A 54057-nucleotide genomic window follows, 5' to 3' on the forward strand; every position below is an offset into this window, starting at 1 on the left:
CACGAACAATAGGAAAAAAAAAAGGCTGTAGAGAGGGGAAATGTATTAGCTGGCTGTGAAGCAATATCTGCTCGACAGGGATAGAAGAGGTGAGATAAGATACGAAAAGCTAACTCATCCTGTCATAACAGCAAGTCAAGAACGTATAAAACCAATACAATGCCAGCTTATTATTTAGAGCTATGGAGAACTTCAAGAAACAACAAAAAGATATCAAAGAATTTGAGGAGCGGAACTGAGAAGTGGGGCAGGGGGCTTTGCTTCTCATGTTAAGTTTTCCACGGACATTTTATTGGGTACAATGCTTTATTAAGATATCAAGTATGTGTGCAGCTCTTTAAGAACATGGACTTGAGACAGATCGCGTTCAAACCTGGCTGTGTGTCCCGGACAAGTCCCTCACCCTCCGTGAGCCTCAGTCACCTCCCTGCCACCTGCCTGGACCGCTGTGCTGAGAAACGCTGCAAACGCTCGGCGGGCCCGGCCGCAGCACAGGACCCGCACATGACAGCCGTTTGCTACAAATTAACGCCAGTGGTGACAGAAGCCCACGTCCCAAGAACACACGCTTATTTTAACTGCCAGACAAAGGAGAACTGGAGCTGAATCCACGGAGTTAACGTTACAGGCGGTTCAGGCGTTCCGAGCACCGACTAGTGGTCCCCACGGACGTCCCCCTCACTCGGGCCCGCCCCGGGTGAACCTGCCGCCTCCCGCACTTCCGCTCCGCAGCCGCGGTCCCCGCGCCCGCAGCCTCCGGCTTCCCGGGGCCTCTCGGAGGGGCTGCACCGCAGCAGCAGCGCGACCCCGCCCCGCCCGCCCCGCGGCCGGACGCCGCTCGTGAGGGGCAGGTCCCGAACGAGAGGCCCGCGCCGGCGGGGGCGGCGGGGCGGGGGGAGGGGCGGCCGGAGCCGGGCGCTGAGGTGCGGCGGACCGGCGGCTGACAGGGCTGACGCGGGGGCGCGCAGAGCGGCGGGCCGTTGCGGCCGGTCCCCGCGTCGGGGGGGCGGGGGCGGCGGCGCGGGCGCGGCGGCCGGAGGAGGGCGCAGGGAGGAGGGAGGAGGGGAGATCTCGCTCTCGCTCTCGCTCTCGCCCCGCGGGAAGGGGGAGGCGGAGACGCGACCGGCTGCGGGAGCTGCAATTACCGTGTGGGCTGCGGAATTCTCGTGGTGTTTGTCGAGGAGATGCGATAATGGCGTCCGTCCTCGCGAGAGAAGCCGCCGCTCTGCGCAGGCGCTGCGAGTCCCTCCCTGCGGCCCTCTGCTTTGCACCGTCTGCGCAGGCTCCCTGGGCGGGCGCGCCGGCCGGGGGGCGGGGCGTAGGGGAGGGGCCTGCCGCTCGGGGCCTGTCGCGCGCCCTTCGCTGGCGCTGGTGACCGCCGGGCATGCGCACGCGTCGTGCTCCCGCGCCACAGTTTAGGCCCCTAGGCTTCTTTCTTCCCCGTCGCGCGCTCGGGCTCCTCGCTAGCCCCTGAGAAGTCGCATCGCTGGACCGTTGGAGGAATTTGCATTTTCTTTGAGGCCTAATGAATAGGAATTAGCTCCCCGACGACTACATATCCCGGAGGGCCCTGCGCGAGCTTCGAGCAATGCATTCTGGGACTCGTGGTTCCTGCGTCTGCGCCAAGCCTGCCGGTACTTGTGGTCCCTCCGCCCTCCGGTCGCCCGACTGCGCCCGCGCATGGAATGGTGGGACTTGTAGTTCAGATGCCGCGGTCGGCTGCTCCCGGCGAGGCTCTAGCTACTGCTCTGGCCGTGTTCCCCCGAGTAACAGCGGGTGTTCAGGGGACCCTAGGGCCGTCACAGGCTCGAGGGCACACTCCTGGAAAAATATATATTAATTACATGTGATGTATATTTTATATGTAATTGATGTTAGTTATGTATCGTGTATAATATAGGGACTGTTACATATGAAAAACGTAGTATGAATTTGGCTGTATTTATAGAGCATAAAAGTGCGTTTGTGGGTACTCGTAGGAAAAAAATTCCCAAACTATAGGCAGTTCCCAGAAATGTTATTCCTGCTTACTGGTATTGCTGGGATTACCACTGCTTTTTCATTTTTCTTCTCGCCTCTGTTTTCTGAGTTGTTTACAACGAGCTAAAATTCCTTTGATCCTCCAAACACGAAACGGTGGAGCTATTTTCATTCGGAAAGGAAAACGTTGTACCGTTAGTTTCCTGCCCACTTCTCTTTCGCCAATAATAAAACCGTACTCAGGGCAGTAACCAGCTGTGCGGCCTTGGGCAACCTTGTTGCGTTAGGGGCTCTTCAAGAAATAGCCCTCGGGGGTCTCCTGAGACTGGTCACTGGATTCCTCTGCAGGAAAAGTGCCCTAAAGAAATTCCAAAGAACCACAGAAGCTCAGCGCTTGGAAGATCCTGATAATGAAATGAGATCTGTCCTGTTCAGAGGTGAGGAACAGTCCAGAGAGATTGGAAACATTGCTCAGCAAGGTTACATAGCTGGAAAGAGATGAAAGCGGGGTCTAGAAGCCAAAGCACCTGGGTCTGGAGTCCAGAGTCCGTTTGCAGTGGGAAAGGGTTTCTGAAGCCAACCGCAAAAGTCCCGGGAGAGCCGTGCTTTCTGTCCCCACTTCTGTTTCAATTACAACCAGTCTGAACACATAACTCTAAAATTCTTGACAAGGATTCATGAATATCTGACGAGAAAGCAGATGAACGTAGGGTGATGGTTTTCATACTATTTCGGAACATCACCAAGTCCTCATCTGCAGCTCCCTTCCAGGCATGGCTTTGCCTGCTCCTTCCTTTCCAGGCCACTGCTAAGTCATCGGACGTCATTTTTAAGCTGATCAAAATGACAATTGTGCTTAGGCTGGAGTGCTTGACTTTTCTTTTCTGTTTCTGATGTTTCACGTTTATTTACTTTTCACTTTGCTGCCCAGGAAGCTCGAATAGACGAAGGTGTGCAGTATTGACAGCTGATTAACCGTGGTTTAAAAGAAATTAAATAGCTAGAAATCAGCGAAGACAACTGCCTACCAATGAAAGTTGACTTCCCTACCACAGGGGACTCTTCTCCTTGCCATCAATCCTTACAAAAATCCAATCCAGGGAATTCCCCGGTGGTCCAGTGGTTAGGACTCCACACTTTCACTGCTGAGGGCCAGGGTTCAATCCCTGGTTGGGGAGCTAAGATCCCACGAGCCACACAGCGCAGCCAAAAATATATATATATAAAGAATCCAATCCAAGTTCCTGGAGTTAACTAGGCTAAAGTCTCATCACTGGGGGCTTTATGGAAAGACAGGGAGGTGCACCCTGGCCTGGATGACACCAGACATGGGGGACCACGTGGATGTGCGTGCAGCAGGCGTTTGCAAAGATCTCAAAGGCCGCTTCTTCAAAACCGCGCAGGGCCCACTTCAGGCACACCCCGGAATCCTTAGAGGGTCCTGTTCCTGAAGATGCACCCAGCATGGAGAAGAGTGAGTTATTTGTGAAGCCCTCAGTTGCCCAGGAAAAGCCTAGAAAACAGTATAACTCCATAGAGCAGGGCTGTGAGAGCAGGCCTGACGTGGGCTTGGAGTCCAAGCTCCCTGTGGCAAGTTGGCCGTCTCCTCTGGGAACTGGCGTTTCAGACTCAGAGCTCGTGAGGCTATTGGGAGGATTCGATGAAGCAGAGTTTGTAAAGGATTTAGCGGAGGGTCTAACTCAGGAAATGATCATATTACCGTGTGTTGAATTACCTTGCCTTGGCCAGGCACATCTTATAATCCCTTCTCATTGTGAAGAACATGAATTTCAGAGAGGTTAAGCGACGCGCCCAGGGTCACACAGCCATGCAGTGCTGGAGCTTTGAGGAGGAGGGTCGTGAGCTACGGCGGGAAAGGTACTTAGCATGTGGGATATGCGGGTCCTTTTTGGCCAGGGGACAAGTTTTGTTTCCATCCTAAAATAACAGGAAGCCTTTACAAGGTGTGGGGCAAGGGTGGATATGATGAGATTTGCATTTTCAAAATTCACTCTGGCGGGAGTGTTGGAAAATGAGTTGGGGTGGGGAGGAGGGGTCCTGAGTGGACTTGGGGAGAGCAGTTGAGGCTGTGGTAGGGGTTCAGGCAAGAGACGGCGGAGGCCTGAACCAGGGTGGTCACAGTGGAGACGGAGAGGCGGGGGAACCGAATCAGGAGATTCCGAGGGGTGACGTCAACGGGACAGGAGCACGAATCCGACCCTGGGGTAGGGGTGAGGGAGGGGGGCCTCTGGATGCCTCCTGGGCCTGCAGATGTGCGACTGGGTGGATGGATATGCTATTCCCTGAGCCTGCACTGAACAGTGTCTCTTTGTGCCCCGTCCACCCAGGGGACCTCCCATGTAGTTCCTCCCCCATCCCAGACACCTGGAAGAGACCTGGTTTGGGGGTGAACCGGAGTCCTGGGGACAGAGCTCAGAGGGTGATTCAGGGGGAGTGGGAGAGAGCAGCAGCCTGCAGCCCCACCGCTGCTGGCGGGGATTCCACCCAGGCCAGGACAGACCACTGCCACACGTTCCGGGCCGCCGAGAAATGTAAGGAAGTACCATCAGTAGAGGTTCCCTTAATGTAGAATTAACCATTAACCATTGTGAGGTGTGCAATTCAGTGGCACCAGGTGCATTCACGACGTTGTGCAACCGACACTACCTTGCTCCCGAACCTTTCCATCACCCTTTACCCGTCGTTCCCCTTCCTTCCTCCCCCCTCCCCCCAGCTCCTGGCAACCGTCCGTCTGCATATGTGCCTGTTCCGGACATTTCGTATCAATGGCATCACAGGATATGTGGCCTTTTGTGACTGGCTTCCTCCCCGTAGCGTGATGTTTTCAAGGTTTATCCATGTCGTAGTGTGTGTCAGCATTTTGCTCCTTTTTTTTTTTTTAGTAAACTTTATTTTTTAGAGAAGTTTTCAGTTCACAGCAAAATTGAGCAAAAAAGTATAGATTTCCCACATACCCTGTGGCACCTCTCCAACTGACCCCGCATCAGCATCACCTCTCCAACTGACCCCGCATCAGCATCACCTCTCGACCCAGAGTGGCACATGTGTCACAGTCGATGACCCTGCACGGACACGCCACCATCACCCCGGTCCAAAGTCTACATTAGGACTCGCTCTTGGTGTTGAACGTTCTATGGGTTTGGACACATGACGTGTATCCACCTTTATAGTCTCCTGCAGAGTAGTTTCACTGCCCTGTAAATCCTGTGCTCCACCTGTCCACCCCTCCCTCCCCCCAACCCCTGGCCACCCCTGATCTTTTCACTGTCTCCACAGTTTACCTTTCCTAGAATGTCACAGACTTGGAATCATGCAGTGTGTAGCCTTTTCAGATTGGCTTCTGTCACTTAGTCACATGCATTTACGATTCCTCCGTGTCTTCTCATGGCTCAACGGATCATTTCTTTTAAACACTGAATAATAGTCCACTGCCTGGATGTCTCACAGTTTATTCATCCCTTCACCTACTGAAGGACATCTTGGTTGCTTCCGAGTTCCCGCAGTTACGAATAAAGCTGCTATAAACATCCATGTGCGGGTTTGTATGTGGACATAAGTTTTCAGCCCCTTTGAGTAAACACCAAGGGGCCCAGTTGCTAGCTCACATGATAAGAGGATGGTTAGTTTTGTGAGAAACTGCCCAACCGTCTTCCAAAGTGGCTGCTCCACCGCATTCTGACCGGCAGTGAATGAGAGTTCCTGCGTCCTCACGCCCTCGCCAGCGTTTGGTGTTGTCAGTTTCTGGATTTGCGCCATTTCTAGTAGGCGTGTAGTGGTATCTCATTGTTGTCTCATTGTTCCCTGGTGACATAGGACGTGGGGCATCTCTGCAGATGCTTGTTTGCCATCTGTCTATCTTCTTTGGTGAGGGGTCTGTTCAGGTCTTTGGCCCACTTTTTAATCATGTGGTTTGCTTCCTTAGTGTTGAGTTTAAGGGTTCTTTGTATATTTTGGATAACAGTTCTTTATCCGGTGCATCTTTTGCAAATAGTTTCTCCTTCTGTGACTTGTCTTCTCCTTTTCTCGACAGTGTATTTCACAGAGTAAAAGTTTTAAATTTTATTGAAGTCTAGTTTATCGTTATTTCTTTCACGGATCATGTCTTTGATGTTGTGTCTAGAAAGTCATTGGCAAGCCAGAGGTCATGTAGGTTTTCTCCTGTGTTGTCTTCTAGGAATTTTACAGTTTTGAATTTGCGTTTAGGTCTGTGGTCCATTTTGAGTTAATTTTTATGACAGGTATAAGGTCTGTGTCTAGACTGACTTTTTTGCATGTAGACCTCCAGTTGCTCCATGACCATTTGAGCACTGCCTCTGCCACTTCCTAGCAAGGGGACTTAGTCATGTCACTGCTCTCAGCTTTGGTTACGTCGTCTGTAAGATGGAAACTAAGGTAGGACCCTTTGGAATACAGAAAAAAAAATTCAATGAACTTAATAAAAGGAACTTACTGATTCACGTAAGTGAAAAGTTTGGAAGTGGACTTCAGGGTATAGGAACAGGAATTGCTTGGCTGAAACAATGTCATTTTCTCTGCATGTGTCTGTCTCTGTCTCTTTCTGTCTCTGTCTCTCCCTCCCCACCCTTCCCATCTCTGGGCTCAATTTTCTCTCCATTCTTGGGCAGGATCTCAAAAAGTGTTCCCAGCAACTGCAAACAGTGCATATGTGAGCAGTTTCATAATCCCCAGGGAGAGTCAGTGCTTCTCTCCCCATAATCGCAGCAGTTCCCAGGACTAACACTGACTGGCCAGTTCAGGTTCCCTGTGAACCACTTTCCCTCCAATTGGCCAAACCTCAGGTACATGGCGGGGTGGGGTGGGGGCTGCTGGCTGGTTGGGGAGAGGGAGTGTCCCAGGGAAAACCCAGGTGCTGTTACCAAAGGAGAGGGACCAGGCATGGGGCAGACATCACAGCATTTGCCCCAACACAGGTCTCCCTGGGCTCTTGTGACCCGGAGGAGTAGCCGAGCGTGAGCTGTGACGTTGACACCAGCATCCGTCCAGCGGAGTGGAGGCTCTTTTCTCTCAGCAGCTGTTGAGCACACTTTCCGGAAGAAGAGGCTGAGTGCATCTCAAGGGAGGAGGAACCGATTCCCTTGGGCTCCCAGGCAGCCCTGATTCATTGCTTTTCATTTGTCCCAGGCCGCAGTGCAGTGAAGCCAGGCAGGTGATGACCGGGGCAGCACTGCTAGGTTAACGTCCCTGTAAAGACAAAATTTCGGCTACAAAGCATCCCCTCAGGCTCTTCAAATCGGGAATCAGCAGATCTATAAAATCAATAAAAGTGTCTGCCGAAAATCATGGTATAAAAAATCCAGTGGAGAAGCCGAAGAAATTACTGTGAATAACACATGCAGAAACTTCCGTGAGTTTTCAAGATTTTTGCCCAATGTGAGTTTTTCTTTCTTTCTTTCTTTCCTTCTTTCTTTCTTTTTTTTAACTAGAATATAATTTTTTATGAATAGCGCATGTATCTTTTGGGATCTTAAAGTACTTTGGAGAGCATTTGGTTGCATTTAAGAGTGAATCTGAATTTCTATCATATAAGAATAAAGCACTGAGAGTTCCCTGGTGGTCCAGTTAAGACTCCGCACTCCCACTATAGGGGGCGCGGGTTCCATCGATCCCTGGTCGGGGGGCTAAGATCCCACATGCTGTGTGGCACAGCCAAAAAGAAAATAGAAAGCAAAAAAAGAAGAAGAAAGCGTTATTTGAAAAGAGTAATGCCAAGAAATGTGAAGGGTCTTATAGAAAGGGGGGCTCCCAACTTTTTGGTCACACACTCATTTCAGCAAAAAGATTTTGAGTCTGCCCCTCCAATGCATGTGTATTTATGTATGAATTAGATCCGTGTATCAGATAGTAATGTACTGTGTACTCTATGAAACATATGAAAAATAGGAATTATAAAAGGTGAGAGAGGAAATAAAAATAGAAATTCCAGTCTTTTCCTCTTGCCCTTTCACGACGTGATTGGGGAGGTCTAGCAAGTCCAAAATCTGATGGGGTGGGTCAGCGAGCTGGACACCCAGGAGAGTGGTTTGGGGCCCAAAGGCAGAATGCCTGCTTTTCCAGCGGGAATCAGTCTTTGTTCTGTTAAAGCTTTCAACTGATTGGCCGAGGACCACCCATTACGGCAGGTAATCTACTTTACTCCAAGTCCACTGATTTCCGTGTTAATCACACCCAAAATAACCCACCTATCCTGGAACATCCAGAAAAACATTCAACCCAGTATCTGGGCACCACGGCTTGGCCAAATTGACACAAAATTTACCATCACAAATCCACACGAGGAGCTTGCAATCCCCGAAGAGAATTGCAGGTCACGGGAAGCTCACTAATTACTGCGTGTTTTATGGGCAAAAGGAGATAGTCGAAAATTAGAAGATGTTGAGCTGAATAAAATGAGGCTCTGCGGCTCACAACGTAAGGTGGGCGGGTGAGCAGGACTCAGCACAGTCTCTTGGGCGGGCAGCATCGCGTGGATCGGCAGTGTCCGTGCATTTCTCCTCTGACCCACAGACATCAGACCTAGGAATTCCATTCAGAGATGTTCAGTGCAGTGTTATTTATAAGACAAAAAAAAGTCCATCTGTAGGGAGAGTGATTTGATAAATTATGGTATATCTTGTTGCGGCCTCTCCCGTTGCGGAGCACAGGCTCCGGACGCACAGGCTCAGCGGCCATGGCTCACGGGCCCAGCCGCTCCGCGGCATGTGGGATCCTCCCGGACCGGGGCACGAACCCGCGTCCCCTGCATCGGCAGGCGGACTCTCAACCACTGTGCCACCACGGAAGCCCTTATGTTTTTTTAATGGCAGAGAGTTCAGCTCCTACTGTAACAGCAATTGAATTGATGTCTGAGCCAGCCTTGAGGATGTCTGGGACAAGCTGGGTTGGTGGTACTTTGTAAGTGAAGCAGGGCCCTGCCATGTGGCTGCAGGGAGCAGGGAGACCCCAGACCCACAGAGACAGCCAGTGAGGTGGTCTCCCTAAAGTAGGGAAGCTGAAGGCAGCAGGGCAGCCCGCCCACAGTGCTGAGGACACGCCCCTAAGAGCCAAGGGGGTCCTCGGGGTGTCAGCTGATAGACTTGTGATGCCAGGACCTGCTCCTTCAGGGCTCAGCCAGCGCCTGCAACTTGGCGCTCGGCAGCGGGTAATGGAAGTGGTACCATCTAAGCGCTTTCTTTGCATCAGTTCATAACAACTGATAATGAACACGACAACATAACAGAGTACGTGCTAGTATTTCCCCACTTTACAGATGAGGAAACCGAGGCAAAAGTCAATGAATGAAAGAAAGAAAGAATGAATGAAGCTACCCAAGGGCTGGTACATTTCTAAAATGACTCCATGGGAAGAAAAGCGTATATATTCCAGAGTTGGTTTTTTTTTTTTTTTTTTTTGCGGTGCGCGGGTCTCTCATTGTCGTGGCCTCTCCCGTTGCGGAGCACAGGCTCCGGACGTGCAGGCTCACGGCCATGGCTCACGGGCCCAGCCGCTCCACGGCATGTAGGATCTTCCCGGACCGGGGCACGAACCTGTGTCCCCTGCATCGGCAGGCGGACTCTCAACCACTGCGCCACCAGGGAAGCCCCACAGTTGGTTTTTGTGGCTTGCAACCCAGGCAATCAAACTCACAGGCCCGTCAGAGAATTGGATGGAAGCTGCAGACCAAACTGTGCATCCCATCAGCGGGATTCTCGGGCCCTCGCGAGCCCACAAGTAGACTCAGTGTTCAGGGCCCCTGTCCTGTGGGGTTTCCAGATCTAAGAATCCAGGATTCCAGGATCAATGATGCTATCCCGACTCCCTTGATGCTTATACTTTCAACCTCCCCGCCCCCAAATGTACACACCTTTCCATCCGAACACTGATGTCTCCATTTCCCAGGTAGGAAGTCTCTGGGGGAATAAACTGCTGTAGAGTCCAGAGCAGGTGTTTTGTTTTCTGGCGTCTGCAGTACAAGCTGCGTAGCTGAGGTGACCATCTAATTGATTGTCCAGATGTGGCTAGTTTGCGCACGAAAGGGGCACATTCACATTTATGCTGAGGCAGGAGGCAAAGCCTAGGAGTATCCCGGGCCAACCAGGACACGCTACTTTGCGCAGAACGAATTCCTATCAGATGGTGTCTGCTTTGTGGAGAGGTGACGGGCTGCTTCCCAGGAGCCCTGGGCAGAAGGGCCACTTGCTCCCCTGTAGGTACACGCAGTGTGGCTCCGTGCCTGGCCTTGAGTGCCCCAAGGCTGGAGGGCTGCGCAGCCCTGAGCCAGGGTCACGCCCAAGATCAAGGACTTCGCTCTGGTCTCTTTGTTCCTGTCTGCTCCCTGGCCTGGCGGCAAGCTCTCTGCAAGTTCCCCTCACTCCCTGGTACCCTCACTCCGCTGTTTACCGGGTCAAAGCACAGTGACCCGAGGGACTGGCCACAGCGAGCGCCCTTGTCCCGGTGCACCCACCCCGAAGCCAAACCCCATGGCATCCAAGAAGCCGGGTTGAAGTTTAACCATCAGGGCTTTGGAGGAGTTTTTACAGAAGAGGTGTGTCCACCCCACTCCTCGGCCGTCTAGATTGAAGTGAGGGCAGTCAGTGAGGACAACCTCCCTCCGGTTATCGGGTCCCCGGGGAACAGAAACAAGATGCTCAGGCTCCTGGGGTCAGGCAGGGGTCATCCGAAAGCCTCGGGTCTCTCCGTCCTGGTCAAGCAGATGTGCGGGACCCTCCGCAATCACCCGCTGACGCTGGAGCGATGGTGCTCTCAGGGCGCCTGCGTACAGACAAAGAGGAATGATGCTTGTAAGTAGAGCTTCCAGATGCAATTTGCTGTTTGTCTCATTTTATGGTGTATTTCAAAACGGGAGACGGTCTGGAGCCGGACAGCTTGGCTTCAGATTTCCACATTGTCTTTCCCATGGGAGACGTGGGCCAGTCCTTAAGCTCAGATTCCCAGGGCCATCAGGAAGGCGAGATGCTCGGAGCAAGGCAGGTAGCAAGGGCCCCCCCAAGACGAGCTGTTATTACAGCCCCCACGGAACAAGCCATGCTGCCAGTCATTAGGGCTCCAAACACCAGCAGAGAACATCTCAGCAAACACGGTAACTAGGTCGGCAGCCAGCTCGGTCCAGAGACTGCCCTGTGTCAGCCTTGTCCCGGTGGCGGTGTCCTTGGTGCTCTGTGCCCTTGGACTCATCCCTCCCTCTCTCTGGGCCTCAGATTCTTCCTCTGTCAGATACAGGGGCTGGATGGACAACTAAGTTCACCTCTGACGTCAGTATTCCACACTTTCCAGGTTTCGGTGGTTGGAAGAGCCTGGGCTTCGGAGTCAGTCTCCGGGGGTGTGTGCACTGGTGACTTTTGTCAGAGGTGAGAGCTGGTGGGTTGCTTCACCTCCCCAAGCCTCAGTCTCCTCGTCTGTAAAATGGGGTGATGAAATGCCACCCAGGGCCACCTGAAGATGAAACGACGTGAGCACAAAGCCGGGCACACACCGGGCTCTCGGCAAACACTCTTAGCTCTTCCCAATTAATCCGTTGGTCCACACCTGAGGCTGATGCCAAAATCCCCGTCTTTCCGCTGTTCTAAGCCTCTCGTTTCATGCTCCCACCAGCGCTGTGTGATAAGTACCATCGTGATCTGCCTTTTACAGGTGATGAAACTGAGGCTCAGAGAGGTTAAGAAACTTGCCGAGGGGCACAGAGCCACAGAGTGGTGGGGCCAGGACTCTGGTCCACGTGGCCTGATGCTCTTCACGGTCATGGAGTATAAAGGAGGGGACGGGTGCTGAGAGACAGTTGTGAAGACGTCCACAGTGAAGTGAAGAAAACCGAGGTGAAGACCCACTTTGTACTGAGCAGTACTTTTGCTTTTTCGGAGAACTCTGTGTATGTTTCTGTGAGCTTGGAGGAAAGCGCCAGAGGCTGTGCTCTAAACCAGCCAGAGGCAGCTGCCTCTGGGAATCGGGGTGCGCGGGTCTTTCTACATGAGTGCAGACCCTTCTCTATGGTTTGAAACTTGCAAGGAGTCTGGGTGGGGCCTGAGGTTCTGCATTTCTAGCAAGCCCCCAGGGGGGCTGCTGGTCCGCGGACCCCACCTTGAGTGCTGGGTAACTGAAAGAGCGGGGGTTGGGAATGACAAGGCTTCTATTCCAGACCCTTCCAGGCAGGGTCTGCTGTGGGTCCTGGGACTCTGGTTTCCTTCTCTCTGAGACCTGTAGCAGCCCCCCAGTCCACAGTCCTCCACCGCCTGCCTCCCCGGGGCTGGGCTGGACCCCCAGGCATGACTCCCTGTGACCACGCTGTGACAATGACCACAGATGAGAACCAACTCGGCGCAGCGCAAGGGCGGGAAGGAATCGGTTCCTGGGCGTGGTCCGCGGAGGAGGTGGCGCGAGGGCCCCGCCCACCAGGGGCGGCGTTAAGAGGCCGAGGGTCTGGTGGCCCCAGGCTCCACGTTGGGCCAGGTTCCCCCGTGCTGGCTCCTCTGGGACCGCGTTTGCAGGTTTCTGTCGCCCCCTCTGAGGCTGCAACGGCGCCCACGCACCATCAGGGGCTCCTCTTCCCTCTCTCTGCCCCCAGTGCATGCCTTCTGGAAGGGACCGGCCTCGGTGCCAAGGGGGGCCCGGCAGTCCCCCATCAACATCCGCTGGAAGGACAGCGTCTACGACCCCCGGCTGAAGCCCCTCAGGGTCTCCTACGACTCGGCGGCCTGCCTCTACGTCTGGAACACCGGCTACCTCTTCCAGGTGGAATTCGACGACTCCACCGAGGGGTCAGGTGAGCCTGAGCTGGGGTCGGGGCCCTTTGCTCCTGTCACTCCGGAGAGTGGGTCACGGGGTCGGCAGAGAAGAGGACGAGGCACGGAGAACGGCCGAGGCTGGCGATGGGGACGGGCAGAGTGATGTTCACCTTAAAGCTGGTGTTGCCGACCAGCTACGTCACACGTCACTGGGGACAAAACTCTGAACGGTGAGGGCCTCCCTGGGGGGTTTCATTCCAGGGGCTGGAAGGCAGAAACAGTGAGCTAATAAAACGCACACTGCACTCAGAGGGGAAAAGCAGAGTGGGGTGGAGGAGAGAGTCTCCGAGGTGAGGAGTTCTGGAAGGAACAGAGGAAGGATGGTGGCCGGGCGTCCGGAGCCTGGGAACCTCGCTGGTCCTCGTTCAGAGTGAGACGGGGCAGTGACCTGGCTGATGTCCAGCTGCTACAGGAGGAAGAGGGGAGGGGAAAGTGGGGAGTAGGGACGAACCTGAGCCTGGCTGGGGGTGTTGCCAGTGGCGGAGGGCTGCAGGGCCGGTGGGCAGGGAGGCGGGTCCCGGCGTCCTGCCAAGGGCTGTACTCGCACCATCTCGTTAAGCCTCACTGGCGGGAACCCTCACCCGTGCTGGGTGGATACTCTACAGGTTTGGGAAGTTTCCTTCCACTTCTCTTTTACTTGTGGGGACTGGCTGCCGGATTCCATCTGGTGTTTTTTCAGTTTTTTCTGGTCTGCCTCTGAGAGTCGGGAATTTGCAACGGGCGGGGGGTGCCTACGTGACCAGCCCCCACTGAGAACCTTGGGCACCGAGTCTCCTATGGGCAACCCTGGTGGGCTGCACTCCACACGTGTTGTCACAGCTCGTTGCTGGGTTTCAGGGTGTGGCTTATGACACCACCAGAGAGGACTCTGGAAACCTGGTCTCCTCCAGACACTCCCTCTCCCTCTGCTGCTGTTGCTTTTGCATCCTTTCGCCGTGGTGAGTCTTAGCCGTGCATGTGACTGTACGCTGAGTGCTGGGAGTTGCAGGGAACCACAGAACCTGGGGACGCCAGACACAGCCCCCAAACCCAGGTCCTCTCCAGGAAAGCCCTCGGTCCACTTCCTCCCATATGCCCAGTCGTCTTGTTCACTAACCCATGGCCCCAGTGAGGATGTAAACTCCACGAGGGCAGGATCACTCCTACTGGACACCGCAGGTGCTCGGTAAACTGGTGGATGAATAATGAATGTAAAGTTAAAGGTAGAAACGAGTCAGGCAGAGGGACTGGACGGCAGTGGGGGCCCAGCCTGAGCCGCCCCAACTCTGATGGACCAATGGCTGCAGCATGGCATGGAGAGCCCTTTTTCCCTGTGACAGGCCTTGTGAGGTGCTTCACGCACACCGTGGCTCAGAGTTTCCAGGGGTCTCTTTCCTCATCTCACAGGTAAGAAGGAGCCCATGTTTCCTGAGCACAGCCTACGTGCCTGGAATGGCTCTCACAGTATCCCTCAGGGTTGCTTCTCATGTAGGGCTTGCCAAAGGCAAGTGGACAGGAACCCCAACTCTGATCGACGCAAACCAAAGCATCTTCTTGGAAGGATAAGATTACCTCAAAGAAGAGAAGGGCAAGTTGGATGTTAACCAGATGTTAACCAGATCTTTTTCTTTTAAAGCTTTATTATTTATTTATTTATTTTTGGCTGCGTGGGGTCTAAGCTGTGGCACGTGGGATCGTTTGGCGCGCAGGCTTCTCTCTAGTTGTGGCGTGCGGGTTTTTCTCCCTGTAGTTGTGGCGCGCAGGCTCCAGGGCCTTTGGGCTCTGTGGTTTGCAGCATGTGGGCTGTAGCTGAGGCCTGTGAGGTCAGTAGTTGTGGCGCGTGGGCTTAGTTGCCCCTCAACATGTGGGATCTTAGTTCCCTGACCAGGGATCAAACCCACGTCCCCTGCATTGTATGGTGGACTCTTTACCGCTGGGCCACCAGGGAAGCCCCTAACCACGTCTTTAAAAGCACAGGGACCAGGCCAGCTCAGGGATCTGGGGAGCAGAGGTTTAGGCATTTATGTACTTAGCGTGCCAACTTTTTTTCTGCCTTTGTTGGTCTGTTCCAAGCCCAAATTCCCAAGGAGCAACTAAAATTGTCCTTTCAGGTTTAATACGGTGTATATTAATTTTTTTTAAATTTTACACAGCAACTTATCAGATTGAATAAAGAATAATAGTTCCTGAACTTTTCATTGGTTGGCTAATAGTTGTGTGAATATACTAGTCATTTCGAGAAAAACAGATTTGGATGTAGATGCGTTCCTATCGAATCTATACTCTTCCTGTATAATTTTTATGTGTAGTCAAGGGTCTTAGGGACATTGTTACCGAATGCAAGTTCATGTGCCCGACAGACAATGAGGCCAGAGAGTACCGAAATGTCGCAGTGTGGAGCAGAGAAAGGTTTATTGCAGGGCCAGGCAAGGAGACAGGTGGCTCGTGCCCCTCAAAAAACCCCAAACTCCCTGAAGAGTTTCAGCACATTTTGTTTAAAGGCCAGGAAAGGGAGGGGCGTCCCAGGGGATGTGATCAACTTGTGCGCAATTTTCTGATGGGCTGATGGCTCTGGGAGGTCCCGAGGCTATGTGCTCAGGGTCATCAATTAGTTCCTTTCTTCCTCATTTAGGGGTGGTTTTTAGCATCTGAAAAACTCAGGAAATATGCATGAGATACTATTATCTGGGTACTTCAGAGAGGAGGTATAGCAGAGGATCTAGGGGAGAGGTCGGTCCCGGGAAGGCCCCATAGGGTCCTTCTCAGTTACGATATCTCTATAACAAGTTCATTTTCCTTTAAGTCAAAAAATGTGAAAAACTTCGAAGGTTACTTTGGACTTTTGTATGTATATGGTTAAGATACCTTTGACAAACTAAGTCAGAGTCCCAGGGGAAGAGGACTGGTGGCTGAGCTTGGAGTCACCCTGCCCCTCGTCGGCGGAACACCCAGCACCCTGACCAAGATCCCCACCAAGATCACACACCCAGGGACGCGTTGGTCCAGGGGAAATCGTGGCACTGTTTCTAAAAGGGGGAAGGTACGCTGGACAGAGAGACATGCAAACACCCCCTTTCAAAAGAGCCCCGGTTGGATGAACAACAGCCCGGCACAGACAGATGCCGCTATGGAGGGTATGAGCATCCTCATTCTTCTCTTTTTTTTAAAGATTTATTTTATTATTTATTTTTGGCCACGTCGGGTCTTAGTTGTGGCACGCGGGATCTTTCGTTGCGGCTCGTGGGCTTCTCTCTAGTGGTGACGTGTGGGTTTTCTCTTCTCTAGTTGTGGCTCGCGGGCTCCAGGGCACGTGGGCTCTGTAGCTTGCGGCACACAGGCTCTCTAGTTGAGGCGCTCGGGCTCTCTAGTTGTGGCGCCGGGCTCAGTAGTTGAGGCGAGTGGGCTTGGTTGCCCCGAGGCATGTGGGATCTTAGTTCCCTGACCAGGGATTGAACCCGCGTCCCCTGCATTGGAAGGCAGATTCTTTACCACTGGACCACCAGGGAAGTCCCCATCCTCATTCTTTGTAAGGAGGAACGGAGGCTGCCGGTGGGGCGGGGAGAGTGACGGTGGAGGGGAGGCTGGGGGCGTCAGGTTCAGGCCCAACCCCTGCTGATTCTAAAGCCCATGTCGCATCGCTGCGTCAACCGTGCACTGACACGTCCAGGCACAGCTGGGTCAGAATCCTCCCTCTTGCGGCTCTGCCTCCTTCTGGGGGGATTTCTTCCAGGCGGGGGCTTCCCAAATGGGGCGACAAGGGCGGGCTGCGGCACGGGCCCGCTTCCCAGTAGGGCGGCGCTAAGGGCGGCTCCTCTGTCCCCACGATCGCCATGTTGGCCCCAAGCTGATGGCCGTCGCCCAGCTTCGGTCGCTCGTGTGGGGTGAGGCCATCACAGTGACAGGCTGAGCCCGCCTGGAGCAGGAGAGGACCGAGAGGGGAGGACCCCAGGGGTACGGTCCCCAGGAGAGAGGCACGCTCCCCGTGCTCTCCTGGGAGCTCCCACCTGGCGGTTGAACCTGAGCTGACCCCGGCATCCCCCAATCCCGGTCGTTTTCAGATTCAAGGCCTTTGCGCCCTGTTGCAGCCAGGCCTCTGTGCCGACCAGGTCCTGACCCCCGCGTTTTCGCTCCTCCAGCACGTTCTCAGTCGGGTTCCAAGGGCCCCTCCCCGCCCTGCCACAGACCCAACGAATTCTCTGGGTGTCTCTCCCTGGCCGTATAAATTATTTGGATAATCCCCCTGGGGCTCACGTCCACACAGGCCAATCAGGTTTTACTTTACTTGTCATTTTCCCCAAAGCCCAGTTTCCTCTTTCTTTCTCTCCTGCTCAGTTTCACATGCCCCACCCACCCATGCCCATCTCCAGCCTCTAGCCACCTCTGTTCAGATTCTCTGTCTTCTTTGTTCATCTCCAATGGAAATTGGAAGGTGCCGGGAGCAAAGGAAATGGAAAATGCAGCTGAAAGACGGGAAGAACTAAGAATAAGTTTTGCAGTAAGAAAATGAGAATCGTGAGACACTCCCATAATTTTTATTTTTAAATTCATTGACAGAAACGGAAAGCCTTGGCAGCAGGAAGGGAAGTGGGTGGAGAAGGTGCGCGGTGCAGAAGTAACTTTGCACAGTATGTGAGCACTTTGGTCAGGTCACACCAACAGGTGAGCGCAGGAAGGCTGAGCAAACCAGATCGGGGAACTGAGGACATTAGGGTTCCAGCGGGTGAGGGATAGGAGAGCTCAGAGATCAAGGCCGGTCAGCAGCAACGACGATGAATAACAGAGGTGAAGGCAGCGGCTCTTTCCAAGGAATGTGAGACTGAAGGGCAGGGAAGGAAGGGCTGGCAGAGGGTAGGAAGCAAGAAGGAACATAGCGCCGGCTCCAGACAGACCCCGTGGTCACACCCCGCAAACCCGTCACAGACGGGGCCCCCTTGTCCCAGCACCCGAGCGATCCTTTTCCTAAGGAGTGACAATGCTGTTTTCACCCGATGGGCAGTGTAGGTGCAGAAAGTGGGGTGGAAGGTCAAGGACCAAAGGCCACAGATAGATCCCGCTGTTCCTTGAGGAGACGCCTGTGTTCTCTGAGCCAGGTCCTAGGTTACCACGAGCAGTGATGTCGTTACTGCTGCCAGGTGCTTTTGAGTGCCCGTTACACGACAAATCAATGTGCAAATCAGGGTACTCTTTTTTTTTGCGGTACGTGGGCCTCTCACTGGTGTGGCCTCTCCCGTTGCAGACGCGCAGGCTCAGCGGCCATGGCTCACGGGGTCAGCCGCTCCGCGGCATGTGGGATCTTCCCGGACCAGGGCACGAACCCGTGTCCCCTGCATCGGCAGGCGGACTCTCAACCACTGCGCCACCAGGGAAGCCCCAGGGTACACTTTTGAAGGCATTTCATTCTCACAGTAACTCCAAGAGATGGGACCTCTTCCCATACATGGGAAGAGGACGTCTGTGTCCAACATTCAGATCAGAGCTGTTTCCAAATCCCAGTCCCTCCCCGCCATCCACAGAAAAGAAAAGAAGCCGGGAGTCCAGGTCTTGCTGGCACTGTAGTGCCTGAGTCCCAGGAGCTCAGATGCCCCGCTGTTGCTCCCCCCGCCCACTTAGCCACATGGACTGCGGGAGCCGCCTTCCCTGCTAGACCCTCCTCCTCTGGGGGCGGCTCATCTTCCTCCTGTAGGGCTCAGGGGGCGGGGAGGACGGTATGATGGTCAGGGCCCAGCTCTGCAGCAGAAAGAGCTTATCAGCCTGGTAGTATAAGCTCGTTCCCTAACCTCTCTGACCCTCAGTCTCCTCCTCTGTCCACTGAGGTCGGACACCCACCCACCCTCCTCTAATAAGAGGCCCGAGAGAAGCACTTACCTCCGAGCCAGGAGAAGTGAGCGTTTCAGCGTGATAGCTTAGCTTCACCTGCTGGGGCTCCTCCCAGATAAGACCAGAACAAGACACAGCTGTGCCCCTCTCAGGCCTCCCACTGGAGGGAACCCAGCGCCGGCCAGGCCCGGCCCGGCTTCCTCTGACTACGGAGGACTCTGTGGTTGGTGACCCCATCCATCGGCCGAAGGAGGAAAAATGGAAACTCCAAGCCTGGAGCTGTGAGCAGCCTTCCCGAAGGGTCACTCACTCTCAAGGACCCAGTGGGCACAGAGGTCGCGGGCCTGCTAAGGCTCCTTCCAACACCAAAGTGGATTTTAAGCCGTTTGTAAAGGGGGGGGCCAATAATGGCCTTTCAGCCTCTAAATGACAACTAATAAGGACGCCCAGCGCCACCGGGACAGGGTCCTGAGCGTGAGCTTCATGGAGTCGGCAGCGGGCGTGCACAGTGGGGCCCGGTGAGCGGCCTTCGCTCCTGGAGTGAACGTGTAACTGCAGGTCAGTCTGATTTTAAAGTTCACAGACTTCACGTCCATCCGTTGGGGAATCTTCACCCAAGAAAACTGACTCCAGCACGAAAGCCAAAAGGGAGACGCCGGGAGAGTTTGGGGGGCCCTGCTGGAAAGGCAGGCTGGAGATGGGGCCGGGAGGCGGGTCGCGAACGAGGCAGCAGAACTGCTTTGCCATCTCCCAGCACCCTGCATCATCCCACGCAGGGCCCAGGGCCCAGGGGACCCTTCCCCCACGGGTCAGGCGGGGGGCCTGCAGTGGGCATGAGCTGGTGCCTCCCAGACAATGCAAGGGGGTGGCAGGGGGGATACATTCCGGGAGGAAGTCCTGTGCCGTCGGGAAGGTGACTGGGGCCGCTCGGTCCACACTTGTTTCCTGGGACAGTTTTCACTGCAAATTCGTTCATTGGCATTCTGATTCTTAAAACCGTATAGTTTTCATCTTCATTCCTTGTATATCCGCTGTTTCTTCCCTCAGGTTCTGGGCGTGGGTATCTTGGGGGGCAGAGGTGTGATCTGGAGGTTGGGTGGAGTGTGCTTCCCCTCACCCAACCTGTGGAAATGATAATCCCCACCCAGGAAAACACGCCTCCCCCAACGGCCCCTGAATCCATGTCAGTCCCTCCCCGACCCCACACCCCAGCCAGGCCAAGGTCACCAGTGCATCGCACCTTCCCTCCCCCGGCCTGGCTTCAACTGCTGCTCCCTTAGGGACACAGGGTCCTCGTGACCAGCCCGGCAGCTTCCCTCTCCTCCTCCCTCTCTGCATCTCCCTAAACCACCAGCTCTTCTGCCCCGGAAAGGGGGCTGCCAGTCTTGCGGGGCAAGCCTGAGGCCCGTCTGGTGCCAACACACCCCTACCACTCCTGGGGGCTCATCAGCGTCGTGGGCAGCTGTCTGAAGAAACACCCCACTTACCGGCATCAGTTGGGAGGTGGGAGGTGGACGCTCGTAGGACCGTGTGACATCCCTACCCGCCGTCGCACCCAGTGTGGTGACCCCGTTCTCCCTCCGTCCATTGCCAGGAGTGCCCCTCACCACTGCTTCCGCAAAACCACCCAGGAATTAGCCATTCCTGCTCCATGCAAGGAGCTAGGATTGTAGATCTGCAATACAGCCGCACAGTAAGCGCCCGCTCTGCCTGGTGGCGCGTTAGGTCCCAGGACCTCCCCAGACGCAGTCTCTGCTCGCAAGGAGATCTCAAGTTAGGAAATGCGGGAAAAGGTGCGTTGAAGGATAGACTACGTCAAGGACGGGGATGCAAGTGTCGCCCCCAGACCCCACCTCTCTAGGCAGACATCCATTTCTAAAGACTGGAACATTCAAAGTCTGCAGACGAAGGCTCCCCTACGTGGCCACTGCCGGCACCTGCCCCTGTGCCCTCCGACCCGTCTCCCTGCTGACCTTGCGCTCCCGCCACTGGGGGCCTTCGCAGGTCCATCACAGTGGCCTGCTCTGTCCCTCCAGGCCTCTCTGCCTGTTGTCCCTTCCCGCCTACAGCCGGCCCTCCTCTTCCCTCTTACGGCTCAGCTGAACCCCTACTTCCTCGGGGAGGCCCTCTCTGATGCCCCGCACCCCTCAGCTCCCCCTAGAGCACCCCGTCCTTGCCCACATGTCCACGACTCACTGCCTGCCCCTGGGAAGTCCATGCTCCGGGAGGGGCAGGGCTGCCCCGTGTCACCCTCTCCACGCCCAACACTTAGCCGCGGCTGTGGCACATCATAGGAACTCAGTGAATATTTGTTGAATGAATGCATGGTTTTTCCTCTTTACGCTTTGTGGCTGGCCGAGCCCCTTCTAAAGGACTCTCTCTTAAGATACATTTATCCCTCAAAGTCTTTACGCGCAGGTCCTATCTTGGGAGTAATAGTGGCTATTTCCGGTGACTGCAGACCTCTGCTGGGATGATGAGATGGTGATCATGATGTAATAATAACCAGAATACGGTCGGTCGTAATAACAGAAGGTCCTACCACTGGTTGAGCTCCTCCTGGGTGCCAGGGGCCGTGCTAGGGGGCGTTTGGTAAGCACTCGCCACATTCTCATGGGCCTGGGGGCATCATTATCGTTTTACAGACATCAGACCTGAGGTCCAGAGAGATAGGACCACCGTGTGGGACACGCCGCCTGAAACCAGGATCTGTGCTCACGTGTGCCTGGCTTCAAACCCAGAGCCGATGTGTGGTGGTCCCAGAGGTTAGCTCCCCAAAAGCAATCTGACCTCCCTCATTTCTGGATTTTGGGGTACTGCGGGTGGGGTCGTGCCCCTCAGGCACCACCAGTGCACTGGCCGCCAGCTGTGGCTCCCGCTTTCCTGGAGAGAATGACAAAGACCTCCCGAATCCAGAGAACGCACGGAGAGCCTTTGCCCTTGTGCGTAGCGTGTCGGAGGGAACGTTGGTTAAATCCTGGAGGGGCACCAAGAACAGGCTGCTCCTCGGCACCATCGAGTCATTTGCAGTTTGGATTAATTAGAACATGTCAACCTGCTCTTGGACTTATTTTAAGCCCTAAGACAACCGTGCCTGCCAACAGCCTGCTTATCCTGGTCAAAGCACCAAACTACAAGTTGACGGCTGTTATCAGCGGCTGCTGTGAGGACAGAGACAGTAGGATCTGGGCTTGCAGTCAGCCTCCAACATCTCTGTCCTCGGGGATGCAATTCCCCAGTTACACGTCGTGACACACCTGCTCCCAGAGACAGCCAGGGGGATGCATGGCCTCTGGTCTGTGAACAGCCCTGCGGACGGCAGAGTCTGGGGGCTGGTGAGCTAAAGGCCCCCTTGTCACAAATTGGGCTCGCCTGTTTTCTTTTTCTTTCTTTCTTTTTTTTTTAAATTAATTAATTAATATATTTTTTTCTTTTTGGCTGCGTTGGTTCTTCGTTGCTGCGCGTGGGCTTTCTCTAGTTGCCGCGAGCGGGGGCTACTCTTCGTTGTGGTGCGCGGGCTTCTCATTGCAGTGGCTTCTGTTGTTGGGGAGCACGGGCTCTAGGCGTGCAGGCTTCAGTAGTTGTGGCGCACGGGCTCAGTAGTTGTGGTGCATGGGCTTAGTTGCTCCGCAGCATGTGGGATCTTCCCGGACCAGGGCTTGAACCCGGGTCCCCTGCATTGGCAGGTGAATTCTTAACCACTGCGCCACCAGGGAAGGGAATGACTCTGACGCTGGTCATTATGAAAGGTCACTGAGATTATTTCATCCAGGGCAGCTGCCTTAAGCTGGACTCCTAACTTTCCTGGCGGGAAAAGGTGAGCGTTTGGCTTGAACCCTGCCACGAAAGTCGAGGGGCTGGACCCAAGCAGGCCTGGGGCGGAGTTGCTGGGGGACCTGGGGCAGGTGATGGACCCCTCTGAGTCTCAGTTTCCTCACCTCAAAATTGGGCCAGCAGTAGCTGCTCGCAGGGTCACTGTGAGGGGCGGTCCCTGGGGAAGGTAGGGTGCTTTGCACGATGCCCAGCGTGTAGCGGGCGCTGGGTGAACGCTGGCTTGTCAGTTAGTACACTCAGAGCTCATGCTGACGGTCCACAAGGCGCTGGCGATCACGGGCACCGACAGATGTGGGTGCACAGTGCCCGGGACGCAGGAGATGCTGACCCGTGAGAGCAGATGAGACCCTGTACTCATCCCGTCGCACAGACGTGCCATGGCTGCCGGCTTTCGTCCTTTGGGTGCTTCCAGAATACCGGGCATTCTGCTGAGAACTTTGCATTGAATCCTGGCAACGTCCCATGGAGTAGGTGCTAGGACCCTCCCCATTTTACAGGCGGGGAAACTGAGGCTGGGAACAGTTTAGTAACCGGACCGAGATCGCCGCGTTCGGAGGCGATGGCGCCAGCACCGACCCAGAGCGCACCCCCGACCACCTGCAGAAACGGGGCACCGTTCTCCGGTTTTTCAGCAGAGACGCTGGCACTCGGCTAGTGGCTGTCTTTGCCCATCCATCTCATTTTAGAGACGTCGTTCCAGAGAGTCTTCTGTCCCTGACTTGAAAGATGCTCGAGATGTGCAAGTCTGACGCCCGAGCTTGTACTCAAGCAGCTCCTGTACAGTTGATGCTGTTTCTCTCCTGAAATGCCTTTGAAGGAGGGAGGCTGAGGGCATCACAGTGCCCGGTTCCGGGTGCGCCACCGACCGGCCGCAGGGCGCCACTGCAGCCCAGCCTGTGGCACCAGGGCTCCTCTGGCCACGCCTTCCCTCCCTCTTCGCTTCCCCCCTGAGATGCTCGAGCTGTGCTTTCCTCCTTATCTGCATCTGCAGGTCACAGAGCTGGCGAGGGGCAGCAGCCTGCGGGGTTTGCTGTGAGTTTGCTCGGTCCCAGCTCAGGGTAGCCCCCGCCCACTTACGTACGACCAGGTGTCAGCCTGCAGTCGGAAGGAGAGGCCCCACCGAGAGGAACATTCCTCCCTGCAGGCCCGATTCCAAAGCTGACCTCCGTCCACATTCTCTTCCTTCAACGGGCAGCTGTCTTTGGGAAGCAGACAGGAGGGAGTCCCCCTGCGAGAGGCTGCTTCTTGGAGAATTCTGGGGGCAGCTGGATGCGGGGAGAGCGTGGGGCCCTGGTCCCTGGGCTCCAGGCCTGCCCTGAGGGTGACCCTGGCAAAGTCTTCACCTGCCGGAGGCGGGGGCGATGCTCGTGCCCGGCCCCCTCCCCTCCCCTGCTCTGTTGGTGGCCACAGTTGGGAGGGGTTTTTCTACGAGGTTATTTTTGGCGGGGTCTGCCCGACACCCAGCTGGTGGTGGGGTTTTGCCTCGTGCAGTGCAGTTGGTGTCGCTCTTTCTGGAGACCTTGTGTGGTGTCTACACATGCTTGAGCTGGGAGGGACCACCAGGACCACCTAGCTAGGAATCCTTGCTTTGTTGTTACGTGAAGGAGAGCCCAGTCCCCGAAAAGTGACGTGGCGTGTGGTCACCACCATCACTGTCATCACCGTCTGACCGCACTTCATGAGGCCATCCTGCCAGCACTGCTCATTTCACAGGTGGGACAGCTGAGGCTCTGAGAGGCTGATCCACTTGCTCGAGGTCACACAGCAAACGCACTAGTCAGTGCATTCTGGCGGTTCCAGGTGTCTGCTGGCCAGGGCTCCCACCTCCCCGTCCAGCATGATACACAGTGCCAAACAGGAGTGACACAAAGCTCGCACTGCTGGTGTTTCAAGCTTCTGTAATTTCCTCAGATGATGTTTTGTACTCAAGGCACGGGTTTGGGCGTCAGACCTGGCTTCGAATCCTGGCTCCCGTGCCCGGGATCCCTGACAACCTCTTTAGCCTCTCTTAGTAAATTCAAAAACAACACAAAACTACAGAGGTCAGTAGGCCCATGTATCCTCAGCCCTCAAAGGAAAACAATCACCCCCTTGTATTCTCATTTACAGAAAATCCAGTAAAGTCTTGTGATTTGAACCCAACAGGGAGGTTTTCTATCCACCTCAGCTTCTTGCCTGCAGAACGGCTCCTCCACACCCGTGGACTCAGGCTTCCTGATTTACTCTGATTTTTTAGACTTGCGGGGGGATGAGATACTTCTCTGTATGTTTTTCAAATGAGATATAATTTGTGGGTGTTCAGGAGAATAAAGCCATAGAGCCTCATGACGAGATGCCCGTAACGACGTTCTAGACCAACGCTTTCAAGTGAAGACAGACAGCGAGAAGCTTCATGACTTGATCGAGGGCAGAATAATGGGCTGAATCTGTTTTTCCAGTTTACAGTTCAGTGCTTTCTGCTACCAGTACCTTCAATGGCAAAAACAAAGCAGAAGCACCCCTGCCAGCCGTATTTGACCCTTTCAGCAGCGTCCGTCACGTCACTAAGTGTCGTCCCTGCTTTGGCCGCATGGAGGAGCTGATGCAAGCAATGCCCACCCCTCCCCCCACCCCGGGAACTCACGCCGTCGCTGTGCCAGTGTCCTCTACACCTGTCCGAGGATCCCAGTGTCACACTACGCTCACCTCGAATACAAGCGGATGTCCGACCGTTACCATTACGTTTGTAGCACTTGGTGGTGGAAATCTGTTAGCAAAGTGCAGCTGAAGACCGGAAGACCGGCTAAACCCTGTGCGTCAGGGCCCCCCGGGAGCTCATTCAAATGCAGGCTCCCAGCCGTGGCCCTGGACCTCTTGGGACAGCGCCCATGATCCCACAGTTCAGAGCAGGTGCTCAGGGATGATGAGCCTGTGTGCGTCACGCTGACAGCTCTTGGGGATGCCTCACCAGGAATTCAGGGTGACTTAGAAAGTGGTCATACAGTGAGGCTAGACCGAGCAGGGGCTGCCTGGAGATCAGCCCTGGTGGAAAACGTTACACCTTATTATTATTTTTTAATATTTATATATTTTTTAAATTTGGTTGCACCAGGTCTTTTCTGCAGCAGGTGGGCTCCTTAGTTGCAGCATGCAGCCTCCTTAGTTGTGGCATGTGAACTCTTAGTTGCAGCATGCATGTGGGATCTAGTTCCCTGACCAAGGATTGAACCCGGGCCCCCTGCATTGGGAGCGCGGAGTCTTAACCGCTGCGCCACCAGGGAAGTCCCCAAAATGTAGTACCTTATATCTCAGAATCTGTTTATTTAAACGTCTTGCTCATTACCTATTAGCTTATGAAATTATTTGGTGATAGAATTTTATCTGCTCTTCTTTCATTTGAAAGACGTCTTTTTTCTTTTCTTTCTTTCTTTTTTTTTTTTTTTTAATTAAAGGAAGATCTGGAAATCTTATAGGACCCGCATGGCACGCATCTCCGAAATGGTTTTTCTTTGCCTTCTTGCCGCCTGCAATTGGCTGAGGCCCCTACTGCCACCAGGTGGCGGCACTGGCATCTGCATCACTCAGGTGTTTCCTGTGCGCTGCCGGGGGCCCGCCAGGACCAGGTGATGGGGTCAGGTGACAGGGCAGACAAGGTCCCACGTTTCAGTTTGTGGTTTCAGCAGAACATCAGTCTCTTGAGAGCAAAATCGAGTAACCCCAATGTAGTCAATGTCACAGCAACCCCACAGTCGAGCAACTAGACTAACACACCATTTCCACTGCTTCACCTTCCAGGAATCAGTGGTGGCCCCTTGGAAAACCACTACAGACTAAAACAGTTCCACTTCCACTGGGGAGCAGCGAACGAGTGGGGCTCGGAGCACACGGTGGACGATCACGTGTACCCGGCAGAGGTTCGTAGCAGCTGATGTGTGGGGACTTCCCGTGTGCCAGGTTCGATGTCAGGTGATCAAGCATCCTGGTTGCTCAGCACGGATTTCCTGGGAGACGGGACCCTTAGTGCTCAAACCAGAACCACTGGCTCTGAGTGGTGTTGTAACTTGCCGAAGTCAGGCAGCTGGGATTTAGGAGCAGCGTCTGTGCTCTTAGCTCTCGCTCAGCCCCGCGCCTGCTGCTGGTCGATGAGAGGCGAGAAGCTTCCTGTCCTTCGAGGCATTCAAGATCTTATACTGAGAACAGAAAATCTTTACGATAGAAATTATCTTAAGACAAAGGGATATTTGCAACATTTCCAAGTGGGAGTCAGTAAAGAAAAGGAGTAGAGATGAAGGTCAGGAATTGGATTTGGGTGGTTATGGAGGGGTAAGCAGTGCCTTACTGGTGTCCTCCAATATTTTAGTATGAAATGTTTCCAACTTACCAAAACAATGAAAGAACTGTATAGTGAGAACCCGTGAGGTTACCACCCAGATCCTGTGATTGACGTGTGCCAGATTCACTCTGGGGCACCTCTGTCCACCGGCCCTCCCTCCGTCCACCCAGCAGCCACCTGGATTTTAGAGGTATTTCAAGTTCTGGACTATTCTTGTCACCATTGTTACGGAAGTAATACCACGGTTAAAATAGACCGACAGTCCGGTCAAACCAGAAGGGGAAAATCACTGCGATCACACAGCCAGAGGTGGCCTCTGGGGACAGTTGATAATTAGGGACTTCCATTGATTGTTATAATTACACACATTTTGACAAATATGACAAAAATGAAGGAACAGCGGCTTGCAACACACTTGCTTTCAGTAAACCTCATTCCTCTTAGTAACTGTGCACCTGTACCTCGGTTTCTGGTGAGCAGCCTTTCAATAGAGGAGTCTGCTGCCCCCCAGTAGAGGGGGCAGAGCTTGGGACCCACCAGGGGCTGTCCGTGAGCCAGGTGGGCGGGGGCTGCCTGACTGTCCCGGCCGTGCCTCCGGCCCATGTTGGAGCGGGCCTTTTCCTGTGGGGTTTGGGAGGCCAGGCCAGCCCCACAGGTGGGGGTCCATGAAAGAGGAAGGCTGTGGGCGCGACCTCAGGCCCAGCTGTCCCTACTTCTGGAAGACCATGCGTGACAGTGGGTGGGGGGTTGAGGTGAGCTACGGGAGGGCAGGGGGAGGCCACGCCACACTCACGGTCCCTGGTGTGCGTGGCCAGGAGCACTGAGACTTGTTGACAGGTGCCACCTGGAGCCACGTGGACCCCGCCTCCCTGGCAGGGCCGCCCGGGCCCTGGAGTCCAGCAGCCGCGTGGGGGAGGGTCTTGCTGACCACAAGAGGCTGGAGGACTTTCTGGGCCGAGTCCTTGTGGACTCACGGCCTGGGTCACCGTTCAGAAAGGCCTCCACCACCACGCGTGCTGGAGCAGGACCTGTGGACAGCCACCCAGGCCCCTTCCTGGTTCTGAGCCAAACGCAGCATCGGCCCACGTGCCCTCACGCAGAACCCAGGGGTCCTGGTGCTGCCTCTTACTCACCAGGGCCCAGGAAAGCCCGTTCCCCCAGCCTGTTTCCCCGCTGATTTAAATCCTTGTCATCTGGTCCGTAGCGATGCTGATTTGGGACTTAGGAAAACCAGCGGAGGGTGTGTGAAGAAAGGACATAGGTGAAGTTCAGAGGAGGGCGACAGATGGAGAAAAATGCCATTTGGGGGGCGTACGTAGGTTCAAAATGATCCGTTGTCTATCTGAAACCCAGATTTAACTGAGAGTCCCATATCTGACCTGGCAGCCCTCATTCAGGGCTATCTGAGCAGTAGCAAACAATTCCACCACCCACTTCTGTTTGACAAAGTTAAAGCGAGCCTCCTCCTCTCCCCTAGAAATGCCGAGGCCCTGCTTTCTGGGGTTCGAGCGAGCTTTGGCTGGGGGAACCGGCCTGCAGCCGTGGATTCATTAAAAGCATAACTCGGGCACGTGTCAGCCACACAGAGGGAGGAGCGGCGGGTTGAGCTCTCTCGGCTCCGTGGTGATGGAGGGAATTCTCTTCTTCTGGGTTCCAGCTGCATCTAGTTCACTGGAACGCTGTGAAATACCAAAACTACACGGAAGCCGTGATGGGAGAGGACGGCTTGGCGGTGGTAGGCGTGTTTTTAAAGGTAAGCCTGCTGGGGCGCAGCTCTCCTCGTCAGATCTGCTCTCTAAACAAGGTCAGCTTAGAGTGACGTGTGCTTGTCACCCTGTCCCCTGCCCTGTCGCGTGACGGCTCGGCGTGCCGCGCTGTGCAGCTGGGGGCCCGCCATGAGGCGCTGCAGGAGCTGGTGGCGGTCTTGCCGGACATAAAACACAAGGTAAGCTACGTAGTTTGAAATCAACATAATTGGAAAAGCGACATTGCTTAGAGTGATGACTACTTCGCCAAAAAAGTAACCAAAAAAAGGAACCAGTTGGGTGGAAAGAGCGTCGCAGGGGTCTGAGGGTCTGAGTCCAGTTCTGGATCTGGGACTCTCTGGAGCTGATTCCAGGTGTGTCTCGAGTTGGCTCACCGACTTCGAGGTGTTCCTGCAATTCTCGGGCCCTCCCTCCTCAGCGTAATGGGGGGGTTTCCCAACATTCGGCCATTCAGGCAGCATCTTGGAGGTTTTTGCCTGTCTACCCACCTGGGGTACTATTAGTTACTTAGTACTTTTTATGAAAGTGATCCACTTTTTAAAAATCTTTAGCCTTGTCCCAGGCAGGAGCATCCGTTTGCAATAATGTTTGTTTTAAAACCAATTGAAATGCGGACTTCCCTGGTAGCACAGGGGTTAAGAATCCACCTGCCAATGCAGGGGACCACGGGTTCGAGCCCCGGTCCGGGAAGATGCCACGGGGCAACTAAGCCCGTGTGCCACAACTACTGAGCCTGTGCTCTAGAGCCCGCGAGCCACAGCTACTGATCCCGCGTGCTGTAACTACTGAAGCCCACGTGCCTACAGCCCGTGCTCCACAAGAGAAGCCACCGCAATGAGAAGGCCGTGCACCGTGACGAAGCGTAGCCCCTGCTCGCCGCAACTAGAGAGAGCCCGCGCGCAGCAACGAAGAACCAACGCAGCCAAAAATAAATAAATATTTTAAAAATAATAAAAAATATAAAACCAATTGAAATAAATTCTCAACTATCGACATTTAAGAATGTCCACCTGCAAGCCACCTGGTATCCTTAGGGTCAGCCCCATCCTGGGAGAACAGGGAGATGGGGCAAGGGGTCCTGCAGACGCACCCATCCTGCCCAGCTCCCCTGCACACCTGACTGCACTCAGCATAGCTCCGAAAGACAGCAAGGCCAGCAAGGGAGCTTTTCTCCAGTATCAGCTGAGAGAGGGCTTTGATGGAGAAATGGAAATTCCTGAAAACTGCGGTTTATTTGTTCAGCACCAAACAAAAGAATTCCGAGGGCAGGAGTCACCCGTGGTCCTTGGACGTGGGGACGGGTGGGTCTCCGACCTGTCTTAACAATGGCGAGAGCGGCTCCAGATGGGAGATGGGGGCCAGCCCTTCCTCGGCAGCCTCACAGGGGCTGTTTGATCTGTGTGGCACCCGCCCCTTGATGTTGACCTCCTGGGACCAGACCAGATCACCGCCCCCGTTGCCCCGTCTGCCAGCTCAGGAACTCAGCAAGGTCTAGGTGCTGGGAGCATTCATCTCCTCCCTGGTCCACAGCCAGAGTAAACCTGGACGTTCCCCTGGTGGCAGCCACCCCCTCAGGGCATGGTCTCCACCGCTTGGTGGGAAAGAGCGAGCTGCTATGAGGTGCTATGTGCTAAGGGGTCTCTTTGCTTCCCCGAAGGCTCTGGGCAAACTTGCAGGAGGAACGGTGTTGGCAGGGGATGGGGGAAGCTGCTGGGCCCAGTTCTGGTCCTGATGCTGCTCCCTGGGCCTCCGTTTCCTCACCAGAAGAATAAGAGTCAGAATCTGAAGAGAGTAAGGTCCCGCCTCAGCGGGCAGGGGTCTGTGTCCCGTGGGCCGGGAGGGTGAGCGGCTCAAGTCATTTGTCACAGTCTGCGCTCCTTCCTGGGTCCCCCAACGTCTGGGTCGATTTTTAAAATGTTCAGCCTTAGGAGGCACCTCTGTGGTGTCCAGCTCTGTGGGATGGGACAGACATCCCGTAGCATCTGGGTTTGCCGCCGTCTAATCACGTGGCTTTCGGAAGTTCTTATCTTTCTTTCTTTATCATGAAACAGACGTAAAGGCTGGTTCTGAAAATCCAAGGTGAGAGCCTCAGAGGACGTCTGGCACGTCAGTGCCTATGGGGCTGGCGTCTGGGGGCAGGAGGGGCATTTATCTGTCGCCGCACACCCGCAGGTACTTTCTGCATCTTGTCCCATGTGCGTATGTGACCTGTGTCCTTCAAGAGTTGAGTAGACCACACGGTGGAATATTACTCAGCCATAAAAAGGAATGGAGCTCTGACACCTGCTACAACAGAGACGGCTTTTGAAGGCATCATTCTGAGTGAAAGAAGCCAGACGCAGATGATTCCATTTCTAAGAAACTTCCAGAATGTGCAGATGGGTGGGGCCTGTGGCAGGGTGAGGGCAGGTGGGCGGGTTAGGGGGAATGACGGCTAAAGTGTTTACTGGGGGGGCTCTCTTCTGGAGTTCTGTTCTGAGGTCACGAATGTGTTCTAGAAGCGGCCGTTCTGAGCGTTCGCGTGGCCGTCTGTGAATATACGAACAGCCGTAGAATCGTGCACTTCAGGTGGGCGGGCGCCACACTTTGGGAAGCGTGTTTCAGTCATGCCGTTTTAAGCCGTCAACTAGACACTGGTGACAGGTGGAGCCCGGCACAAGGTGCTTGGCGACCATCTGGCAGAGAGTCAATGTACCCGCTTCCAGCTGCCAGAAACTTAAACACCACCTCCCCGTGGCTGAGCGGTGAGTCAGCGACCGGGGACAAGCCGTCAGCGGCTCCTTGCTTTTGCCTTTGAGGGCCGGGGGGAGGGGCCCCCAGCAGCAGGGAGCCTCCTTCCTCGGGGACCCGAGAACAGGTGCCTCGTGCTGACTGTCTCCCAGCTTGCCCCGCACGCGGCTGGGCCCCTGGTTCAGGCTCCGCTCCGGCTGGGCACTGGTTGGTGTCCTGCTTCTCCCAGGGCTGCCCCCTCAGCCTTTCGGCTTGCTCACTTCACGGGGGGGCGGGTGGAGGCCCCGTCCTGGGCCCGTCCACCCGAGGGACCTCTCTGAGCCTTTCCCCTCTGAGCAGAAGCTGTCCAGGAGCTTTGCTTCCATTGAGGCAGAGACCAGCCAAGAGGCCCTGCTTTCTGTCCACAGCATCCAGAGAGCAGCCCCCCAGCCCCTGCCTCTGTCGGTGGGTTTCTACGGGGGTCCCCAGCCCTGGGCAGAAGCAGGGTGTCCCCCCCTCCCCCCTCCCATCTCTCTCTTTTATTAAAAAATAAATTTATTTATTTATTATTTATTTTTTGGCTGTGTTGGGTCTTTGTTGCTGTGCCTGGGTTTTCTCTAGTTGTGGCGAGAGGGAGCTACTCTTCATTCATGTGCGCGGGCTTCGCATTGCAGTGGCTTCTCTTGTTGTGAGGCACGGGCTCTAGGTGTGCGGGCTTCCGTAGTTGTGGTACATGGGCTCAGCAGTTGTGGCTCACGGGCTCTAGAGAACAGGCTCAGTAGTTGTGGCGCACGGGCCTAGTTGCTCCGCGGCATGTGGGATCTTCCCGGACCAGGGCTCGAACCCGTGTCTCCTGCATTGGCAGGTGGATTCTCAACCAGTGCGCCACCAGGGAACCCCCCGCATCTCTTTTAATCACTTCCGCGTCTCGTGCTCATTCCAGCCCGGCGGCCTCTCTGCTGATCCCCCAGCCCATCAGGCCAGACCCTGCCTTGGGGCCTTTGCACTGGCTGTTGCTGCGGAGAAATCTCCGCCCCTTCACCTCCTCCGTGTCTTTGTTCAGACGTAACCTTCCCAGGGAGGCCTTCAGGGCCACCCCTCCTAAAACACCAGCCTATACTCCCCACATCTCTTGCTTCACTGCCCTACCTTATTTTTCCCCATCACATTTATCACGTGTAAACTACTAGATGTTCTACTTATTTGTTCCGGGTGCCGTCTGCTCTCCTCCAGGAAAAGTGAGTTCCACGCAAGTGGGTAGTTTGTCTCTCCTGTAGCCCCAGCACCTAAGATGGAGTCAGGTTTCCTGTGGGTGCTCGAGAATAGCTCTGAGTGAGTGAGTGACGGTGGGGCCCCATCAGGGTCATGAGGAGCCGAGAGGCGGGTTTCTCCCTATGCTCCTCTAGAGCATGGAAATGAAGCAAACCTGGATTCTGAACATGGGGCTCCCAAGCAGGACACGTGCTGACGGAGCAGCCTGGAGAGCTGGGCTGACCCAGTCCATCAGTCCCACCCCTCGCTGATGAGAAGGGAAATTCTGGCACGAGTCGGGGAATTCGGCCAGTGCGGGGCGTCCCCCTGCGCGTTTGTAATTGCCATGGCTCTCACGCCGGGGAGGTCTGCCAGAGAGAGGATCAGCTGTCTTAAAAGTGTAATGTTTTCTGGTGCAGCCGCTATAGAAAACAGTCTGGTGGTCCCTCAAAAAATTAAACATAGAATTACCGTGGGATCCAGCATTTCGACTTCTGGGTGTATCCCCCAAATCATTAAAAGCAGGGTCTCGAAGAGATGTTTGTACACCCATGTTCATAGCAGCTTTATTCACAACAGCCAAGAGGTGGAAGCCACCCAAGTGTCCACCGGTGGCTGATGGATAAACTAAATGTGGTCCATCCACACAGTGGAATATTACTCAGTCTTAAAAAGGGGGGAAATTCTGACCTAGGCTACAACATGGATGGACCTTGAAGATATTGTGCTGAGTGAGATACGCCAGTCACAAAAGGACAGATCCTGTATTATTCCATTTATACGAGGTCCCTAGAGGAGTTAGATTCATACAGACAGAAAGTAGAAGGGCGGGTGCTGGGGGCCGGGGGGAGGAGATGGGGAGCTGGTATTTAATGGGGACAGAGCCTCAGTTTGGGAAGATGAGAAAATTCTGGAGACGGATGTGGTGATGTTTGCACAACAATGTGAAGGTGCTTAACACCACTGAACTGTACGTTTTAAAATGGTTAAAATGGTAAATCGTATGCTGTGTATGTTATTTGACGTCAGCTTTTAAAAGTGTGATATTTTCACAGCCAAGGTGTACAAAAATGAGTAGCCTTAAAAGAAAAACTACAAGCCTGCGGTGGGCCTCCCTGCTCAGCGTGGAAGGGCCACGTTCTCTTGTTACGGTTTCCAAACGTGACAACCGCGACCACAGCCTTTATCTCGGAGACATGCTCCCCTCCAGGCCACATCGCTGAGATAAAGCCAAGCGTGGCGCCCCCTCCCCGGCCTCCTCCACCCACCTGAGAGCCTGCGGTCTCCTCCCCCAGGACGCGCGGGCGGCCCTGGGCCCCTTCCAGCCCTCCTGCCTGCTGCCCGCCTGCCGGGACTACTGGACGTATCCGGGCTCCCTGACCACGCCTCCGCTCTCTGAGTCGGTCACCTGGATCATCCACAAGAAGCCCACTGAGGTGGCTCAGGACCAGGTGAGTGGCGCCTGTATCCAGCGCACAGAACTGCACGGGAATCCGTCCGGTTTGGTGGCTTCACTAAGATAGCGTGAACAAGCATCCTAGAGTTTCGTGCTTTGGTACCTTATAGATGTTCCTGCACAAGAAGAATCTTCCAGTTGAAACAGGAGCTCTTGGGGAGTGAACAGAAGTTCCCCATATCACAGGTCTTCTTCTGACCTTGAGATATTGGTGGTGAGAGGGAGACAGAGACAGAGAGAAACAGGGAGACAGAGACAGAGAGACAGAGAAAATCAGAGAGACAGAGATAGAAAGAGACAGACAGAGACACAGAGAGACAGGGAGGGAACGTGGGGTGAAGGGAGGGAACTGAGGCGGGACAGTTATATGCAGCACCTTCTAATCTTAGTGGTCAGCCTCAGGCATGGAGAGTCTCCCCGATGAAAAATGCTTGGACGAGGCCAGTACTTGCTCTTTGGTCTTCGTTGGGGTAAGGCGACTTTAAAGAACAGAAGTGACATAATTGGGACATGGGTCCTTGCCCATATTGGGACCCCCGTGGGTGTTTTAGATGAATAAATTAACTAAGAAAGGGATGCCATAGATGAATGCTGGAGAGCCGTGAAAGAAGTGGGGTCACTGAGGGAGAAGAGAAGCTTTTAGAGTCTGTTCTGCTTCTTTGGCTGATAGAGCAGTAGGAAAGCAAGACCGCAGAGGGTTTTCTCTGATGCTGTGCTAAGAAGTTATGGAACTATAAGTGCCCAGAGAAAATTCCAGAAGGATTGTATTAGTCAGCTATTGCTACAAAATGCTGTGTAACAAACCACCCCAAAACTCAATGACTAATAATAAGCATTTATTTTCCTGCTCAAGGGTCTCTGGGAGCTGGGAGAATCTGTTTTAGGCCATCGTTAGGGGTTGGGTTGGGTCCAGTGTCTCTCATGCTTCTTGGACCAGTGGCCACCCAGGGCTGGATTTCATGGCACGTGACAGAAATGCAAAAGACAAGCCAAACCGCACATGCACATTTACAGCGTCTGCTTGCATCACGCCCGCTCACATCCTGTTGGTCAAAGCGAGTTATGATGGCCAGGCCAACGCCAGTGGGGCAGGGAGGAGGTGAGTGTCTATTTGCTGAGCAATGCCCTAAGCTGTCACACAGATGTGCACCTAAAAGTTAATCCTGGTTGTCCTATGGTCACAGATCTGCAGCGGTTCTTATTTTCTTTCTCATCCTTATTTAAATATTCTATTTTTTCTAAAATAAGTAGATATTACTTATATACTTTTTAAAAAGTTAAAGTATCTTTTTCTCTGGAAATCTCCAGAATCTAGAGAAAGTCTGTCTAGGGCACAGTTTAGGGATGACAGATATGCAGCAAGCATGCTCCACTGTCCCATGCTCTGCCCAGGACAGACATTTCTAATCGATCACAGCAGCATTCATCACCTCGCCTTCAGCTCTATGTTTTCTGAGGGCTCTTGATGAGTCCTTGGAAGTCCTTCCAGCCTTTCAGTTCTGTGAAACAGCCTCTAATTTTATTTTATTTTATTTTTTAAAATGAATTTCTCTGTTTTATTTATTTATTTTTGGCTGCATTGGGTCGTTGTTGCTGCGCGCGGGCTTTCTCTAGTTGCGGTGAGTGGGGCTACTCTTCGTTGCGGTGCACGGGCTTCTCATTACAGTGGCTTCTCTTGTTGCGGGGCATGGGTTCTAGGCGTGTGGGCCTCAGTAGTTGTGGCACGCAGGCTCAGTAGTTGTGGCACACGGGCCTAGCTGCTCCGCGGCATGTGGGATCCTCCCAGACCAGGGCTCAAACCTGTGTCCCCTGCATTGGCAGGCAGATTTCCAACCACTGTGCCACCAGGGAAGTCCGCAGCCTCTAATTTTAAAGTCATGGGAGGGGGCTTCCCTGGTGGCACAGTGGTTAAGAATCCGCCTGCCAATGCAGGGGACACGGGTTAGAGCCCTGGTCTGGGATGATCCCACATGCCATGGAGCAGCTAGGCCCGTGCACCACAGCTCCTGAGCCTGCACTCTAGAGCCTGCGAGCCACAACTACTGAAGCCCATGCGCCTAGAGCCTGTGCTCCACAACAAGAGAAACCACCACAATGAGAAGCCCATGCACCTCAACTAGAGAAAGCCTGCATGAAGCAACGAAGACCCAATGCAGCCAAAAATAAATAAATAAAATAAATAAATTTTAAAAATAAAATAAAGTCATGGGATGATGCTATTTGTTTTGAAAGGCTGAAGGTGGAATGTGGGTGCACGTCACCCACCCTTCCCCCAAACCAGAACTGTTACAGACGTGGTTGAAAATGTCCCTTGCTGGGACTTCCCTGGTGGCACAGTGGTTAAGAATCCGCCTGCCAATGCAGGGGACACGGGTTCCAGCCCTGGTCCGGGAAGATCCCACATGCCCCGGAGCAACTACCGAGCCTGCTCTCTACAGCCCGCGAGCCACAACTACTGAGCCCCGTTTGCCACAACTTCTGAAGCCCACACGCCTAGAGCTCATGCTCCACCACAAGAGAAGCCACCGCCATGAGAAGCCCGCGCACTGCAAGGAAGAGTAGCCCCCACTTACCACAACTAGAGAAAGCCCGTGTACAACAACAAAGACCCAATGCAGCCAAAAATAAAAATTAATTAATTTTTAAAAAGACTTAAAAAAACCACATTAATTTAATAAAAAAAAGAAAAGAAAATGGCTCTTGTCACCAAGACCCCTCTGTCACTCAACAAACGCATAATAAACACTTATTAGATGTCAGATGTTGTAGCAGGAGAGGGTGGGCAAGCAGGAGGGATGGAGGGGTGACAGAGCAGTGACCATAGTCTCTGTGCACTGCTACCCAGCAGGAAAATAGAAACGTAAGTCAATAGTTTTAAGGCAGAGTGGTGGGTGAGTATTACACCAAAATCCAGAGCAGAGCCCCCAACCCTCCCAGGGGGCTGGAGAGGTAGTGTGTGCACCCCCTGGACGGCAGGGACAGGCCTGCCAAGCAGGCTTTTCTGAGAGGCAACAAGTGGTGAAAACAGGTGCACACGCGTGGGCACACCATGCTTGAGTGCCTGGAAGAGCATGCTCCACACCCTACACAACGCCAGGAGGCTCTCCCTCAGCCATGCAGACCTGACTTGCTCAATAGGTGGTCACTATGCAGGTATAATCCCAGTTCTGGGTTTAATTAAGCATGAAAGCTATTCTCACAGAGCACATAGTATATTCCGAGAACAGATGTGATGATACATAAAAAATGGTCTCTTAGTTCCTGGAGTGCAAAGTGAATCAAATGTTACATTAGCATTTATAGTATATAAACTAGTTATCTATTGCCGTGTAAAAAATAGCTCCAAAATTTAGTGGCTTAGTAAAACAATAATCATTTATTATCTCGCAGGGTTGCTGTGGGTCAGAATTCAGGTGGTTCTGGCTGAGGATCTATCTCTTGTGGAGTTGCAGTCAGATGTCAGCTGCAGTTATTTGAAAGCTGGGGCTGGAGGATTCATTCCCAACCTGGCTGGCAAGTTGTACTGGCTGTTGGCTGGGAGCCTCAGTTGCTCTCCACGTGGGCCTCTCCAGAGGGCTGCTTGTGAGTCATTGCAGCACGGCGGCTGCCTTCCCCAGAGCAGGTGGTCCAGGAGGCCAAGGTGGAAGCTGCCATGCCTTTTCTGACCCAGATTGGGGTCACCTCCACCATGTTGCATTGGTCATACAGGGCCATCCCTGATTTAGGGATGCAAGGGGACCACACACGACACAAGGGACATGGGAGCTGGTTCACGCCCCAGCTGCAGCCAGATTACTCTGCTTGCTCTCCGTTCCAGCTGGCCGCGTTTCGCTCACTCATGTTTACTGCACTTGGTGAAGAAGAGAAGACGATGGTGAACAACTACCGCCCACTGCAGCCCCTGATGAAGCGGGAGGTCCGTTCATCCTTCCAGCCACTGAAGACGGTGCAGGATCCTAAATTCACTACATCCAAGCTAACGGGTAGACCTGACTTTAACAGGAGAAAGTATTGTTTCCCAGGCTTCGTGTACTGATCATATGTAACCTCTGAAATTAAAAATGGAGAAAGAGGTCGCAGTTTTAGTCAGTGTACTTTGCAGTTGCAAGGAAAAGAATCACTTCAAAGAAGCTTAAGCAGGAATCCCTCTGTGGTCCAGTGGGTAAGACTCCACGCTCCCAATACAGGTGGCCTGGGTTCGATCCCTGGTCGGGGAACTAGATCCCACATGCATGCTGCACTAAGAGTCTGTCTGCCTGCCGCAACTAAAGATTCCACTTGCCAAAGCAAAGATCCTGAGTGCCGCAACTAAGACCTGGTGCAGCCAAAATAAATAAATATTTTTTTTAAAAAAAAAGAAGCTTAAGCACAATAGGGAAGGGAAATCTGGGACATGGACTATCTCAAGGGACCCACAGCAGTGCACAGAACTTAGGGGCCAAGGGAGCTCCACTGACTGGGGTCATCCACCCAGCCCTCTCTCAGGTCCATGGTGTCCTCTCTCCAGACGGCCACGCCCTGGCAACACAGACTGCGACTAACGTCTTTTCTTCCCAATTCCAAATTGCTAGTGTATCAGTGTCCGGGGGCTGCTGTAAAATGACCACAAACTGGGGGTGGGGGGAAAACAGCAGAATGTATCTTCCTTCCCACAGTTCTGAGACTGGAAGTCTTGAGACCAGGTGCCAGCATGGCTGGGTTCTGGGAGGGTCTTGGCTTTTTGCTGTGTCCTTCAGTGGCCTTTTTTTGGTGCACAGAGAGAGTTCTCTCCCTTCCCCTTCTTATAAGGCCACCAATCCTATTGGATTAGGACCCCACCCTTAGGACCTCACTTAACCTTAATTACTTCCTGAAAACCCCATTTCCAAAGACAGCCACAGTGGGGGCTTCGAGCTTCAACATGTGAATTGGGGAGGGGGACACAATTCAGCCCATAACAGCCACAAACTGGGGGGCTTAAAACAACAGAAATTTATTGAATCACAGTCTGGGGGCCAGAAATCCAAATTCGAGGTGTCAGCAGGGCTGCTTCCTTCCGGAGCCATTCTCCAAGGGAGAATCTGTTTCCTTGCCTTTTCCAGCTTCCAGAGGCATCTGCTTTCTTGGCTGGGGGCCCCTCCCTCCATCTTCAAGGCCAAGGAGTTTTCCAAAGTGGCCGCTCAGGACATGCTACCTTTTAACTGTGGTCCTTCTGGGGGGGCGGAGTGTAATGGTTTCTCACTGTGGGGTCTTTTTAATTGTGGTTATATACACATAACATAACATTACCCTCTTAACCACAGCTCAGTGGTATAAAGTGCGTTCACACTGTGTCGATACCATCCGCCTCCAGAAGCTTCTCACCTTAAACTGTCCCCATTAAACACTAACACCCCATTTCCTCCCCCCGCCCCCAATCCTTGGCATCTACCATCCTACGTTCTGTCTCTTAAGATTCTGACTGCTCTAGGAACCAGGCGGCATTTGTCTTTTTGTGACGGGCTTATTGAGCATAATGTCCTCAGGTTTCATCCATGTGCTAGCAGGTGTCAGAATTTCTCCCCTTTTAAGGCTGAATCATATCCTAATTGATCATGGTATTTTTATTTTCACAGCATTAAACACATTCCCCTCTGGTAGAACGATCACGTCATCTTCCAACATTACCTGACTGTCAGAAAAACACGGAAAAAACAGCCCAGAAAAGAAAGCAAATACTCATGTGCCTACCCAGGTACAGTGATAAACTCCATTTCTTTTGGGGAGATAAAAAATAAACAGAATTATTATAGTCCACAAAAAACATCTAAGACCAAAGGGACCCTATATTACGGATGTGGTTTATTTTGACAGAGGTTCATAGTTTTTTTTCCCAATCACAGAACTTCCTGTCGTATCAACAATTTACTGTCTGGCTTTGGGCTATTCAATGTTCTGGCACCTACTACAGAGAAAGCAATCCGAAACTTCCTTATACACGTTTTTCCTGGAAAAGTACAACTGCTCACCACTGCCCATCAAATGACAATGCTGACCGAACGCAGCACAACAAACTTTCATGTCGGCTTACATGGGACACAGAGTCAAACAAGAGAGTTTGGGTGCATGGGTGACTGGTTTGAGCACAGCTGCCCCAGCTGGAGCAGAGCACTGGGTGGGTGGGTGACTACAACCGCTGCAGACCCATGGGATCCAGGAGGGAAAGAGACATTTTAAAGTTGGGTTTGGAGCCCAAATTGTTTCTTGTCTTTTGGGAAAATGTAGCCAGCCTTGAGTCTCAAGTGAAGTGGGCTTTAGCCCATAGGGAGTTTCCTGCAACCACCAGAACAAAGGGCCACGAATTAGGGCCCTCTTGCCTCCCTCTCATGAGGACCCTCTGAGGATACTGGGCCCCCCCAGATGCCAGGATCATTTCCCATCTCGAAATGCTTAACTTAATCATACCTGCAAAGTCCCTTTGCCGTGTGAGGCCACACATCCACAGGTCACGGGATCAGGATGTGGACACTCTCTGATGGTGGAACGTTCTAGAACTCCACCGTCCTCCAGGGCAGCCCTTGGACACACATGGCCATTGCGCACTTGAACTGTGTTCAGTGCAATTGAGGGACTGAATTTTCTTTCTTTTTTTGAATTTTATTTTCCTTATTTTATTTTTTTTTATACAGCAGGTTCCTGTTAGTTCTCTATTTTGTACATATTAGTGTACACATGTCAATCCCAATCTCCCAATTCATCCCACCACCACCACCCTCCCCCGCTTTCCCCACTTGGTGTCCATACGTTTGTTCTCTACATCTGTGTCTCTGTTTCTGCCTTGCAAACCGGTTCATCTGTACCATTTTTCTAGATTCCACATATATGCGTTAATATACGATATTTGTTTTTCTCTTTCTTCGCTCTGTATGACAGTCTCTAGGTCCATCCATGTCCAATTTTGTTACTTTTAATGGCTGAGTAATGTTCCATTGTATATATGAACCACATCTTCTCCATCCATTCATCTGTCAATGGGCATCTAGGTTGCTTCCATGACCTGGCTATTGTAAATAGTGCTGCAACGAACATTGGGGTGCATGTGTCTTTTTTTTTTTTTTTTTTTTTTTTTTGCATGTGTCTTTTTGAATTATGGTTTTCTCTGGGTATATGCCCAGTAGTGGGATTGCCGGGTCATATGGTAATTATACTTTCCGTTTTTTAAGGAACCTCCATACTGTTCTCCATAGTGGCTGTATCAGTTTACATTCCCACCACCAGTGCAAGAGGGTTCCCTCTTCTACACACCCTCTCCAGCATTTGTTGTTTGTAGATTTTCTGATGATGCCCATTCTAACTGGTGTGAGGTGATACCACATTGTAGTTTTGATTTGCATTTCTCTAATAATTAGAGAAATAATAATTAGTGATGTTGACCAGCTTTTCATGTGCCTCTTGACCATCTGTATGTTTCCTTTGGAGAAATGTTTGTTTAGGTCTTCTGCCCATTTTTAAAAATTAATTAATTGATTGATGGATTGATTGAATTTTGGCTGCATTGGGTCTTTCTTGCTGTGCGCAGGCTTTTTCTAGTTGCGGCAAGTGGGGGCTACTCTTCGTTGTGGTGTGCGGGCTTCTCATAGCAGTGGCTTCTCTTGTTGTGGAGCATGGGCTCTAGGCACATGGGCTCCAGTAGTTGTGGCTCGTGGGCTCTAGAGCGCAGGCTCAGGAGTCGTGGCACACGGGCTTAGTTGCTCCGCGGCATGTGGGATCCTCCCGCACCAGGGCTCAAACCCATGTCCCCTGCATTGGCAGGCAGACTCCCAACAACTGTGCCACCAGGGAAGTCCCTTCTGCCCATTTTTTGATGGGGTTGTTCGTTTTTTTAATTCTGAGCTGCGTAAGCTGGGTGTATATTTTGGAGATTAATCCTTTGTCCGTTGATTCGTTTGCAAATATTTTCTCCCATTCTGAGGGTTGTCTTCTCGCCTTGTTTATGGTTTCCTTTGCTGTGCAGTAGCTTTGAAGTTTCATTAGGTCCCATTTGTTTATTTTTATTTCCATTACTCTAGGGGGTGGGTAAAAAAAGATCTTGCTGTGATTTCTGTCAAAGGGTGTTCTTCCTATGTTTTATAGTGTCCAGTCTTACATTTAGGTCTTTAATCCATTTTGAGTTTATTTTTGTGTGTGATGCCAGGGAGTGTTCTAATTTCATTCTTTTACATGTAGCTGTCCAGTTTTCCCAGCACCACTTACTGAAGAGACTGTCTTTTTTCCATTGTATATCCTTGCCTCCCTTATCAAAGATAAGGTGACCATATGTGTGTGGATTTATCTCTGGGCTTTCTATCCTGTTCCACTGATCTATATTTGTGCCAGTACCATATTGTCTTGATTACTGTAGCTTTGTAGTATAGTCTGAAGTCAGGGAGTCTGGTCCCTCCAGCTCCGTTTTTTTCCCTCAAGATTGCTTTGACTATTTGGGGTCTTTTGAGTTTCCATACAAATTTTAAGATTTTTTTTGTTCTAGTTCTGTAAAAAATGCCATTGGTAATTTGACAGGGATTGCATTGAATCTGTAGATTGCTTTGGGTAGTATAGTCATTTTCACAATATTGATTCTTCCAATCCAAGAACATGGTATATCTCTCCATCTGTTTGTGTCATCTTTGACTTCTTTCATCAGGGTCTTATAGTTTTCTGAGTATGGGTCTTTTACCTCCTTAGGTAGGTTTATTCCTAGGTATTTTATTCTTTTTGTTGCAATGGTGAATGGGATTGTTTCCTTAATTTCTCTTTCTGATCTTTCATCGTTAGTGTATAGGAATGCAAGAGGTTTCTGTGCATTAATTTTGTATCCTGCAACTTTACCAGATTCATTGATTAGCTCTAGTAGTTTTCTGGTAGCATCTTTAGGATTCTCTATGTATAGTATCATGTCATCTGCAAAGAGTGACAGTTTTACTTCTTCTTTTCCAATTTGTATTCCTCTTATATCTTTTTCTTCTCTGATTGCTGTGGCTAGGACTTCCAAAACTATGTTGAATAATAGTGGCGAAAGGGGGCATCCTTGTCTTGTTCCTGATCTTAGAGGAAATGCTTTCAGCTTTTCACCTTGAGAATGATGTTTGCTGTGGGTTTGTCATTTATGGCCTTTATTATGTTGAGGTAGGTTCCCTCTATGCCCACTCTCTGCAGAGTTTTTATCATAAATGGGTGTTGAATTTTGTCAAAAGCTTTTTCTGCATCTATTGAGATGATCGTGTGGTTTTTCTCCTTCAATCTGTTAATATGGTGGATCATGTTGATTGATTTGCGTATGTTGAAGAATCCTTGCCTCCCTGGGATAATTTCCACTTGATCGTGGTATATGATACTTTTAATGTGTTGTTGGATTCTGTTTGCTAGTATTTTGTTGAGGATTTTTTTTTTTTTTTTTTTTTTTTTTTTTTGCGGTACGCGGGCCTCTCACTGTTGTGGCCTCTCCCGTTGCGGAGCACAGGCTCCGGACGTGCAGGCTCAGCGGCCATGGCTCACGGGCCCAGTCGCTCCGCGACATGTGGGATCTTCTCGGACCGGGGCACGAACCCACGTCCCCTGCATCGGCAGGCGGACTCTCAACCACTGCGCCACCAGGGAAGCCCGGAATAGTGTTTTTAAAAAGCTCCCCGGCGACTGGATTGTGTGGGTGGGGATGAGGCCCCAGACACCCCATTTACATTTGTTGTAACAAGCTCTGTGAAAGCTCTGTGGGGTCACCCCCAGGTTTTAATGGGGGAAACCGAGCTCGCTGGAGAGGTGGGGAGCAGGAAAGGCAGAGCAAGCAGGAAGCCCACCTGGATTGCAGGCCATCCTCTGGGGCCGTGCAGCCTTTGCTCCTTCCTCTGTGATGTGTGCAGTTGAAGACACGTTGTACCTCAGGGCGAAAACCCAAAGTCCTGAAATTTACACTTGAGTGAGAAATCTTACAGTATAAGGACCTGCAGTTTTACTTTGATGGAAACTCTGCCCCAAAGGCACCTGCTCAGATGTCCTGCAGCTTCTGAGGGTGGTGTTCCCAGCTATGGAAGGAAGGACAGTATTGATGATTGGAGGGGCGTCTCCGGGTTGGGACTTGGGGGAGAGGGAGAGAGCAGCCATGTGTCAACGGTGCACAGGCCGTCCATTTCCACAGGGACTTCGGGACAGAGAAAGGCCCGTGTCCAGAGGGGCCTTGCAGGAGGGGAAAGGACCGCAGGGCCCTGAGCCGGACCCCACCCGCCCCACGGTGACATCCTGTCCCAAAAAGAGCCCCAAGAGTAAGCGGGTGATTCCATCTCCTGTCTCATGGTGATGGAGGGCCTTCCTCTGTGTGCACAGAAGTCTCTGTCTCGCGGTAATGTTCTGCTTTGTACGTTATTTTTAATATCTGGCGTTGGCCCTGGGACACCGAGATTCTCCCGGGCACCACGCGGAGCCTGGGCAGAGAAACCATAAACACACGGAGAGGAAAGACGTTGATCTCAGCCCTCAAAGCCACGGTACAGAAAACAAACACAGGCGCTGCCTCTCCCCATCCTGAGGGCCGTTGGGTCTGCGGGACCTGTCCCTGTGACTGCAGTTGAGGCGTGCGCTGTGCAATTCCTGGCCAGCCTTTAAACTTCAAAGCTTCCTCCCTTTGCTTTTATGTTATTTTCTCGTCTTGCAAAAGTACAGATGTGGGCGCCTGCCCACACACTCTCCGTTGTCTGTTCTGTGCCAACCAGGAATCCGGCCCCTTCCCACGCCGGCATTCCCCACGGCCATCCCTGGAGGCCTGGACACCCCACTCTCCCACCTGCCTGACATCTGTTCCCTCCTCCTCTCCCGGGACACCCGCTCCCTGGGAGCCCCCAGACTGCGCCTGGTGCACAGCTGTACCCCAGCAATAGCAGGGTTCCTCGTTCTACAGGGCTTGTCCCTCCTGCCCAGAGGCCTCAGAGCTAAGGCCAGCCTCAGGGAGTCCCCCGGTGCTCTGTGCCCCTTACTCCCGCGTGCGAGGGCTCAGTGCGTCCCGTTGGTGGTACCCCTCCGTGCCACACGTCCACCTTCCATTCTCCGCGTTCTCACTGCCCCCAGCTCGCCCCCAGCTCCAGCCAGAATGGTATCGCCAGCCCTGTGGTTTCACCACTTCCTTCCAGCCTGTCCCCGTCCCCACCTAATGCATTCTTCTCTTAGCCGTGCAGAGATTTGGGCGGGGAATGTCAACCTGACCATTCTGCTTCCCTGTGCAAGACCGAGCCTTCCACTAAACTTGGAATTAAGCACCGGCTTCTTCCTGTGTGATCTGGACCCCAAGCTCTCTTCTCGTGGAACTCTGCACTCAGGTCCCCACCCCGGCTTGGGTTGCTGTGCCCTGTCTATCGGCACGGGCACCACCCATCCTCCCCCCCCCGACAGCCTCTGCCGGGGGCACAGCCTCTGACCCCACCGGGTCTGGGTCTGGGCACCCACTGCTGACATCGTGCTGTTACCTCGTTCACCACTGGTTTCCCCCCAGGGGTGGTGTCCTCACCTATTTGCTGGCTCACAGCACTGAATAAATATCCTTTCGGTGGAAGCTGCCCGCGGTGTTCCAGCTCCTGAAGCCGGGTGCTACTGGCCGTCCCCCGTCTGCTGTGTGCACTGCCTCCGTACCCTTGACGTGCTGGCCCCTCCTGGGAATGCCCTTCCGCCTCCAGCTCTGCTCCTAAACTTCTTTCCATCATCCAGGCTCAGCCCAAAGCCTCCACTCCTGTGATACCTTCCTCCTACCACCCAGCCCTCTGTGCTGTGCCCATCCTGCCTGTGTGTGTTTTCAGACGTATCCCATGTTCTCAGGCGCTTACAGGTCACCCACAGGCCACGGGTCCTCAGACGTTTTGTTCTTCCAAAGTTAGCGACCATGACGTGTTAGCTGAGTAGATGGAAGAAAGCTAAGGTATTAGATGCTTCACGTAACATAATCTGAAATTCACCTCCCATCAGGGAACCTGATGCCTATAATTTGAGAAGTCCAGAGAAAGAAGCAAAGTGCAGCAGGTGTGGATCTGCGTGGGGCAGGCGTGGGGCAGGTGTGGGGCGGGCACGATTCACCATGGAGAAGCGAGGAGCAGCCACAGTGTACGGCCCTCGCGACAGGAGGTGGTTAATAAAGAGTTAACAATAGCCTCCCAGACATTTATTTATTTGTTTATTTATTTATTTACTTACTTACTTACTTGGCTGCGTTGGGTCTTAGTTGCGGCACGTGGGATCTTTTCTTGCAGCATGTGGGATCTTTCACTGTGGCTCGGGACTTCCCTAGTGGCGCAGTGGTTAAGAATCCTCCTGCCAATGCAGGGGACACGGGTTTGAGCCCTGGTCCAGGAAGATCCCACATGCCGAGGAGCAGCTAAGCCCGTGCACCACAACTACTGAGCCTGCGCTGTAGAGCCATTGAGCCACAGCTACTGAAGCCTGCGCACCCAGAGCCCGTGCTCCACAGCAAGAGAAGCCACTGCAGTGAGAAGCCCGTGCACCACAACGGAGAGAAGCCCCAGCTCACCTCAACTAGAGAAAGCCCGCGCGCAGCAACGAAGCCCCAAGGCAGCCAAAAATAATAAATTAATTAATTAAAAAATAATAAAACAAAATAAAATACTTTCACTGCGGCCCGCAGGCTTTGTTGCGGTGCGTGGGCTTCTCTCTAGTTGAGGCGTGCAGGCTCAGTAGCTGCAGCGCGCAGGCTTAGTTGCTCCGCATCATGTGGGATCTTAATTTCCTGACCAGGGATCAAACCCGCTTCCCTTGCATTGGAAGGCAGACTCTTAACCACTGGACCACCAGCAAAGTCCTCTCCCAGACATTTCTGAAATACACAGTTGAACTCTCAGCTCCTGAAATCTGCCTCTGCAGCTCTGACCTCCCATCCCTACCCTGGTGTACGTGGTGTTTTCCCATCAGCCTCTGTGCCAGGAGCTGGGAGGAAGGACAAAGTAGCCCAGGTGAGCAGCTCTGAAAACTGACGGCAAAGAGCACAGGTCCCTCCAGACTCGACAGAATGATAAGAGCTGCTTCGACCCCGGCGCTGCTTAGCGTGGCATGTGGGATGCAGGCTCAGCCCTCCTCTCTGTCAGGGCCAAGTCCAACGTGAGAGGCAGCTCGTCCCCAAGTTTCCTAACACGCAGGTTGGGTCACACCTTGGAGGCTCAGCAGTGGGAATGCCTGGCTCCCATGTCTGTGGAAATGTTAAAATGTCTGTCAACAGGAAAGAAAGATCCTCTGATTCCGCCATCCCTAAGATACGTTCACTAACCGCTGCATTGAAGATAAAAGCTGTACATTTTTTCAATGTCGAGATTATTCTCTGTCAGAATTTCCTGTGTCAGTTTGCGAGGTTTTGTGTTTGTTTTGTTTTGTTTCTTTACTGGCATTGAAATAGGGAAAATATTTTTAAGCAAAGTGAAATCTTCTGATCCTTTTTACTGAATTCTGGAAATTCAGAGGGGGCCACCCGACGGGTGTGCTAGGTCCCTGAACACATAAACACAAATCAAAGGTGTGGACATCAAAAGCAGGCATGACACTCAGGCTCCACTTGCCACAGTCTTTGGTTTGTTTCATAATTTCATAACGAAACACACAGCTTCACTGCAATTTGACATCACTGTTTATCGAACACCTCCTGCCAGCGTGTACCGGTTAGTGTGCAAGACAACCGGGGAAAATCAGTGACCGAAACAGCAAAGCAGCTCAGGTCCTGGGCCCCGTGGTGTCTACGTCAGCAGGGGAGATGGTCCCGAGACGGCAGGTGTAGCGAGCAAGTGGGAGATAAGCTACAGGTGAGCGGGGCTCCAGGCAACAGCAAAGTGTGGGCAGAGAGCCAAGTGACCGGGCAGGGTGGGCCTCAGTGAGGAGTCGACCTCTGAGCAAAGACTTGCAGGAGGTGAGGAGGTGGGCCGTGCAGACAGTGGGGATGCTTCTGGAAGGTTCAGGAGCGGCAGAGAGACCTGCGTGGTTGGGATGAAGTGCTCGAGGGGCAAAGTGGCAGGAGAAGAGGTCAGAGACCTGATCAGAGGAGCCACAGCCAGAGTGGGCTTGGGGCTCACATGTAGGTGGGAGCTTTGCTCCGAGGGGTGTGAGGACAGCTGCAGGGCAGGGATACGTCTCACTCAGATTCTCAAATTGGGGAGATGCGGGGTGACGGGCAAACCCTAGGCGGAACCCAGCCGGCAGCGGTGGTGAGAAGCGTTGGATGCGGGACCCAGTTGCACTGTGCTTTCCAGCCATACTGGCTGGGGGTGCGAGAGAAAGTGGGGTGTCGGGATAAAGCCAGAGGGTTTGGTGCAAACCGCTTGGAGGACAGAGCTGCCCTCGGCTGACCGGGAAGGCCGGGGGCAGAGAAGCTCTCAGGAACGCGTGGAGAAAGACCTCCCACGACCTGCAGCTCTGACTCTCTTTGGTCGTTTTAAGTCGTGAGAGCTACATTTTTAGCCTTAGCCTTTCTGTTTTTCCATTTCCCACTCATTTCTGGAAACTAAAGGGGCAAAATGTGGTACAGCAGAGGTGTATGCTGAGTGGGGGAAGATTCTCGGACCCTTGGCCAGCAGGGCAGCCCCGTGGGCTGCATGGGAGCCCAGGCTGCTTTGGGGTGACACAGGTAATGCCCCCAAAAGGGACTGCTCGGCGGTTGGGCGCAGGGAGCAGGGTCTCATCCCGGGGCCTGAGGGAGCTGTCCAGCCACGTGGGCCTGGGGGGCAGAGACAGCTGAGACCTTCCCATCACTGTGTCCACTCGGGATGGAATTGGGGACGGGGTCAGAAAAGATCATGCCGGAGCCCCTCACCCAGTCCGTGCCACCTCATGCCCCCACCCTTCCCTCCACATGTCCCTCCCGGAGGTGGCCGTTCTGAGGCGGGAGGGCACCCTGGGTCCTGAGGACCTGCAGGCTCACATCAGCGTCTGCGGGACCCCCGTGGGGCTCCCGGCAGGACAGCATCCCATCTGCTCTCCCTCCTCCCAGCCACAAGCTGGTCCTCCAGGGCAGTTTCCCCGGCTGCTGCTGGCCCTGCGCGCCCCTCACCTCACTCGGGAAGGGCCGCGTTCTCCACGGAGCTGGCGGCGCAGGGATGCAGGTGTTAAGGGAGAGACTCGGGGGGGATGCTGCGTACTGGCCAGGCGGGACCTCCCCGCACCTGGCACAGAGTAACGGAACAGTGAGGTCCAAGAGGGGGCCCGCACGTGGAAAGATTTCCACCTTTTGTAACATCTCACAGAGCGGGTTGGGGCCACCAAGACAGCGTTCCACAAACTGGGGCCTTTAAACATCTGAAGTCTATCCTCCCAGGGTCTGGAGGCCTGAAGTCTGGCGTCAGGGCTGAGCTCCCCCTGCAGCCTGCAGAGGAGGGTCCTTCCTGCCTCTTCCAGCTCTGGTGTCATCGGTGGCCTTGGCTTTTGGCCGCATCCGCCCAACCTCTGCCTTCCACCAGGCCTGGGTGTCTGTCTTCCTATGGCCGTTACGGGGGCACCAGCCATCCCGGGTTAGGGGCCACCCCACTCCACGATGACCTCATCTTAACTCATTTTATTTCCAAAGGAGGTCACATTCTGAGGCTCTGGGGTTAGGACTGCAGCATCCTGTTCTGGGGGGGACACACTTTAACCGGTAACAGTGGGATAGGGCAGTAGTGCTTCCCAAACGAGTCCATGCAGGGAGGTGCACGATGAGAACAGAAGTGCTGATTGCATTTTATCCGTGTGAAGAAATCGGATTCGGACCAAAGTCCAGCAACCAGTCTTCTGGCTGGTCAACCCAGGTGTCTGGAGTAAAGCCCAGGAGGACCCTGAGTCCCAAACCCATACCTATGGGGGTAGGACCTGGACGAGTGACCAGGCCCTGACAAGGGACTGCCACTCGTCACGGGATGGTCATGGGTGGGCTGCTGCAACCACCGTTCTCTCCGTGTCTCCTCTGACACGTGGTCCAGCTCAGCTTCTGCTGGGAACGTCGAGGGTGGGACCTGGGCACCCAGCCCAGTTTCTGGCCGCACCCTCACCCCAGCCCACCGGCTGCAGCTCTGTCAGGAATGGGGGCTTCACCCTGCTCCTACCACTGAGTCTCTAGAAGCTGAGTGGTGTCCCTCCCCGGAGCCCCACTAGCCACAGAGGCAGAGGCGGGATTTGAACCCAGGGCCTCTGACTGTGGGCCTGCATGCTTTTTTTAGGTAAAAATTCACATAATACAAAATTAACCACTAACCATTCCAAAGTGGACAATTCGGTGGCATATAGGGCATTCACATTGCTGTGCAACCCTCAGCATTGTCTAGTTCCAAGACATTTCGTCACCCCAAACCTGGTCCCTGCTGCCACCCTCTCCCCCTCCCCCTCCCCCAGCCCCGGCAACCACTAACGTACTTTCTGTCTCTCCAGACTCACCTTTGCTGGACATTTCGTATAAATGGAACCAAACGCTACCATGCATCCAGCCCTTTCACGGAGCACAGGGTTTCCACTGTTCATCCACGTCGTGGTGTGTGTCAGCACCCCCTTTTTATGGCTGAATGACAGTCCCTTGCGTGCAGGGGCCACATGTGTTTATCCGCTGACAGGCAGGCCTGAACTCTCAAGCCCCGTTTCCTACTACGGTATCGCTCCTCCGGGGTCGTCAAGGAGCAGGGCCCGCTTTCTGAGCACATGGAGAAAGCCAAGCCCGCGGAAGGCGAAACCCTCACAGCGGCCTGTCGCAAGCCCGGAGCCCGAAACCCAGGCAAACTCTTATTTTTCTTGTTTTAACTTAATGGAGCCGCCCGTGGACAGTCTAGCCCTAAGATCTCTAGTTCTGCCTCTACCAATGTCTCAGAAATCCCCAGGCGTTGGTTCTGCCCAGAGTTACAGAGTCAATCACCATGTCCACCATAGGAACTTCAGAAAATTGGGCGACCTCGCTGAGCATCTGAAGGGAGCCGAAAAGCCTGTGCAGGGAAGTCACGTGTCCTGCCCTCCACAAGGATGGGGGGTTTCCAGTGAGGGAAGTGAAACTGTCCGGAGCCACAAAGAGCTAAAATAAAGACACTTTGGCCAGAAGAGTGCACATGCTTGTCAGTCTGGTCCTGGAGGGCAGGTGGCCTGGTTGGCTGAGAGAGAGGCCATAGCATCGCAGCTGCAATTGAAGGCCCACTGTGCGTCTGAGCCCGGGCGGTCCACTCACTGAACTCACTGCCTGTCTTATTCCTCCAGCCCCGATCGGGGTCTAGCCATGGCTGATGCAATAATGAAATGACATAAAACATCTTCGAGTCCTGGGCCGGGCTCAACAGTCAATATGATGGCGATGCACACACCTGCTCGGAAAACAGAACTTAACTTCGGAGACTGCTAAGAGCGGTCCCACCTTTTCAAGCACGCAGACAGGAAGAAAAATAACAGCTGAGCACCATGAAAGCACGGCTTTTAAAAACAAATTTCAAGAAGAAGAAAAGACACTTGCTACGTGAAAAGAACACAAACGTTTGTTCCATACGACCGAGAACAAACACAGCAGCTCAGCCACCTGAAGGGGGGAAGCTTCCACACCAGTGAAGGTTTTATCGGGTACATTTTTTTTCCAGGAAAAAGAATGAGTTCAAAAGGAGAGCCAGGGGCTTCCCTGGTGGCGCAGTGGTTGAGAGTCCGCCTGCCGATGCAGGGGACACGGGTTCGTGCCCCGGTCCGGGAAGATCCCACATGCCGCGGAGCGGCCGGGCCCGTGAGCCATGGCCGCTGAGCCTGCGTGTCCGGAGCCTGTGCTCCACGACGGGAGAGGCCATGACGGTGAGAGGCCCGCGTACCACAAAAAAAAGAAAAAAAGGAGAGCCAGGACGTCATAGGACTCTATGTACTCCAGGCCGTCACCCTTGTATTCTTCGGAGGGTTCAAAACCACAAACCTTGAGCGGTAAGAAGGCCGAGACTGCAACGACATGCAAAGAACTGTCTTGTTTACCCACTTCCCAACTTTCTGCCTCTTCACCAATGAGACAGAAGGATGACACAGGTCGACCTAGTCAAAGGGGGCAGGGTGCTCACTCTCTACTCTGGCGCTGCCTGAGAGGTTGTACATGCCTTGTCTCACTTAAACCTCAAACAATGTAAGAAAGAAGTACTATTACTTCCCCCCGTCTTGCAGATGTGGAAGTCAAGGCTTGGGTTGACCCCAGCAGAGCTTCCTTCTGGAGCCTGGGCCACCAGCCCCTCTGCGTGCATGAGAGCCAGTGCAGTTCTGCACTGCCTGCTGTTACCACTTGGGTGTAAATTTCTTCCATTTTCCAGCCATTTTATAGACACTATTACTACTACTCGGGGCTGCTACTTATCAAGTTGTTTTTTTGGGGGGTAGACACTGATCTGAGTGCTTTACATATATCAGTTCATTTGCAGTAGGTACTATTATTCCCATTTTATAGAAAGTGAAACTGAGGCCCAGAGTGGGGTAGGGTTTGCCCAAGTTCCTTCAGCTGGTATGCAGCGGGGCCCAGGTGGGAACTCAGGCAGCCTGACTCTCAAGCCCATGGTTTATACTGCTGCCATGAAATCCCCCTCCCATCTCCTTTCCCCCAGTTTTACTGACATATAACCTTGCATTAATTTCAGATGTATGACATAATGATTTGATATTTGTTTATATTGCAGTATGATTGCCACAAAAAGTTCAGTTCTCATCCATGACCTCACATACCTACAATTTTTTTCTTGTCATAAGAACTTTTAAGATCTAATCTCCTAGCAAAATACACAGTACAGTGTTATTAACGATGGTTCCCATGCTGCACATTGGACCCCCCAGGTCTTACTCACCTTATATCTGGGAGTTTGTACCTTTTGTCCACCTTCACCCATTTCCCCAACCCCCTACCCGTTTTCTGCAGCCCACGTTTTTCCATCAAGAATCCGAAAAAAACACTGAAGGTTTGGAGGTGACAGAACAGAGTTCAGAGAACGTGCAGAAAAAGCTTCAAGGCAGATCCTACATTGGCCCAACTTCCAGCCTATCTTCCTGTGACGGGCTTCTCTCTCTCGAGATTGGAACCAGAGCCGCTGAGCCTCCAAACAGGAGAAAGAGGCTTCCCCAAAGGGGTCGTAAATGACACCACTTTTAAGAAATTACTGGTTAGCTCTGGGAAGAGTAAGGCAGAGTGAGCGGATTGAACCTGCCTCGGACAAAAAGCTCCTTTGTCATTCCACCACTAGATGGTGCTCTTAGCTAAGATTTTAGAGAGATTTCCAGTAAGGCGTTTTACCGCTCGTTTAACTTGCATCAGGGAATCCTGAGATAGACACATACGTGTACATATACACACGTGTATAAGTATGCATATATATATATATATTTCAAAGCAAGTTTTCCCTTGGAAATCTAGTACGGTATCATATGAAAACCAAGCAGAAACTGACAGTGGTGATGTGTCTGCTGTGGGACAGTGGAGACACTCCTGCGGTGTTGTCACCTTCCAGCTGTTAAGTCTCCTGCAGCTTCCCAGGAGCCCCCATGGGAGGCACCAACAGTCCACGTGCACGTTCCGCTCCTTCCGCCTCCCTTGTTAATTCTCACTCTGGGAAAGCTGGACTGGAGTGTTCCTTCCGACCGGCTCTCTGGCCCCTTAGGGCCCTTGGCTTACTTATCACGGTTGTTAAGTTTACACTCTCGCGTGCAATTACGGATTGCTTCTCTGTGTCTGGAGGAGGTACTCACTGTCACTTGCCTGGAGCCCGGTGCAGTGGCCGGCACCTGCAGGTGGCAGCTGTGGGAATCCAGGGTGGAGGTGCTTGGGACTCTCCTTAGAGCATCGCCAGATCACCGCCATCCTCCTGAAAGCAAAATACATCCTAAGATGTATTTAGTGGGAAATAAAGCACAAGAAGAGGGGTGGCAGGACGACCGGAAGTACACCATGCAGGTGCAGGGGACTGGTCAGACAAGTTCCATTGCTCTGCTAAGCCTCAGTTTCCTCGTGCAACAGCACCCCCTCTATTAGATAAGGCTTTGCACGCCGAGGGCTCAGCACAGCACCTGATAAAGGCTCAGGAAGTTTGCTCAGCCCTTGGTCATCTGGTCTCTGCAAGCAGCACCCTTGGAAAGGACAGTGGGAAGAAAAAAGAGCGGAGAGATTTCTGATTCCCCCTAAGCCACCAACTTAGACATGTTGAAAGTTAATATTTGTGTTGT

The 54057-nt window shown here is 53.2% G+C and overlaps 1 protein-coding gene across 1 annotated transcript; it reads left to right on the forward strand.

Moving 5' to 3' along the window:
- Window positions 1-1941: 1941 nt before the first annotated feature.
- CA5A (carbonic anhydrase 5A) lies at window positions 1942-37881 on the forward strand (the record flags this gene model as incomplete). Its single annotated transcript, XM_079907268.1, is given in 8 exon segments — window positions 1942-2417; window positions 12578-12775; window positions 26202-26320; window positions 28397-28492; window positions 28622-28684; window positions 33761-33916; window positions 37739-37853; window positions 37856-37881. Coding segments are annotated over 8 exon segments (795 nt in total). The 5' UTR covers window positions 1942-2395.
- Between the last annotated feature and the right edge of the window lie 16176 nt (window positions 37882-54057).

The sequence above is a fragment of the Stenella coeruleoalba genome (genome assembly GCF_951394435.1).
Source record: "Stenella coeruleoalba genome assembly, chromosome: 20".
Classification (NCBI taxonomy): Eukaryota; Metazoa; Chordata; class Mammalia; order Artiodactyla; family Delphinidae; genus Stenella; species Stenella coeruleoalba.